Below are 71,888 nucleotides of genomic sequence, written 5' to 3'. Positions count from 1 at the left end.
GTTCAGATGCATGGTGCTCTTCTTAGCCAAAGGCTTAAAAGGGCCTTTGGTATCCCGGCAACAAATATAAACAATGTTCAAGTGACAGATTGGGCAGTATTTTCGCTATACCCTCTTCAGAGACACAACTGAGTTACAGGCTAAAAGTATTAATCCATGACTGTCAGTTGAAGAGAGGTCCCCATCCTGGGATTTCATTTCCTTGGGTGACTCTTGTAATGAGGGGAGGAAATTTAGCACTGTTGAGATTTAAGGGAACTTCTGGGATCTAATCACAAGAAGCGTTTCACCCTCTCTAATCGTTTCACATCCACAATGGAGATGGTTGTGGCCATAAAGACATAACCAGGGCAAAGTCTTTGCTAGACCACTATTGACAGATCAGCTTCCTAGGGCTTTGTGTTTGGGAGTGCAAAGGGAAACGCTTCTGTCTAAATGAGCTTCCAATGCCCTGCTGGGCGAGGAGCAAATGTACTCTCGTGATGGAGAGAGACGTGCCAAGAACCTAACGATGCTTCACCCTCGAAGCCACCCACTGCATGGGCCCTTTCCCAGCCCTGGGAGGTGCCACAGCAATCTATTCATTTGATCATCGGGTTTTGTAAAATGTTCAAAAGATATGTTTGTGTTTTTTAAAAGGGGGCACCCAAATAATATAATTATATAAACTGATATCCCCACAAAACCTGCATCTATGCCTGCTGGTGGAGGTGGAATAGATGAAGGAATTCGGAGGCAACCCTGTACATGAGAGAAGAGGCATCACCCAGGTCTGGCACTTCCTTGTCACCTGGTTTCCTCACTGCTCCCCATCTTCTTGCCCAGGACTTGCTCATAAGACTCTTCTGGACTGGAGGTCTCATTTTCTTTTTTTCTTTTCTTTTTTTGAATTCAAGTATAGTTGCTTTGAGGGCTTCCTTGGTGGCTCAGATGATAAAGAATCTGCCTGCAATGCGGAGACCCAGGTTCGATCCCTGGGTGGGGAAGACCCCCTGGAGAAGGAAATGGCAACCCACCCCAGTATTCTTGTCTGGAGAATTCCATGGACAGGGGAGCCTGGAGAGCTACACTCCATGGGGTCGCAAAGAGTCAGACACGACTAAGCAACTAACACACACACAACACACATTGTTGCTTTACCATGTTGTATTAGTTTCTGCTGAGGTCTCATTTTCAAAGACCAAACTTTCTCACTTGAAAACTATCCAATTTTTACCTAACTGCTTTCTGCCTCAGTTTCCCCATCTGTCATACACAGATAACAACAGTACCTACCTCATGAAGATTAACAGGGTTAATATGTGTAAAGTGCTTAGAACAATGTGGACACCTGCTTTACACAATTTTGCTGTTATTATGACTGTTACTGGGCTTCCCTGGTGGCTCAGTGGTAAAGAATCTGCCTGCCAATGCAGAAGACATGGGTTTGATCTCTGGGTAGATCCCCTGAAGAAGGAAATGGCAACTCACTCCAGTAATCTTGCCTGAGAAATCCCATGGACAGAGGAACCTGGTGGGCCACAGTCCATGGGGTCACAGTTGGACACGATTTAGCAACTAAACAACAACAACGACTGTTACTGTTTTATTGGAATGCCTTAAATGAGTTTTGTTTCATCCATGGGAGACTGATGTAATGGACTTATCCCTGACCTACAGATTTCTAAAACAGTCAAGAAAATGCCACATGTCCCATAGAAGTGAATCTCTCTCTCTCACACACACACACACACACACACAAAGAAAGAAAAGGTTGTAAAGAAAGAAAAAAACACTTGGAATGCACTAAATAGGAGCATGTGGTTATGGTGATAATCCTGAACTCTTAAGTTAGAGTACTTATTTTATAATTCTGATTATTCAAGGGAGCAGAGGCCAAAAACAATCCATCCTGCCTCACACCCAGACCGCCACTGCCCTGCTGGCCCAGGAGCACTATGTGATCACCAGGGTTCCATTTGTTCTTACAGTATTTCAAGGAATCCACGAGGTCCCTGCCCGATTACCCAAGTCTATGATGTGACTCCCTAGGGAAGGAAGCTGCTGGGGAGAGGCAACACAGAGACCTTTGGAAGCAAAAGATCTCCTTTCACTTTTGCAATTCAGTTCAGGAGTCAAGAGTCCCTTTATTATAAAAACTGAGCCTTGTAGTGGGCTGACCCTAGAAGTGAAGGCCGGAGGCCGGGGGCTTGGACTGCTGGGTAAAAGCATGCTGCTTGTCAGTTAGGATAGAAAGCTGGGAGTTTGGCCACTGAAACTGTAATCCCACTTCAGCTCCATGTTTCCCTGTCTCCCTTAGGTCACATCAGACCTCTTCATGGATTAGTACCTCAGTCTGTCTACCAGGAAAATTGGAGATCAACTTTTCTTGTTTGGGTTACAATATCATTTTCATTTATTTATTTGTTTTTGGCTGGATCTTTGTTGCTGCGCATGGACTTTCTCTAGTTGCAGCATGCAGGGGCTACTCTCTGGTTGCAGTGTGCAGGCTTCTCATTGTGGTGGCTTTTCTCATTGTGGAGCACAGGTTCTAGGGTGCACTGGTTTCAATAGTTGGGGCACACAGGCTATGTTGCCCCACAGCGTGTGGGATCTTCCCCGACCACGGATCAAACCCGTGTTCCCTGCATTGGCAGTTGGATTCTTAACCACTGGATAACCAGGAAAGTCCCCATTTAAAAAAAAAAATTTTGTTGAAATATAGCTGATTTACCACGTTGTGTTAGTTTCAGATGTACAGTAAAGTGATTCAGTTATACACACATGTATGTGTTTGTGTGTGTGTGCTTTAACAGTATCAGATGCAACATCATTTCTTAAATCTTCTACCAAGGGCTGTGACTCTTCAGAATTTCTAGAGCTAGACAGATTGGATTGTTAAGCTTGCTTCTGCTGATTAAACAATCAATACAACCAAATACTATAATTTCTCTAAAACTACAGAATCACGATCATAACTAATTATTTTGACCTCCTATATGCCAATGTTGTGCTATTCACTTTGCTTGGATTAACTCTCCTGATTCTCTCAATAGTCCTGAGAGGTAGGTATTATTATAAGTTCCATTTTACAGATGATGAAACTGAGGCTTTAAGAGGTGAGGTAATGTACTCTGAGCTGTCCTTGACTTTCAAAGAGAACTTTAAGGTGAGCCTGTCCAACTATTTATTTTGAGTCATGATATATTAAAATATGAAAACTGACTAGTTTCAACCACAGACAGAATCCACTTGACAAACATTAAATAGAAATTGTAATAACCAAAGCACCGTTTACAGAGTTCATTTTTAGAATATGAGTTATTTACTATTCCAGCCAATTTAAGAATTATTGTTCAAGAATAATTACTTTAACCTAAAGCTACATTTGATTTACTCAAATTTCCTTAACTTTTTCAGGACAGACCCTCCTTTTAAAAGAAGGCTCTTAGCAAGGAATGCTGAGCCCCCTACTAAGGTTACTTGCCTGCGGCGGGGGCTATTGTGTTATTGGACCATTGCGTAAGGCTCAGCCCAAGTAACACAACCACATGACCAGGTGGTATTTGGCGCCCCCTCACCTCTTGCCAAGGGTGGGAGGCAGGTCTCAGAAAAATGCTGACACCAGGGCGCTGGCCTATTTTAGCTGATTGAACCATCTATGGAGAGACAGTAACTTGTGCCTTTTGTTCTGCTACATCCACGCGTGCTCCAAAGTCCCAAACCAAACCACTTGCCATTCCCTCACCAGGTGTTGATGCTCATATTTCTAAGCTTTAATGTACTATGACTGCAGAAAAATCACAACCTAAAAGGTGTGAGGTATGTTTTATTCAGGGACCTTTTTGAGGACCATACTCGAGGAGATGGCCTCTCAGACAGCTCGTAGGAAATGTTCCATAAAGGCAAAGGAGGAGCCAGGATACAATGGAGTTTTTGCTGGAAAAAAATAGTCAAACATCAGAAGATTACTGCTAATTATAAAAAAAACAGACATCTCAAGTTAAAGATTGTAGCACTTTTGTATGTATAGAAGATGCAAGAATCTGGGCTCATTTAAATTATTCCTCAGATATGCATCTTAACGATCTAGGATTGCTATCTTCTTTTTCTCCATTCTGAATTCCCCCTCAGGGCACACCAAGATAAGGTGGGAGGGTGGCAACTGCAGTGGCTGATGACTTGATGGCAGGCAACATTCTTTGTTTACTGAAATGGAGACCAGTTTTGTCCAGTTACTCGCCCACCCCACCTGCAAGCTGCCTTTCCCTACCTCTCTGCCAAGGCAGTCCTTCAAGACCCAGTTGAGATCACCCCTTTTTCCACAAGTCTTCCCAGACTCCACTAGCCAGTGCTTGCTGCCCTTTCCTCTGAACTGCTAAAGTAGTCTATTTATGCTCAATTCATGGTTGTAACCCCAGTGCCTGGAACAGTGCCTGGCACATAGTAGGTATTCAAGAAATAATTAAGTGAATGAACTCTAATGTTTGTGTCATTGCATAATGACTAAGTATTTGTCTGGCCCCATTAGGGGCTGTGTCTTGTTCCTCTTTATATTCCTAACATGGAGCAGAAAACTTTGTGTGGTAAATGTCCATTGGAGGGAGAAATGAATGAACGTGTGAACTTTGCTCCTTGGTTGTTGATCTGCAGGAGTCAATTTTGGCTGGATCCAGCTTCTTGCACCCTGGGAACAACTCTGCAGTAATATGCTGCACCGGGCCTTCTTGACTGGCATCTATTGTTTGCCCAGCTCCTGGGCTTAGAGGGAGGCTCTGGATACAGCAGGGGTTGGGGAATCACCGTGTTCCTGTATTGATGCTATGTGGTCCATGCTAGAGCCAGGGCCTTGGAAACCCCCCTTCCCCAAATCTATGTGAAAAATAGATACGACTCCACAGCAAGTGCCCCTAGCTTCCTGGGAATATATGCTGCCTATTCGATCATGAACCCCAAACACGGATCCCTCCATTGAGTAAATACTTGATGGATATCTGGTTGTGATGGTGACAGTGCTGAACACTGACTATCACACAACATGACTCAGGCCACTCCAAGGGGAGAGGAATAGGCATGTTACTAGGGCACCTGAGGACGCTGCCATCAGAGCTGTACCGACTGCACACCCACATGATATATTAGAGCTGATTAGACCAGACACACTCCTGTGCCTGGGCCCAATGTTCCCAGCTTCCAAGACAGCCCTGGCCACAGAAAGCCGAAGAGAACCCTAGAGTGAAGGTGACCCTCTGATCTACTCTGAAGGCAAGTGGGTTTGCTCCCTGTTTTGAAGGTGGGTGGGAAGCCCCCAGGTATTTGGTCTCTTATTGCTCACCCATTCACCCATTGTCATTTCTTGAGCTTTTTATTGTGGGCCAGACACTCTTCCAGTGGTGTATGGGTTTTCTTATTTAATCCTTTCAGCTGCTTTTTGATGCAGGTGCTGTGATTACCATTTTGCAGATGAGGATAACTGAGGCAAGCCACATGTTTATTAATAGCACCTGCAGCTAAAAACCCTGAAAGCAGAGCTCCCCCCCACCCCCCGCCCCCCAGGTAAGTGAGGGCCATGAGATGCTGTGGTTCCTGGAAAATGACCAAGGAGACCTGAGGAAGGAGAGTGGTGTGTAGGGAACCATCCGCCTGGGTGTGGAAGGACCCGATGTCTTCAGCATCAGGAGACGCCTTGGTGTAGTGGTTAGAGGGTGGCTCTCTTTCCAGTTGTGAGGCCAGGAGGTGGACAAGGTACTAAGTTCTCAGTGCCTTAGCTTGCTCAGCGGTAAACTAGGGTCAAGAACAGCACCATTGTGCGGATTAAATGAGTTAGTACTTGCGAAGCTCCTGGAACTGAGCTGGGCACAGAATTTGTGCTTAGATGTGAAATGACCACGGGGCTCTCTGGAGACCGCCAGCCTCATCCATTTAGGTGCTGGATTTTTCAAGGGAAACATTGTAGTGGGCGCTCTCATGGTGGCGACAATAGTCTGTGGCAGATGGGGAGTGGAGGGAGTAGCAGGGGGAGATGTCCCCTCCTGCCACGGAGGCGACTGCAGGCAACTAAGAGAGAGGAGGGCTGGGCACACCCTGAGGGGAAAACGAGGCTGTCCTGGGCCTGATGGCGACTGAAAGCTGCTGGAAGTGCAAGGCTGGCTGACAGATACAGGCTGGGAGACGCACCGCGCAGCCGCCGCCGCGACCAATGGCGAACTCGCCTCTCCAGGCTCAGTCGCGTCCTCGCAGCTGCCTGCAGAGGGCGCGCTGCGTCTCCGCTCTGCCCGGCGCTGCTGCCTGGGTGCGGGGCTCAGGGCGGGGTTGCGGCTCTCCACGCCGGCTGCTCTCCACCCAGCTTGCGCCAGCTCACTTCCTCCAAGTATCCTGCTCTGACCACTGTGGCTATACTCTTCCTCCCCTGATCCCCCAAAGCATCATCCACGCTTGCATAATTTAGAACTCGGATATGTGCTGGCTGGCTCACTAAGTGTGTCTGGTGTACTGGGAAGTCTTGGCTCCACAACAATATCAGAAGGGTTGAAATATCAGCCCTCCTCACCACCACACGCAGCCCCTGGCACACTGGTAGCCACAGAGCGAGTGCCCAGAGAACACTTGACTTGCCTGCATGAAGTCCCACTGTAATGACTCCCCATGGGAGTGTCGGGGTCCTGGATGTCAGAGCACGGAGGTGGCAAAAGGGGCGCCTAGCAGGATGCCTGCGTGTCCTCACTTGACACCTGAGCCTTCACTAACCGGTGGGACCGGTATAGCCCTCCTCCAGAGGCAGTGAGTGCCTTGTGCAGAGGAAACCGGTGTGCGGGGAAATCCCACTGATAATGGAACTATCTGCCGAGTCCCAGCTTCGGTGCAGAGCCCTGTGCACAGCACCCGGGACACAGATATGTAAACAGGGTCCTTTTCCTCATGGGAGGCAGCGTGGAAAAACGGAAACGAGATTTAGAGTCAGAAAATCGCCACACACTCGCTGTGTGACCTTAGTCACTTCTTCTGAGCCTCAGTGTCTTCATCTGTATCTCTAAGAGAAACTGGAATGGGAAGGCATAGGGGTGGTCAACAAGTATGGTAGCCAGACCTATAATATTTCCACTTTCATGAGGAGAATATATTTATTAAGTAATCTAAATTACCATTTCTGAGTCAAAAAATAAAATGGAAGTGGTAGCGTTTTGTGACAATCAAATGATAAATTATTTATGAAAACTTTTTGTTAATTCAAAGAGGCTCCACAAAGGCTTATCACTTTTTGCACTGCTGAAAATACATAGTAGGTGCTCGGATAAATGCTTCTTGAGGAGTGAAAATGTTTCCCATTATGAGATGAACAGTCAAGTTGTTACAGAGTCCAAGCTCACTCAACTCGCCGCAGGACAGGCCAATGAATCCAAGAGATGAGGTGTTGAGGCAAGGAAGAGACTTTAATCAGGGAGCCGGCAGACAGAGAAGATGGCAGGCTAGTGCCTCAAAATAACCATCTTATTGGGGTCTGGATGCCAGGTTCTTTGATAGATCAGAGATGAGGGGAGGGGAGGGGAGGAAGCAAAGTAAAAAGGCCATTAATTTTGCAAACATCTCCTAGAATGACAAGCCTCAGGCATGGAATGTGTTAATTGCTTCCTTCCTGCCAGGTGCAGGGGGTTCTGAACAAAGGCACTTTAGTTTAACAGTTAGGCAGAGGGGCAGGATTCTCTGAGGCTAACCATTCTGTATGATTAGCAATGAAAAGCAAGTCAAAGAAACAGTTCCAACATGGAGTCAGAATTGGCTTCCTCCCTGCAACAAAGTCAGGGTTACAAGATCCATGCATAAATGTGGAAGTTAAAGATACAAGAAGGTCTTGCATGTGTCAAGTGACTTGTTCAGATGGTTAAGTGTTGAATGACACCAGCAATCACTATGGGTGGATGGTCAGGCAAGGCTCCCTGGCAGGCAAGAGACTCAGACTCGAGATCAGCTTTGAGGATTGGATTGGATTTTGGTAAAGAAATACAAGGAAGACCATATAGACAGAGGAATGGCCTGAGTAAAGGTGCGAGGCAGGAAGGAATGAATGGTTGCAAACTGCAAGTGCCAGAGGGTAGTTTTTTGCTCACTGTTGTATCCCCAGTGACTAGCATAGTCCTTGGCACAAAATGTAGTAGGATCTTGATAAGTGTGGAGGGAAGGGAGGGAGGGAGGGAGGAAAGAAGAAGGGGTGGAAGGGAGGGGAGAAAGGAAGGGAGATGAATGAATTTGGCCAAGTTGAGACCAAAGCTTCCCACACCTCCTCACAAGTCAAGACAGACAAATGGAGATTAGAGGGACACAGACTTGTCTAACATCTCTGAGACTCATTTTCCATTCTGATAATAATACCTCGCAGAATTGTCCTGAAGATTCAAGGACAGAATGTGTATAAAGTGCCTGTGGCAACCCTCAGAAACTGTTGGTAGCCATTGTGATCCCAGCCCTGAGGCTGGAACAGATTTCTGAGGAGGGCTTTGTATACAATAGGCCATCAGTCAGTAATTTCAGCCAAGAGGAAGGTTGGGGATTTTGAACTTGAACCCTGTTGGCAGCGCGAACCTCCTATGCAAAGTGGGGTGAGGCGAGGGTTGCAGGGCGGGAGGGGAGCAGGTGCAGATGTGGAGGCTGCTCTAACTGGCAGGGGATTAGGACAAGCTAGGGCGAGGGCAGTGGAGACAGAAAGAAAGGGATGATGGGAAAAGGAGCAGGAAGGGGACTTGTTATTTTTGAAAGGAGACTGCTGAGAGCTGGCTGCAGACTAAAAGGGGAGACCGGTATGAGGTCAGAAAGATGCAGAGACCTGCTAAGTGGGTTTTACTGCAAAGAGCGAGGAGCCAGGTGCTGTTGGAAGCCGCAGTCAGAGTAGAAGAACCCAGAAGGCTCACAAGGGCTTCTGTTGTCCCTGGTCAATGAAAGTCACCAGTTCCCAGACCCTGCAAGATTTTCAGACAATGGTATTTTTCAAGGAATTTTAGAGACTGTGTCTATTTTCCTCTCCTCTTCTCCCCAAGTGTCAGAGATGCACAGTCCACAAGGGGGCAGACGATGTCTGGCAGTGTCCGATTGCCACTGAAATGTAGTGATATTAAAAGTTGATCTTCCCACATAGATACCCCAGCTGTCCAAACAAGCACAAGCACGAACAGGATGTTGGTGTCATTTATTTCCCTCGCCTCATTAGCTGCACTGCCAGAGGTGTGCGAGTGTGATATGGCCATGAGGTGAGCAGCAGGAAGCCACAGAGCCATTGCCTGACTTCAGGGGGGTCATTGGTCATTGCTCACACTTGACGCTGCCTCCTGCTTTTAGCTCCTGGCTTCCTTGCTGTTTGCATCTCCCTCTCGGAGCTGAATAGAAGCAGAGTCTGATGCCCAGCGGGGTGTGATGGTGAGAGCAGAGCTCCTGCAAACTGAGATCAGTCAGGCAACTGCCCACTCCAAGCAGAGCCCAGGACTGGGTGTTGGGAGGAAAAATCCAGAAGAAACAAAAGACTACCTTAACGAACTGAATCTAATGGAAGAGAACAGGTAAACTCACATTAGTTCAAAGAATGGCTCTGGGATCAGAGAGACCTAGGTTCAGATCCAGCTCTACCACTTTTAGATCTGTGTCCTAGGACAAGACATTTAATTTCCCTGAGTTTCAGTTTCCTCATCTGGAAAATGGAGTAAGGAGAGTTATTACTCAGGAGAGTAATAACAGCACCTGTCTTACCCTGTGACTGTGGGATTTCAATGAGATAATGTGTAAATGAGAGAAAATCTAACAATAGCTCTCTCCAAGCTGAAGTCCTTGGAACTTTTGTGTTGTTTTCTTTTGTTTTTGTCTGGTTGGTTTTTTTGACTGCATCACGTAGCATATGAAATCTTAGTTCTTTGACCAGGGATCAAACCCATGTCCCCTGCAGTAGAAGTATGGATTCTTAACCACTGGACCACTCGGGAAATCCCCTGAAGACCTTGTTATTGTTAATAGTAATAATAAAGCAATGGGCTACATATTGAATACAGAAAAAACTTGGAAGACACAATGGCAGGTGCGTAGGAGGTAAGTTTTACCCTGAGTCATTGAAGGTGAAGAGGCAGGAATGGTGAGAGCAGAGTGGGGAGGGCATTCCAGGAAGAGAGAAAGAGTGGATGTCCTCAGACTTGGTGGGCGAGTTCACAGATCGGCCCACTGTGTCTGTGCTAGCAAGGACAGGGCTGCTGCCCTGAGGTTGATGCAGCAGGACCCTCGGGAGGCAGTTGAGTCCTTATCTCAGCAGGAAGAAGCCAGGGAAGAGATATGAGGGAAAGAGTGTCTCCAGGGACTATTGCTAGAAAAGTCTCTTGGTGTCCAGCCTCAGTGTGTTAGAAGATGAATGCAAATCCATGAGAATAAGTCTATTAGTCTGGGTTCTCCAGAGAAACAGAATGTGTGTATATATTATAATAGACATTGGCTCATGTGATCCCTGGTGACTCAGATGGTAAAGAATCTGCTGGCAATGGAGGAGACCCGGGTTTAATTCCTGGGTTGGGAAGATCCCCTGGAGGAAGGAATGGCTACCCACTCCAGTATTCTTGCCTGGAGAATTCCATAGACAGAGGAGCCTGGCGGGCTACAGTCCATGAGGTCAAAAAGAGTTGGACACAACTGAGTGACTAATACTTTTTCACCTTCATGTGATTATGGAGGCCAAGAAGTCCCAAGACCTACCGTCTGCAAACTGGTGATGTAACCCAGTTCGAGTCTTAAGACCTGAGAGCCAGGTGGCCAATGGCATAAGTCTATGTCCAAGTCTAAAAGCCCAAGAACAAGGAGCATCTGTGTCTGAGCCCAGTAGAAGATGGACGAATCAAAAAGAGCAAATTTGACTTTTTTTTCTGCCTTTTGTCCTTTTTTGGGGGAGGGTGGGGGACCTTCAACAGATTGGATAATGCCCGCCTACACTGGGGAGGGTTGCCTTCTTTACTTCTACAACTGATTCAAATGCTAATCTCTTCCAGAGACACCCTAACAGACACATCCAGAAACAGTGTTTCACTAGCTATCCCTCAGCCTAGTCTACACAGAATTAACCACCAGGACAGCAAGCTAAGGAGAAGAGTCCCAGGGACTGTCTGTCTGCAGGAGTACCCACTGTGGGACTAAACCGAGAATACAGAATAAGGGAGTCAGAAAGTTTCTTTGTTCTGAATCCTAAATGCACATCTACAATTCCAAGGTGATGACCCAACTGGACCTAGAAGTTGGCTTCTCCCTCACAAAAGCCTCAGCTATCAGCTACAAAATGCTCTTCCCCAGGCAGTACCCTCCCCACCCCGACTCAGGGGCAATAAACTGGAAAGACGCTCTTGGCATTTTTTAGTCCCTGGGGCCTGGTCTAAAGGCTTTCATTTCCATGCTGATCTTATAAAGAGATCTTTTTTCAGGCCTTGATTCAGGGCCAGCTGAGCTGGGCTTATTTCCTGTCTACCCAAATGGTATGCACCCATATAACCCTTGGGTACCTAGGCCCTTGGAGGAAAGCCTTGGCCTAAATAGCCCCAAACAAGAAATCACAGAAAAACTTTTATATTTAACCTTAGGATACCATAAGTGATTTTTTGGCAGCACACTTCCCTTCCTAAATAGGGTTGGATTAGGCTAATATTAAAATTAACTTTATGAGAGGCAGTACCACAGAGTGCTTAAAAGCCTTAATAGTGCAGTGGTTATGGGCTTGTAACCACTGTCTGGTCACCACCACTTACTAGCTGTTTGTCTCTCTGAGGCTGAGTCTCTTCATCTATAAAGCCAAGAGGGCCACAGTCCCTTCTTCACTGGGTGTTTGTGAGGACTGCATGAAATACAATACACGTAAAGCACTTAGCCCGAGCCTGGCCCACGAAAGCGTTCCGTAAGGGTAGTGATCATAGTGAGAAAGGAAGCCGGCAGGTAGTGGGGGGCATATGAGGAAAAGTCAGACCAAGATTGAAGACTGTCAGCATACAATCCAGAAAAAAAGTACTCCACACTAGAAAATTGATGGTGTCCATTTGTTATCCTGAAAACCACCAGAACTGCTTTCTTGACCCTTGTTCTCAGGCTTGGGCCAGCTCCTCAGCCCGGTGAGGCTCGGTGAGCAGGCAGCATTGGCTGACGACCAGCCAGACACCCAGCCTGTTGAGAGACACTTTTCTGTGCCTGGGGCAGGCCTGGCTGGGGAGCCGTGTGTGTTTGCCAGGTGAATGGTTCTTACCACGCAGTCACCTTTGTCCATGAAGCAGGGAGGAGGAGGCCGAAGCTGTGGAAGGACAAAATCCCTTCTGCCTTGGGCAGGCCTCACCTGCCTCTGCATTCTTGTCAGGTTAGTAGTTTCTTCATGGGACATGTTTGGGGGAAAAAAAAAAGACTAGAAAACACACTTTTTTTTCCTCTAGTGAGGACATCATAACAAAAACCTCTTGAAAATAACTGGCATGGCTAAAGCCTGGCCTGTGTCCCATGCCAGGTAGACAAATTGGTAAGTTCAGTCTTTCTGTCCTGGTTCATCCATTACCCACAACCCACAGCTCTTTGAACATGTCCTTGTGAGCCCTTATCCTGCTGTTGACTTTCCTATTTACTCATCTTCATGTTTCTCTCTCCCTCTTATATTGTTTATTTTTTGCAGAGGTCATATACAGGTAACATGTGCTTCTGAGACAAAACTCACAAGGCAGAAAGGGTTTGCTGTGGAAACATGGTCACCTTCCCACCATGGGTCCCTAACTACCCCCAGGTGATCTCTGTCCCCAGGTCCCACCAGGACCCCGCTACCCCCGTCCCCCACCCCCCGCCAGGGATTATCATCTTTGTAGACATGAGCATGAAAGAGGTCACCACAAATGGCAGCATTCTTACTCACGTTTGTATTCCGGGTGCCCAGCAGAGGGCCAAACACACAGGCCTGCCGAAAAAGTATGTTGGTTGCAGGCTAGTTTGCTCCAAAGTTTGTTGCCCTCACCCATGCCCTGGGAGTCCATTCTGTCTAATTGAGTTTCCCACAGGCGTACCAACACGTTACCCATTTGGGCTCTGACTGCTTTCTCAGAACTGAGCTTTATGAAGAGGTCACTGGGGCCTTGCTGACTGTAAACAGCAGGTCACCTTTCACATCCGAGCTCAGAAACGCCATCCTGGTACACTCACTTTCTTCCCTGCTGTTTTGTGTCAAGCCAAAGCTTAGCTCTGGCTGCTCTTTGGTGGTGGTTGTTGCTTGAGGCTAGGGTTAAAGAGATGCCATGCTCATCTCTGGGGAGTCTCTAAGCACATTCAGCTCAGAATTTTGGCTCATGAAATAAAATGCAGGAGTTTCGGAACCATGGCAGTATGTCTCAGCCCCTGCTAGAGCTGGCTTTTCCAGAAGCATCCAAGCATTCAGAGAGTGCCTTCATTCGCATTCTCTCTCTTTCACACTCTTGCTCTCTCGCTCACTCCTCCTCGTGTGACTAGCGGACAGGCTGGACTCCACTTGATCTATAATGAAAGCGCCCAAGGAAGAAAGGAGGGTGGGGAGGGAGAAGGGCCACTCCTTGTCCTGCTCTGTTCTCACAAGGTTTGCAAACCCAGGGGGGCAGCAGGACACAAGGGTAAAGAGAACAGGGTCTTGGGTCACACTACCTGGGCTGGAGTCCTGACTCTGCCACTGATCAGCTGTGTGACCTTAGGCAAATTATGTAACCTCTCTGCACCGCGGTTTTCTTCAACTGTAAAAATGGGGATGATAACTGTACTTACTTTAAAAGATTGTCTTGAGAATGTAATGAGTTAGATTGTGAAGCATTTAAAACAGTCCCTGGCATACTGTAAATGCTATATAAGTGCTTTTGAAATAAAAAATAAAACTTTTAATGTTAGCAGTTCCCGTGTTATATCTATTTTCCTGAATTTAGCCATTCCCTAGCTGTAAGTTTCAAGAGTTTCACTTAGCTGATCTTGGGCCCCTGGGTGCATTTCTTTTCCTACTGGGAAAAAACTGAGTGCTGTCTTACATAGAGAGGAAAACCTAAAGAACAGCCAGTATCTAGGCTAAAATTTCAGCATAAAAGTGGAGTTGTCTCACTATGCTGACTCCTGCCTGCGGCTGCTCTTGAGGCTCCATTCTGCCTCTAGGGGGCGGAGCTGAGCATTCTCCAGAGCTTCCCCAGCCAGTGCCTTCTGGGAAGAGTTGCTCTAGTCGCCAAGCTGGGGGCATGGCTGAGCCTCCCCAAAGGTGTATGTGCTGCTATGGCAACGGGCCTCCACTCTGAGGAGCTGCCAAGCAAGACGAAAGCCTGGAATCCAGGTGCAGATCTGGGCAGTCATCAGAAGTCATTCTGCCCGAGTGGCAGGCTAAGCTCCAGACAAAAGGGACGGGTGATCAGCCCAGCTCCTCCTAGGCTGTCTCGCCAGGTCTCTCCTGCTTCTGCATCAACCCACCCACAGAGCAGCGTGCCTTCCAAATGACCTAGCACCAGAAAGGCATCCAAGATCAGATCGCCAACTGTGTATACTTCAGCCAGGAGCTCCTGGGAAGGGTCCGTGGGAGGAGCCAGGGACTGTCATCTGGGAAGGCTTCAGGCCTCCGGATGGGTCCCTGACAGCCCTCGGTCACTCTTAGAGTCACACTCAGTAACAAGAACCCTGGTGATCCCCACCACAGGCCCCTGCATTCCCTGTGCCTTGTGACCAGGCAGGGCTGGGCCCAGCTGGGCTAGAAGAGTGGGGGTACAAAGAGCACAGCACGTGGTTCACAGGCGTTGCCCTCTAGAGTTCAGTGCAGTTCTGTGGAAAGGGAACAAACACGTTTCCTTAACGACCAGTATACACATGGGGACTCATTCAGCAAAGGTTCTTTCCACACCTGTTACAAACGAGGCCCCGTGCCAAGTACTAAGGGGAGGGGCAGAGGATACAGAGATGAATTAAGTGTGGTCATTGCCCTTAAAGACTTTGTCCTCTACCAGAGAAGCCAGCCATATAGGTAACTAGCTGTAATACGAGACCCAACTCTTTAACTGCTTTGACATTTGCTGAATATATCTTCTGGGCGGGGCACAGCAGAGAAGGAGAAAGAGAAAGTTTTACCCTTGACAAGTTCATATCCCAATGAGGGAAGCAGAGAAGTAAGAAGACAATGATAATATAATGTGACAAGGATGCTGATGGGGTGAGCAGACGGAGCATTGGAAGCAAAGAGCAGGAGTGCCTAACTGACACTTCGGGAATCTGGGAAAGCTTCCAACAGGAAGTTCCGAAAAACCAAGACCCACGGCTGCCACTGGGCATGGCTACAATGTAAAGGGTGCCTCCTGGAGTTGCACACCACCATTTGTGGTAGCCCAGACTGAAGGGTGAATAGGAATTAGCCAAGAGTCCTTAGCAGATGTGAAAGTGAAAGTCACTCAGTCATGCCCGACCCTTTGTGCCCTCATGGACTATACAGTCCATGGAATTCTCAAGGCCAGAATACTGGAGCGGGTAGCCTTTTCCTTCTCCAGGGGATCTTGTCAACCCAGGGCTCGAGCCCAGGTCTTCCACATTGTGGGCAGATTCTTTACCAGCTGAGCCACAAGGGAAGCCCAAGAACACTGGGGTGGGTAGCCTCTCCTTTCTCCAGGGGATCTTCCTGACCCAGGAATGGAACCTGGGTCTCCTGCATTGCAGGAGGATTCGTTACCAACTGAGCTATCAGGGAAGCCCTTAGCAGGTGTGGTGAACCAAAAGTGGTTCAAAATGGCTAGAGTGGTAAATTTTATTTTATTTGTAAATTTATTTATTTTTATTTTTTTTGCCAAACTGTGGCATGTGGGGATCTTAGTTCCCAGATCAGGGATTGAACTGGTGCCCCCTGAGTGGAAGCACAGAGTCTTAACCACTGGACCACTAGCGAAGTCCCCTAGAGCGGTAAATTTTAAAATTAAAATTGTGTCCTGTTTCCTTTATCATTTGGGCTCTCTCTCCACACACACGTTTTAAAATACAGTTGACCCTGGTAAATGTGGATGGAGGGAGTGTGGGAGCTGGAAATGCATCATTTTACGGCAATCATTGTAGAGATTAGATTGGACAAAAACCATCCATAGGTGCTAAATTTAGTGGAGATTTTAATGAGAAGCAGGATATTTGCATGATCTTAAAGTGTCTCCCCGCAGGCTGCTTATTATGGGCAAGGGAGAGATTGAAGAGTAGCTATAAAGTCAAGTGTCACCGACTCGATGGACATGAGTTTGAGCAAACTCTGGGAGTTGGTAATGGACTGGGAAGCCTGGTGTGCAGTCCATGGGGTCGCAAATAGTCGGACATGACTGAGTGACTAAACAATAGAGAAATCGGGCATCACATTGAACTGGTGATCAAAATTAACATCACCAATGAGAGACAGACGTACACTGAGTACCTCCACATCAGAAAGCATATTAGCTCCACAGCAGTGTGCCAGCAGAGAGGCACGACCCCAGTTGAATCATGAGGAAACAACACGAGGAGCATTCATTTTGTTAAAAGTGCTAGCAGGAGAAGGAACTGTAGTCTTCAGAAATCACTGGGTCATAAAAGACCCCCAAAATGCTGTGGAATGTTCCAGTTTAATGAAAGCTAAAGAAGGAGCAACTCAGTTCAATACCCGACCCTAGAGTAACTCTGGTACTGGACAGGGAGGAATGTCCTGAAGGACATCAGTGTGACACCTGACAAAAGAAAAATATGGATAGTAGAGGCAACTGACCGTGTTCATTTCATGAACTGAGAGCTGGGCCATGGCTATAGCAGAGGATGCCTCTGTGCTTGGGAGAAACAAACTGAAGTGGAGGCGTAAAGGGTCATGATGTGTACTCCTTACTCTCAAATGGCTCAGAAAAAGTGTGTATGAGTGTGTAAAAGATGGATATACAAATATGTATATATGTGTATGGTGTGTGACCATATACTGTATATACATAATTAAGTGTGTATATGTGGTTAGAGATAGATAGAGACAGACAAACAGAGACAGCCCTTGAAGATGTACAGTTGGCCTGTGAACAACATATGTTTGAACTGCACGGATTCATTTATATGGGAATTTTTTTCAACAGTAAATACTACCGTACTACACAATTCTTGGGTGTAGAACTGCAGACACAGAGGAAACACATATATGTATAAGTTATACAGATACTCTAAGTTATACATGGATTTTCAGATTTTTTGACTGCTCAGATGGTCAGCGCCCCTAACCCTACATTTTTCAAGGGTCATCTGTACATACAGAGTGTGTGTGTGGAGAGAAAAGCCAAGTGATAATGGAAACAGGATAAAATTTTAACAATAGGTGAATCTGAGTAAAGGTTACACAAGTGTGCCTAGTGCTATTTTTATTTGCACAACATTTTAAAATTTGAAATTATTTCCAAATAATAAAACAATTATGATCAGGTGTTGCAGACAGAGGACCAGGGTATAGGACATGATGGTTTGGTACACTTTCATATTGCAAAGTGATTACCATCACTAATGTTAGCTAACGCTTCCATCATGTCACATAATTACCATTTCGTTTTTGTGCTGAGAACATTTAAGATCTATTTTCTTAACAGTTTTCAAGTTTATAATGCACTATGATTAGCCATAGTCAGCAGGCAGTATATTAGATCCCCAGAACTGACTCATACCTGGAAATTTGTACCCTTTGACCAACATCTCCCCATTTGGCAGCAGCCAAATCTTGAAGTGACTTGAGCGCCATAGTGAGAATCTGGGCTTCATCTGGAGGACACACAATAGAAATACTTTTTAAAAAAGACCTCACACCACAATATTGATTCATGTTTGGATTTCTAATTTGCAGGTTTTGGTAGTTTACAGATTTGGAATCATTGTCACATACACTGTATAACAGGGCTGGGAGGGAAGGTAAAAGGTATATTCTTGAGACTTTCCTGGTGGTCTACTAGTTAAGTCTCCATGCTTCCACTGCAGAGGGGCATAGGTTCAATCCCTAGTCAGGGAACTAGGATCCCACATGCCATGCAGTGCAGCCAGAAAAACTTTTTCTTCTTTTTTTTTAAAGATATAATCTCAACAGAGGGTAGGGAAAGGGCTTGGCTTCAGAGGATGCTCAAGGATGGAGAGAAAAAGGCAGCATGCTGTAGGCTGAGCAGAGGGAGGCAAAGGGCTAATTTTCTGAATGCCTGTTATGTTTAGGGGACACTTCACCCTAGAGGTACAAAGATGACCATGGTGGTCCCTTCCCGAAGAAGTCCAGTGGTGTCACCTTGCTGGAGGACTGGCGGGGTGGTGTCCTAGATCTGTCTGAGCAGCCAAGGAGGGCTTGGGCTTCAACTTGGTCTTACAGGACTATAGTGGGGGGCTGGCAGGGCTGTTGCTGTAGGGGGCTGTCTCTCCAGCAGACCTAGAGGATGGGGGTTGGGAAGAGAGCCTTGTGTTTTGTGAAGACTTACCAGGAAAGAAAGGCGAGACGCCTCCTTCAGACTCTGAGAATCAGGCCCCACCCACCCAGAGCAAAAACGTGGGGCTCTCAACTCCTCAGGTCAGAAGTCTCAGGGGGAGAATGGGAACTGCTTTTCCAGCTAGCTGTGAGCTAGCTGTGAAGTCAGCGTCTGTCCCCAGAATTGACTGGAACTTCAGGTACCTGAGACTCTGAGAGAAAGACCTATTCAGTCAGGCAGGGCCTTCTTCCTGTTGCCTTGGGCACATCATTCAGGACTGGTTATGGACAGGGTGGAGAATGGAGGTGGGTGGGTAGGGATGATGGGGCACCCGAAGGCAGGAAAACACATCAAGAGGCCAAGACTGCATGTCCAGGTGATGGTGGCCTGACCTCAAGTCTTGCCAGGGTGTGCAGGGGCTAGGTTGATGAAGTGAAAACGTGCAGAATGGAAGAGGCCTGACTTGGTGCCCAGACATGTGGACAAGTGGGATGAGAGGGTGCCCAGGTTTCCTGCTTGGCCACATAGGTGAGCAGCAGTGCCTTTATTGAGAAAGGGCTCATCGGGAGGGACAGACTGGGTTTGAGGGGGAGAGAAAAGATTCTAGTGTGGTTGCGGCTATCAAATTTGAGTTGCCTCTGGGACAGCCAAGCAGGGCTGGCCAGGAAGTGCTTGAATTGAGGCCACAGTGTGTGGTCTGGAGCACAGGAGCAAAGTTTGGCCTGGAAACAGAAAGTTTTAATATTTTAACCCAGACACGCACACCAGAACTTCCAACTCAGTACACTCCCCAGGTCATTCAGCCCAGGGCCTGCTGACAGAAGAAGGCATGGTTTTACAATGTCTCCTTAATAGTGGTGTGGAGTCATAAGGACAACGGTACTAGTGACCCAGAGACGTGGGAGTCCAGAGTCATGCCTCTCTGCAAACTACACAGCAGGCCTCTCCTCTTCTCCAAACCCCCGTGAATGTTATGGTCAGAAGGCACCAGCTGGAAGATGTGTTGGAGGGGGTGGTTTGGGTGGGACGTGGGTGCCCAGCAGGGAGTGGGACTCTTGTAAATCTGTTTGAACCCTCCCCTTTCAGAGCCTATTGAGCCCTTGTGTCTGCATCGTCACCCTCGTCAGTTCCCATCCCCTATACCACAGGAGGGCAGCACCCACGCTCTCAGCTGCCCAGGATGTTGTCAGGCTGATGCCAAGAGCAGATGCTCCCAGTTAGCACTTCCGTTGGCCTCGGAGGGCACGAGGTGGAGTGGGGGCTGGGGAGGGGTGCAGGAGATGGTGGCAGAGGTGACTTTTCTCCTAGGTTGGAAGAGCAACAATTGGTGTCTGAACTTCCGGGTTACAGAACACCTGCATGCATGCTAAGTCGCTTCCGTTATGTCCTACATAGCCCACCAGGCTCCTCTGTCCATGGGATTCTCCAGGCAAGAATACTGGAGTGGGTTGCCATGCCCTCCTCAGGGTCCACTGCTCTACTTCATGCCTGCTGGCTCTCCTGATTGGCCTAGGCTAGCTTGGGACCTACATCCGACAAGTAGACATAATAAAAAGAAATTGAGGGGTGGGGTGGAGAGAATAGAGGCAATGAGGGAAGTCCAGAAAAATACAACCTAAATGGGAAACCGTTTGGCTTGGGAAGAAAAGTACAGGTCAGTCTTCCGAATGGACGTCTATGGAAATTTCCAGTTTTACCTACCACCTAGTAGCTGTGATACCTTAAACAAGTCACATCATGTCTCTGATTGTCAGTCTTAGTCCAGTTCAGTTCAGTTTCTCAGTCATGTCTGACTCTTTGTGACCCCATGGACTGCAGCACGCCAGGCTTTCCTGTTCATCATCAACTCCCAGAGCTTGCTCAAACTCATGTCCATCAAGTCGGTGATACCATCCAACCATCTCATCCTCTGTCGTCCCTTTCTCCTCCTGCCTTCAGTCTTTGCCAGCATCAGGGTCTTTTCCAATGAGTCAGTTCTTCACATCAGGTGGCCAAAGCATTCGAGCTTCAGCTTCAGCATCAGTCCTTCCAATGAATATTCAGGACTGATCTCCTTTAGGATGGACTGGTTGGATCTCCTTGCAGTCCAAGGGACTCTCACGAGTCTTCTCCAATACCACAGTTCAAAAGCATCAATTCTTCAGCGCTTAGCTTTCTCTATAGTCCAACTCTCACATCCATACATGACCACTGGAAAAACCATGGCCTTGACAAGACGGACCTTTGTTGACAAAGTAATGTCTCTGCTTTTCAATATGCTGTCTAGGTTGGTCATAACTTTCCTTCCAAGGAGTAAGCGTCTTTTAATTTCATGGCTGCAGTCACCATCTTCATGATTTTGGAGCCCAGAAAAGTAAAGTCAGCCATCGTTTCCACTGTTTCCCCATCTATTTGCCATGAAGTGATGGGACCAGATGCCATGATCTTAGTTTTCTGAATGTTGAGCCTTAAGCCAACTTTTTCACTCTCCTCTTTCACTTTCATCAAAAGGCTCTTTCATTCTTCTTCACTTTCTGCCATAAGGGTGGTGTCATCCGCATATCTGAGGTTATTGATATTTCTCCCAGCAATCTTGATTCCAGCTTGTGCTTCCTCCAGCCCAGCGTTTCTCATGATGTACTCTGCATATAAGTTAAATAAACAGGGTGACAATATACAGCCTTGACGTACTCCTTTTCCTATTTGGAACCAGTCTGTTGTTCCATGTCCAGTTCTAACTATTGCTTCCTGAGAGGTGTGGTTTTTTTGTTTGTTTGGCTTTGATTTTTTGGAAGGGAGGATGCCCGTGCCACATGGCATGTGGGACCCTAATTCCCCAACTGGGGATGGAATCCCCCTGCATTAGCAGCATCAAATCTTAACCACAGTACAACAAGGGAAGTCCTGAGAGGTGTGTTTTTAAGAAAAGAATTTCTTTAGGAGGAAGCAAACATGCGGAAAACATCCCAGTTGGTGAGAGAGGCTGAAAAGGACAAGTTTCTGAAAGACTTGGGTAAACTCATGGCTGACAGTTTACTGAAGGACTCAAGGATGATGGTGGGGTCTTTGGATCCCATGATGCCCTCGTCTGGGTTAGAGGAATGGGGCCTCACCCACAGGGTGGCATTTTTATACCCTTGTGTTCTCATGTCCTTCAAACACCCTGGCTCACATCCTCACTGCAGTATAGACATACCCACACATTTTCCCACATCCTGAAACCACTGCCCAAAGACAGGCAAGGTGATCTGAAAATGAAGCCCAGCAGCTTCCAGGGTGCAGAAAGGAGGATTCCTCCCAGTCCCTCCTCTCTCTTGCTACTTCCGGTCCCCAACTGCAGTCTGGGCTCAACTCCTGGTGAGCCAGCCCTTGGCCTCTTGCTCTGCCTGTGCTTTTTGATGTTCATAATAATCCTGTGGAAATGATAAGGCTGGCCTTTTTCAATCCTGCCTCTGCACTGCAATCTTCCCTAATAGTGTTTTTCTCCTGCTACTCTTCTGTTCAGAATGCCTCCAACTGTGCCGGAGTCCTGCTCCAGCTGGTCCAGGGGTTCCCTCAGGATGGACGGCGTCGGCAGAGAAAATGATGCAGTCTCTCGCTCAAAGCACTGGGCTGCATGTTTATTTTAAGCATCAGGTTTTCTGTTATACTTTTACAAAAGCATTAGGTCAGAGGTATGACACCTTCAGTTTCCCCTCACCCATATTTACTGTCTCCATAAATCATTGTTGTCCTTCAGAGTTCCCTCTTAAGTATCCTAGTGATGACATTGTAACTCAAGTTTGTCTCTGGGCTGTATATCACATTCCTCCGTTTATTTCTTAACTCTTTAAATCCTGCTATCCCCTAGTAACTTAAGCTTATCATCTCCTAAAAAGGCTTTTAGCTATTAGTATCTCTAAAATACCTAGTTTCCATAAGCTATAGTAAAATATGCCAAAACTACAACATACCTTAAACTTTTAGCTTCTAACTATTCTTAATTATTCCTAACCCCTAAACTCAGCAAACTTCTTTTGCCATAAACATTCCCCTTACAGGCAGGTTTCAGATAACAATGTTTCCCATGGTCTCAAGCTGCAGCCTATGTGCTCATCCTGGAGCATTCTTTGTAAAGATCCTTGAACAAATGTCAATAGTTAACTTTATGGATTATAACATTCTTTCCAGCCAACTCAACCGGAGGAAGGAAAGGACAAGTCAGAATCACAAGACCTAACTCCTTCATCCCGGGACCGTGCCTGCGGGATGAGGAGAGGGGGTTGGGGCCATGCCTCCATTTTGTCAGTAATGCCTATTGCGGCTCCCGACACAACTGCCTGCTCTCTTGAGTCCCAATTCATGGCCTGACATTCAAAGAGAAGTTACCATTAATTCCGCACTTACAGTGTGCCAGGCATTGAATCTAAGCATCATATGCCCTGATTCTGGTAGCAAGTCTAAGATAGGACTTGCTAGGATCTCCACTGTTTGTCAAATGGGGATGAGTAAGTGGTCAGGACAACCCTGAAAAGCAGGTATTATTATTCCCCATGATACTAATTATGAGAGTGAGGCTTAGGGGAGTGAAGTAACTTTCCCAAGGTTATGATTAATAAGAGGACAAGTCAGGATTCAAACCCAGGTCCTGATTCTAAATCCTGGGGATGTTTATATAGATGGCTCTTCAAGTGTCCCCCACCCTCAGCCTCCCCAACCCAGGAAGGTTCTGGCCCACACAACCTTGTGATATTTTTGGTTCCAGTTATTCCTGTGGAGATGACTGCAGCCTTCCAGACAGAGGGCACATAGGATAGGCACCCCACCTACAGGCAGTCGTTTAGTGGCTCAGTCGTGTCTGACTCTTTGCAACCCTATGGACTGTAGCCCACCAGGCTTCTGTCCATGGAATTTTCCAGGCAAGAATACTGGAGTGGGTTGCCATTTCCTTCTTCACGGGATCATCTCGACCCAGGGATAGAACCCACGTCTCCTGCATTGGCAGGTGGGTTCTTTACCTCTGAGCCACCTGGGAAGCCTGCACCTACAGGTACTACCTGCCACAACTGGCTCATCATGTCCTGAGGACTGGCCATACAATAAGGTGACTGCCCCAGAAACTTCCACAGCCTTCCCAGGAGAGGCACACCCCTGGCCTGGCACAACCTCTGATCTGTCTGCGGAGGAGGCACATCCTGGAAATGCTGTGTAGCAGGATTTCCTTTTAGGGAGCTGCCATGTGGCCAAGGCTCTTATCAAGGAGAAGAGCTCCACCTGCCACTGCCATGGAGCTGCCTTCAGGTACCCCCTCTGCTCCTACAGACCCTACTGACCTCTGGTGGCAGAGTGTAAAGGTACTGCACTGGCTGGGCAGTCCTTAGAGAGCTTGGCTCTCAGCCAGGCTGTGCCCTCACATCTTCTGGTGTGGGGGAAGCCAGCTACCCCTACCAGGTTGATTCATCTATGCCAGTACTGCAGTGGGTAGGTCTCAACCTCGCTATGCCTCAGTTTCTTCATCTGTGAAACAGGGATAAACAAAGTCCCGTCCACCATACCTGAAAACCTGAGACAAACCTTTAACTGGGGGGAAGATGGATGGATTAATTCAAGATGCCAAGGCCCCAGTGGGGCACTCGTGAAATTCTTGGTACTTGACTAGAAGGATTAGATATGATTTATTAATGACAATGTGAAGCAACCTTTTTCATGTTGCAGCACACAGAGAACTTTTGTCTAGAACCCTGGGATGAAAAGGAAGAGCCGTCTCAGGCTCCGCCCAATGCCCCTCAAAGGCTGAGAGCACCAACATCTCAGCATTGCTGGAATCCTTTTGCAGCACCTAGGTGGCAAGCACCGTCTGCTGTATACAAATGTTGTCACAAAAGCAGTGGTGAGCTTTGTCAGGATTCGAATTCCCTTCTTTCCACATGAAGACAGTCAGCCAAGGGTTTGGTGGGTGGCCCTGCAGTGACCATAGGTGCAGGTGGGAATGGCCGCTGAGCAGTAGGAAAGGGTCTTCTATCCCTGCCTTGGCCCCAGGCAGAGCTTTGCAGACTTGGCTTTACTTGGGCTCCTTTTCTGAGGCAGAGAGGCAACAAGATCACAGCCACCCCACAGACCTCTGGGCCAACGCAGATTGCATCTGGGGATAATGTGCGTGGAGCAGAGACCAAAGACATGGTATCTGCTCAGAGCAGAATCATGGGACCAGGGCATCTGCTGTCTGCCGCCCCACAAGCTGCTTCTCTTCCCTCCTCCTGCTACACTCAGGCCTTGTTGACTCGTTCATCCCCGAAGTCCTTAATGAGGGGCAGCCAACTGCCAAATACCATGTCAAGTACTGGGACCACAGGCTGGGACTGTTGGCTTCCAGCAACTCAGCCAGGTAGAAAGAAAGACATGGAAAGAAGTGCACTGAATAGGGAATGTCTATAAAGAGGAGGGAAGGTACAGGAGGGCCTAAGACAGCCTCAGGGAGTCAGGAAAGTTTGCAAGGACACTCGAAGAATAAATGGGGATGGGGGAGGGAAGAGTAACTGGGGAGTAATGAGGCAGTTTTCCAGAGAGAAGGACATGTACAAAGGAAGCTTTGAGATGGGGCAAGTGAGGCATGTTTAAAGCATGTCAAGGAGTCCAGTTGCGCTAGAATATAAAGTGCTAGATGGAGTGGTGGTAGGGTGATGAAGCCAGGCTGGCAGCAGCCAGAGCAGAGAGATGCCAGTGAAAGGAGATTTTTAAAACTTATTTTTATTATTCTTATTTTATTTTTTAATATTTTGGCCACACCATGCAGCATATGGTATCTCAGTTCCCCAACCAGGGATTGAACCCACGCCCCCTACATTGAGGTTGTGTAGTCTTAACCACTGGGCCACCATGGAAGTCCCTGAAAGGAGTTTTTACTTCATTCTGAAGGCAATGGGGGGGAGTCACTGGAGCATTCTGAATAGGGGAGTACTGTGATCCAAGGCACTATTAAGCAACATCGTTCTGGCAGCAGAGAGATAGGCAAGCTATGAAGGGCCTGCTGAGGAGGCCGCTGCAGTTGTCTGGATTCTGTGGTTTCAAAGCCTGAATGAGGACATTGTCAGGGAGGGTATAAAGGAAGGTTTCAAGAGCCCTGAAACAAGCGAATCAACAGAATGTGGTGGGTGTGCAGAAGTAGGTGGTAAGGGAGAGATCATGACAAAAGAGGGCTTCCCAGGTGGCGCCAATGCAGGAGACATAAGAGACATGGGTTCGATCCCTGGGTGGGGAAGATCCCCTAGAGGAGGACATGGCAACTCACTTCAGTATTCTTGCCTGGAGAATCCCATGGACAGAGGAGCCTGGCGGGCTACAGTCCATGGGGTCGCACAGTCAGACACGACCAAAGCAACTTAGCATGCACGCACAAGTACATAAGTGGAGCTGAAGCCATGGTCATGAATGAGATGAGGAATAGAATTATGAATAAGAAGAGAGGAGGGCTAAGGATGGAACTCTGGAGCCAGTGCATAGGCACTTAAAACACGAAAAGGAAATGAGAGAGAGCCAAGTGTCCTAGCAATGAAGGGAGGAGAGAATGGCTCTCAGAGCCAGATGTACCAGAAAAGAGAGCAGGGATGTGAGGAGAGACATTTCAGCAGAGTGCTGGAGGCGGGAGCCACACTGCAGAGGGCTGATTCCAGCAGCTGAGACTGAAGGGCAAGAAACGACCGAAGCTGCAAGGGAGCTTTGTGTCAAAGGAGGTTTTTGTTGAAGGTATTTATTCAAATCTCCATGTTGAGGATAAGAGATGGAGAGAGAGGGAGAGCTTAAAGCTACAGGGAAGAGAGAGGACATAAGTGAAGGAGCAGGGCCCAAGGAGAGGCCATGGGACTGGACCTGAGTACACGGGGGAGGTAGTTCTCAGCTGTGGGCAGGACGAGGGGTTCAGGGTAGGGTTATGAGGGAGTTCTCCTTGGATCGCCACCCGAGGATGGGAAGGAATGGAAGCAGGATTGGGCTGCAAAAGCAGGTTGGACAAAGGTCTCAGCCAGCTCCATTGGGAAGCTCTGAAGCTAGGAGCTGAGACCAGGGGCTGGGCCTTTACACCCCCTCATCAGTCATTCACTGGATACAGGCTGCCCCAAGAAGTTGGCTGGCCTTTGGGCAAAGCAGCTCTCTTCCGTGGAGGCAGTCTCCAGAGGGTTCTGACAGCTGAGGGCTTGTGGGCTTAGGCACTGAGTCCCGTCATGAAGAGGGTCCAGGGAAGTACATACAATGCCCGCCACAGAGAGGAAGGGGGCGCCATTGCACTTGAGTTGAATCTGAGGGCCAGTCAGGCTGAGGCTGAAGTTTACACTGTTGGCTTGAATTTTGCTCCATGAAAATGGAAACAGGCCGTTCTGCTGAAAGGGGGTGCTGGTGGGGGCTGGGGGGTGGAGGCAAGTGGAATGAATGGTGGTGAGATGGCTGCTTCCGGACCTGGAAGAGGAGCTGCCCAGGGACATAGTGCTGGATCGCCAGATGGCGCTGGGGTCTGTGAAACTAGAGAAGGAATCATTTTGGCAGGCTCAAATAGCATTCAGGTTTCAAGGTCCCTCATCCTCAGCTATCTGTATCTCAGTCACTTTTTCAAAAATCAGCCAACAGTTCATCAATGGAAGGCATGCAATTGGATTGAAAGATCCTAATTCATCATGTTTTACACAACTGTTGTCCTCGGGAAGAGAAAACATTCTAGGCTTTTCCAATGGTGCACACAGACTTTTGTAAATAATAGTGTTTCAGTTCTGTTTTGATGGTTATCTAAACTTTTTGGAATTCTTTTAGAAAAATAAAGGGATGGTCTTATAATTCCATGAGTAATTAAATAAAGGAATTAGTGAGTGAATTAATAAATTTATTAAGTAGGATCAAGCTTGGACCATTGGTGAGATTGTACCACGAGTTAGTTGCCTCTCCCATGGATCCAGTTCCACACAATTAAAGTTCAGTGAAAAAGATGATCTTAGCCCTTCATGGGTAATATGTAGAGAGACATATTCTTAATAGTTATAGTTATTTTTCTGGTGTTTACCGCTAGATTGAGTGGTATCCATCATATTTTATAAAATAAAGATTGCACAAGTTAATATATATAAAGTAGAGCTCGTTCCAAATGTTGAAAATAGGATGCTAATCAAGGATTATGCATTAGAGAAGGAAATGGCAACCCACTCCAGTGTTCTTGCCTGGAGAATCCCAGGGACGGGGGAGCCTGGTGGGCTACCGTCTATGGGGTCACACAGAGTCGGACACGACTGAAGCAACTTAGCAGCAGCAGTAGCAGCATCCTCAGCTATATGGCTCGGTCCTCCCTTGGATTTAGTTAGTTTGTACCAGGAAACGTCTATATATCATTTAGAGAAGAATATTATATTGCACTATGTTCCTAAATTCAGAAACTTTTTACCTCAACTACTTTTTTAAACAAGGGCTTCCCTAGTAGCTCAGCTGGTAAAGAATCCACCTGCAATGCAGGAGACCCCAGTTCCATTCCTGGATTGGGGAGATCCGCTGGAGAAGGGATAGGCTACCAACTCCAGTATTCTTGGGCTTCCCTGGTGGCCAGCTGGTAAAGAATCTGCCTAAACAAGACCTAAATTCAAGGATGCCGGTATCTAACTCATTTTTGTTATGATAATAGTTAATTATGCTAATGTAAACAGTCTGGCTAAGTGGAAATAAAACAATGTGGATATTAAACATTGCAAACCAATCAGAAAGCTCTTTCAGAGTTGACAATAAAGAAAATAAACATGTCTATGAGCAGACAAATGAAAATTACAGGAGTCAGGATTAAATCTAATTAGTAGGCAATCCAAAATGTAGGAAAATTCAAAGGAAAATTAATTAGGAAGTCACAAAAGCAAGGCCATTGCTGTGATGATGAAATCGAACAGGTAGCTTGTCAGGTACTAGAGTGACAAAAAACAAGTACACGGCCCAATTAAATGGGCTTTTAAAATCCATACAGGAACTATGTGGAAAGTTATTAAAAAAAAAATGATGCTTTGCTTTTCAGAGAAGAGAGGGTCCCCACACAATGGGGAGTGGTTAGAATGAGAACTCACTCAGCTGAGAGTGTGGGCTACACTGCCAACTGTGCCTCTCACAGGAAACCAGCTTGTCATCTATGAGTAACTGTGAGTGAGTAGCAACAACTTGTGTAACTGGCAGTAGCAATATGACTCCTAGGAAATAAATGACACAGCCAAATACAGAACAAAGTCAACATTTGTGATGGGGCCTCACCCTTCTTCCCCACACAGATTTGCTACTGAGCACATGTTTTTAGCCCAAGATATCAGCAACTCTAATTGTAGAAATTTTAAGACACAGAGAATGGCAGACCAATAGGGTAACATTGCCTTGCTGCGCCCTAAAAGCATTCTAGATACAAGGGGAGTTGATCTTGCTTCCAACCGTACCTTAGAAATACGATGGGGCTTCCCACAGCCTCCAGTGCTGGATAGCTCCTACAGCTCCTTCCAGCAGCCTGTCAGATCCAGGCAAGAGTTCCAAGATCTCCAACCACTGCCCACTATCCCTCAGCCACTAGTCTCAGAAACATACATGCACAGAGTATAATGATAATGCCTACTTGATCATGCTCCACACAGTCTATTAAGGGCTTTGCTTTTTTTTTTAAATTATTACTTATTTACTTGGGGCTGTGCTGGGTTTTCATTACTGTGTAAGCTTTTCTCTAGTTGCAGTGAGCAGGGGCTACTCTCTAGTTGTGGTGTGCAGGCTTCTCATTGCAGTGGTTTCTCTTGTTGTGGAGCACAGGCTCTAGGGCTTGCAGGCTTCAGTAGCTGGGACACCTGGTCTCAGTAGTTGTGACTCCCAGGCTCTAGAGCACAGGCTCAGTAGTTGTGGTGCACGGGCTTAGTTGCCCCTCGGTATGTGGGATCTTCCCAGATCAGGGAGCAAACCCGTGTCTCCTGCATTGGCAGGCAAATTCTTTACCACTGAGCCATAAGGGAAGCCCTAGGGGTTTGCCTTTATGACGTCATTTTTTTTTTCCTCTGAAGAACTCTATACAGCAGGTACAGGCAGTCTTTGCATTGTTTTTTTTTTAATTTTTCAATTAAAAATTGGGGTATAGTTGATTTACAATGTTGTGTTACTTTCAGATGTATACCAAGTGAATCAGTTATATATATACCCACTCTTTTTTAGATTCTTTTCCCATATAGGCGATTACAGAGTAGAGTTCCCTGTGCTATACAGTAGGTCCTTATTAGTTATCTATTTTATATATAGTTGTATGTATGTGTCAATCCCAATCTTTCAATTTATCCCTCCTCTCCCTTACCCCCTAGTAACCATGTTTATTTTCTACATCTGTAACTCTATTTCTGTTTTGTAGATAACTTCATTGGTAGCCTTTTTTTAGATTCCACATATAAGTGATATCATATGGTATTTGTCTTTCTCTGTCTTACTTCACTCAGTATGACAATCTCTAGGTCCATCCATGTTGCTGCAAATGGCACTATTTCATTGGCTGAATGATATTCCATTGTGTATATGTACCACATCTTCTTTACCCATTCCTTTGTCAGTGGACATCTATGTTGCTTCCATAGTATTACAATGAACACTGGGGCATATATCTGGAGAAAACCAGACCTTGTTTTATTGTGCTTCACTGTACTGCACTTTTCAGATACTAGGGGGGGAGGTTGTTGTTTGTTTTTTTCTTTTTTTTTTTTTTGGTGGCTCTGCATGTAGGATCTTAGTTCCCCAATCAGGGATTGAACACATAGGCCCTGCAATGGAAGTGTAGAGTCTTACCCACTGAACCACCAGGGAAATCCTGCATATACTGTGTTTTTTGCAGATTGAAGGTTTGTGACCACCCTTCATTGAGCAAGGGCTTCCCAGGTGGCTCAGTCATAAAGAATCCACCTGCCAATGCAGGAGACGGAAGAGACTCGAGTTCAATCCCTGGGTCAGGAAGATCCCCTGGAGTAAGAAATGGCAACCCACTCCAGGATTCTTGCCTGGAAAATTCCATGGACAGAGGACACTGGTGGGTTACAGTCCATGGGGTCTCAGATAGTGGGACATGACTGAGCCACTGAGCATGCATTGAGGAAGTCTATTGGTGCCATTTTTCTAAGAGCAAATTGCTCACTTCATGTCTCTGTGTCACATTTTGATAATTCTTGAAATATTTCATATTTTTCATATTATATTTGTTACTGTGATCCATCATCAGTGATCTTGATGTTGCTACTGCAAAAAGATTATGACTTGATGGAGGCTCAGATGCTGGTTAGTATTTTTAGAAATAAAGTCTTTTTAAATTAAAATATGTATGTTTTTTTTTATTTTAGACATAATGCTATTGCACACTTAAGGGACTATAGTATAGTGTAAAAACAACTTTTATATGCACTGGTAAACTAAAAAATTCATATGACTCACTTCACTGCAATATTTGCTTTATCACAGTGATCTGGAACCAAACCCACAGTATCTCCAAGGTGTGGCTGTACTATTATCCTCACTTTCTAGATGAGGACATTGACGCATTAAGAGGTAAAGTGACTTGCTCAAGGTCACAGGCAGTACATGACAGCACCCAAACAATCTGATGGCAAGGTTGTATGTTTCCCAGGAGGGCTATCATACCTCCCACATTTTGAGGACTACACCAGTGATATTTTTTAAATAAACTAATCTACTTATTTGACTGCACTGGGTCTTAGTTCAATCCCTGGGTCAGGAAGATCCCCTGGAGTAAGAAATGGCAACCCACCACAATCACAGAAAACTAACCAAACTGATCACATGGATCATAGCCTTGTCTAACTCAGTGAAACTATGAGCCATGCCATGCAGGGCCACCCAAGATGGATGGGTCATGGTGGAGAGTTCTGACAAAACGTGGTCCACTGGAGAAAGGAATGGCAAAACCACTTCGGTATTCTTGCCTTGAGAACCCCATGAAGAGTATGAAAAGGCAAAAAGATAGGACACTGAAAGATGAACTCCCCAAGTTGGTAAGTGCCCAATATGCTACTAGAGAAGAGTGGAGAAATAGCTCCAGAAAGAATGAAGAGACGGAGCCAAAGCAAAAACAACACCCAGTTGTGGGTGTGACTGGTGATGGAAGTAAAGTCCGATGCTGTAAAAAACAATAGTGCATAGGAACCTGGCATGTTAGGTCCATGAATCAAGGTAAATTGGAAGTGGTCAAGCAGGAGATGGCAAGAGTGAATATAGATATTTTAGGAATTGGTGAATTAATATAGACTGGAATGGGCAAATTTAATTTGGATGACCGTTATATCTACTACTGTGGGCAAGAATCCCTTAGAAGAAATGGAGTAGCCCTCACAGTCAACAAAAGAGTCCAAAATGCAGTACTTGGGCAAAATCTCAAAAATGACAAAATAATCTCTGTTCATTTCCAAGGCAAACCATTCAATATCACAGTAATCCAAGTCTATGCCCCAACCACTAATGCCGAAGAAGCTGAAGTTGAACAGTTCTATGATGACCTACAAGACTTTCTAGAACTAACACCAAAAAAAAATGTCCTTTTCATCATAGGGGACTGGAATGCAAAAGTAGGAAGTCAAGAAATACTTGGCCTTGTTTGGCCTTGGAGTACAAAATGAAGTGGAGCAATGGTTAACAGAGTTTTGCCAAAAAAATGCACTAGTCATAGCAGACACCCTCTTCCAACAACACAAGAGAGGACTCTACACATGTACACCACCAGATGGTCAATACTGAAATCAGATTGACTGTATTCTTTGCAGTCAAAGATAGAGAAGCTCTATACAATCAGCAAAAACAAGACTGGGAGCTTACTGTGGCTCAGATCATGAACTCCTTATTTCAAAATTCAGACTTAAATTGAAGAAAGTAGGGAAAACCACTAGACCATTCAGGTATGACCTAAATCAAATCTCTTACAATTATACAGTGGAAGTGACAAATAGATTCAAGGGATTAGATTTGATAGACAGAGTGCCTGAAGAACTACGGAGAGAAGTTCCTGACATTTTACAGTGATCAAAACCATCCCCAAGAAAAAGAAATGCAAAAAGGCAAAATGGTTGTCTGAGGAGGCCTTACAAATAGCTATGAAAAGAAGAGAAGCAAAAAGCAAAGGAGAAAAGGAAGGATATATCCATCTGAATGCAGAGTTCCAAGAATAGCAAGGAGAGATAAGAAAGCCTTCCTCAGTGATCAATGCAAAGAAATAGAGGAAAACAATAGAATGGGAAAGACTAGAGATCTCTTCAAGAAAATTAGAGATACCAAGGGAACATTTCATGCAAAGATGGGCACAATAAAGGACATAAACGGTATGGACCTAACTGAAGCAGAAGATATTAAGAAGAGGTGGCAACAATACACAGAAGAACTATACAAAAAAGATCTTAATGACCCAGATAACCACAGTGGTGTGATCACTCACCTAGAGCCAGACATCCTGGATTGTGAAGTCAAGTGGGCCTTAGGAAGCATCACCATGAACAAAGCTAGTGGAGGTAATGGAGTTCCAGCTGAGCTATTTCAAATCCTAAAAGATGATGCTGTGAAAGTGCTGCATTCAATATGCCAGCAAATTTGAAAAACAGCAGTGGTCACAGGACTGGAAAAGGTCAGTTTTCATTCCAATCCCAAAGAAAGACAATGCCAAAGAATGCTCAAACTACCGCACAATTGCACTCATCTCACACGCTAGTAAAGTAATGCTCAAAATTCTCCAAGCCAGGCTTCAACAGTATGTGAACTGAGAACTTCCAGATGTTCAAGCTGGATTTAGAAAAGGCAGAGGAACCAGAACTCAAATTGCCAATGTCCAGTGGATCATAGAAAAAGCAAGAGAATTCCAGAAAAACATCTGCTTCATTGACTACACTAAAGCCTTTGACTGTGTGGATCACAACAAACTATGGAAAATTCTTCAAGAGATGGGAATACCAGACCACTTGACCTGCCTCCTGAGAAGTCTGTATACAGGTCAAGAAGCAACAGTTAGAACCGGACATGTAACAACAGAATGGTTCCAAATTGGGAAAGGAGTACGTCAAGGCTGTATATTGTCATCCTGTTTATTTAACTTATATGCAGAGTACATCATGCGAAATGCTGGGCTGGATGAAACACAAGCTGGAATTAAGATTGCCAGGAGAAATATCAATAACCTCAGATATGCAGATGACACCACCTTTATGGCAGAAAGTGAAGAGGAACTAAAGAGCCTCTTGATGAATGCGAAAGAGAGTGAAAAAGCTGGCTTAAAACTCAACATTCAAAAAACTAAGATCATGACATCTGGTCCTATCACTTCATGGCAAGTAGAAGGGGAAACAATGACAGATTTTATTTTCTCAGGCTTCAAAATCACCGAAAATGGTGACTGCAGCCATGAAATTAAAAGACGGTTGCTCCTTGGAAGAAAAGCTATGACCAACATGCTGCTGCTGCCGCTAAGTCGCTTCAGTCGTGTCCGACTCTTTGCGACCCCATAGGTGGCAGCCTACCAGGCTCTGCCGTCCCTGGGATTCTCCAGGCAAGAATACTGGAGTGGATTGCTATTTCCTTCTCCAGTGCATGAAAGGGAAAAGGGAAAGTTAAGTTGCTCAGTCGTGTCTGACTCTTAGCGACCCCATGGACTGCAGCCCACCAGGCTCCTCCGTCCATGGGATTTTCCAGGCAAGAGTACTGGAGTGAGGTGCCATTGTCTTCTCCGATGACCAACATAGACAACATATTAAAAAGCAGAGACATTACTTTTCCGACAAAGGTTCATTTAGTCAAGGCTATGGTTTTTCCAGTAGTCATGTATGGATGTGAGAGTTGGACCATAAGGAAAGCTGGGCACCAAAGAATTGGTGCTTTTGAACTGTGGTGTTTGAGAAGACTCTTGAAAGTCCCTTGGACTGCAAGGAGATCTAACCAGTCCATCCTAAAGGAAATCATTCCTGAATATTCATTGGAAGGACTGTTGCTGAAGCTGAAACTCCAATACTTTGGCCACCTGATGCAAAGAGCTGACTCATTGGAAAAGACCCTGATGCTGGGAAAGACTGAAGGCAGGAGGAAAAGGGGATGACAGAGGATGAGATGGTGGGATGGCATCACCGATTCGATGGACATGAGTTTGAGTAAGCTCCGGGAGTTGGTGATGGACAGGGAAGCCTGGCATGCTGAAGTCCATGGGGTTGCAAAGAGCTGGATACAACTGAGTGACTGAACTGAACTGGGTCTTAGTTGCAGCACCTGGGTCTTTGATCTTTCTTGTAGTGTTACAGAAAGATATGTATGTGGGTTCTGGCTGCTCGCTTTTCAGGTTGGTGAAAAGGAAAATTTGCTTTATTTCAGATGGCAGCCACTGGGGAGGGAGGGTGGCAGACATCTATCCAAAGGCAGACACCCCTCTCCGACAAGCAGGGGGTGAGAGCTTTTACAGACAGAGTGGGGGACTACATGCGGAAACAGTACAATCATCTCTAACAGTCATCTTCAAATTGGTCATCAGTGGTCTGATTAGCATCATCTTGGTTGTTTTAGGTACAGTTAATCTTCAGTTCCAGGGTCCATTTTTTCCCATTTCTTTGAGGTCATTTCTTAGAATTGTGGCAGCTCAAGTCCTGGGTACAGTCTGGTCATCATGTACTTCTCCACCTGGTGTTTCAGTATCTATAAGACAGCTTGCAGGATATGGCTCAGAATATTATCTATAGCCCTTGAGAAAGAGCTAAAGGTCGTTGACTATGCTCAATGGGTACATTACTGTTATTATTTAGTCTCCTTTGACTGTTTTCCTTTGTTTCAGCATTTCTCACTTCTCTGATTAAACTTATTTTTTGACTAAAGTTTTCCACAGACAAAAGGCAGGCAGAGGACACAGTGGGGGTGGGGCAAGGGTCCTGCTCCGGTTCAGTAGCATGGGAAATCGAGTTCCCTGACCAGGGATGGAACCTGGGCCCCCTGCATTGTGAGCGTGGAGTCTTAGCCACTGGACCACCAGGGAAGTCCCCTAGACCAATGATTTCTAACTGTTGTGTCTTCTTGGGCCTCTCTGAAAATCTAGTGAAACTAATGAATCCTCTCCATAGAAAAATGCCCACCTGCTTACATATACACACAACATATTTCTTCCAAAGAGTTCAAGGACTCTCTGAAGTTCAGCCTGAACTCTGTGGAGCCCAGGTTAAGAACCTCTGCGATAGGCTAGTCCACTCTAAGGAAGCAACTTGGCCCAGACCCTCACCTGGCTCAGCAGGCCCCCAGCTTCCTCCAGAAGAGAGCGTGCACATGTCCCACACCTCGAGGGTTCTCTCACAGCTGAAGTTCAGGATGCTCTGGCTCTGTAACTTGACCTTGCAACCTCACATTTCCCCGCTACCATGCCCAGGGCCATCTCCTGCACCAGGATGAGGTTCTGGTGGGCTAACCCAGCCCTGGCCTGTAGACAATAAGAAAGCGTTGAGCTTTTTCACAAAGGGATCAGGGCACCATGCCCCAAATGCAAAGACAGAGATGGAGGGAAATGAAGCTCCCTGGCAGAGCAGATGAAAACTAGGGACCCCAAGGGTGCCACAAGCACTGCTACAGGGAGGAAGTGGAGATCAAGTCAGGAAAGGATACAAAAGGACACAGACAGAAACTTGCTCTGAGGGTGGCCAGCCTGGGTGCTGTGGTTTGGTCTCCATTTGTTTTGCCAAAAGTTTTCACTTGTGTCTCAGGTTCAAAGGATTTGTTAACAAAATAAGTGACTCGTTATATACAAATAAATAATACAGATATTTATTAGAGAATTATCTAGCTTACATTCAAAATACTAACATTAAAATAAAAGAGAAATAGAAAGAGCAGAGAATACATCACCAAATTCGGTTTTGACCAACATCCAGACTGAAAGTCCTGTGTCACAGCACATCTGGAGTCCAGATTGGGAAAAGGGAGGGTCCCAGGCAGCACATCTGTTCAATGAGTAAGACTTCAAAGATCAAAGTTCAGAGTCCCTGCTTATAATCCCTGGACAGATGCAAACTGATACCATCATCAATCTGTGACCAAATTGCAAGCCTGGTTTCCTGTTAATGCTGTTTGTTTTGTTTTGTGAAACCTGGAATGCAGCTAAGCCTGGGGCTTGGTTGGCCAGGCCCCCTCCAGGGGCTCAACAATCTCAAGATGTCTCCTGCATCTTATCTATGGTGCTGTGAGTCTTGTACTTACAGCAGGCAGTCACTCCCAGTCAGGGCAGTGTCCAGGCAGGTTAGAAGCAAGGTCAGAGGCCTGCTCTGCTTTGTCTCTGAAGCCTAAACAAGACTACTTTTTTTTTTAAATTTCCCTAACACCATTACCAGAAATTCAGTCAATTTGAGCTGTCCCAGAGCTAGAGACACGTGGGATTCACGTTTAAGCTCAGCACAGGTGGGGGTGACCATCACTGCAGTTCATTCATTCAAGCAATAGCTAGTACTTAGCATGTGTCTATTTATCAAGCACTTACCATGTGCCAGGTGCTGTTCTAAGCACTTTGCAATATTAACCCACTTCATTTTCATAACCCCATGAGAGGAGTATTGTTATTGTCTCCATTTTTCAGATGGAAAGTCTGAAGCACAAGCAATATTAAGTGACTTGCCCCAGATTATACAGGTAGTAAGTGGCAGAGCTGGGATTCAAACTCGGGCAGTCTGGCCCACAGTGCCCATGCTCCTTGCCGAGTGTGGTCCAGGGCCTGGGCTGGTAGACAGCGAGAGAGGTTAGAGCTGTGAACAGCACAGACTTGGCCCCTGCCCCTGCCCTGTGCTTACCTTCTAGCGCAGCCCCAGGGCGGTCAATGGGTGATTACAGCACACAGTGATGAGTCCCTCAGTCAGGGTGGGGATGCTGTGACACTGCTGCAGAGGGCCCAGTGGCGGGGCTCCAGTGCAGCAGCCAACAGGGTACAGGGACTCCTTTCTCAGGCCCAGCTTCAAAGGAGCCAAACAAAAGGCAGGGACCCATTTCTGGTAGTGCAGTCTCCTGTTCAGCCCCCACTCTGAAGCCTGGAAACCAAACCGCTGTGAGTGGGGCTCCCATCAGGAACTGCAGGAGTGCAGGAACCAAGCAAGGGGTCTTCCTCCTGTCTGGGGTCTCACAGTGGGGGCTCCCAACAGACCTGCTTCCTTGTCGCTCTTTCCTTGAAGAGACAGCAAAATCCCTGAGGAGCCAAGGCCTGCATCTTTCTCGATCATACCCTCAGCACCCAGCACAGGCGGGGACCTAGTCAGCACTCAATAAGCACTGATTCATTCATTTAACCAGTATTTATTGAGCATCTCCTACATTACCAGGAACTACTAGGCTCTGAGATACAACAGTGACTCCCCCCAAAACATCCCTGTCCTCACTGTGGGAGTGCCAGACAGTAAAAATAAGCAACAAAAATACACAGGAGGGCTTCCCTGGTGGCTCAGTGGTGAAGAATCTGCCTGCCAATGCAGGAGAAACGGATTCAATCCTTGGTCCAGGAAGATCCCTCTTGCCAAGGAGCAACTAAGCCCATGTGCCACAACTACTGAGCCCACAGGCCCTAAAGCCTGTGCTCCGCAACAAGAGAAGCCACTGCAGTGAGAAGCCCGTACACTGTAACTGGAGAGTAGCCCACATAGTAACAAAGACCCAGCACAGCCAAAAATAAATAAATAAGCAAATAAAATACACAGGGTCTTAAGGGAAAAGGAAATCAAGGAAGGAAGACAGGAAGTATGGGGGGGCGGGTAATGAAATTTTAGATAGAATGGGCACAAAGACCTCTCTGAGAAAATGACATCTAGGTCAAGACCTGAAACAGGGCAGGGGATGGGCCATGCAAATACCTGAAGGAAAAGTGTTCGAGGCAGGGGAACAGCAAATGCAAAGATCTCAGGGAGGAATGTGTCTGACATGTCTGAGGGTCAGGGAGAAGCCCACCAGGGCTGGCAGGAGTGAGCTGAGGGGGCTCATAACAGGAGCTGAGGTCAGAATGAATGAACAAGGAGTGAAGATTGTGTCTAGTGCCTAGGAGTGGGAGAGCCAAACCAGCTGCTGGCGTGGCAGCCCTCCAATCCCTGCTGGGACTCACAGGGGAGGCAGGGAAGGTCCCACAGGAATGCCTATTAATAACTCCCTCTCTCTCCAGCTCCATTCCAAAGGCCTCACTGGATTCTCAGGCCTGGATTCCCCACTCCACCCCCAACCTCGAGGCCTAGGAGGACAGACGGGGGCTTCCTTGAAACTCCTCCTCCTGCTCAGTCTGGAATTAGGGCTGAGCCAGCAAGAGCAAGCTGAAATTAAGAAATGACCTTTGGGATGGGGAAGGAGGTGGGAGGGGGGTTCAGGATGGGGGACACATGTACACCCGTGGCTGATTGATGTCGATGTATGGCAAAAACCACCACAATATTGTAAAGTAATTAGCCTCCAATTAAAATAAATAAATAAATTTTTAAAAAATAAATAAAAAAATAAAATCAACCCCCCCCTCAAACAAAGCATTGACCTTTAGGGACTTCCCTGGTGGTCCAGTGGCTAAGACTCCATACTCCCAATGCAGGGGGCCTGGATTCGATCTCTGGTCAGGGACCTAGATAACATCTGCCACAACTAAGAGATCGCATGAACAAGAATCTGAACAAGAATCAGCCGATTCTTGTTGATGTTTGACAGAAAAGAACAAGATTCTGTAAAGCAATTATCCTTCGATTAAAAAATAAAGTGGAAAAAAAAGCCTACAAATTCTGGAGAGAGTCTGGAGAAAAGGGAACCCTCCTACACTGTTGGTGGGATTATAAGTTGGTACAGCCACTATGGAAAACAGTATGGAGGTTCCTCAGGAAAAAAGAGAGAGAGACTGCATGCTGCAACTAAGACCCAGTACAACCAAAAAAAAAAAAAAAAAAAAACCCACATAAACAAAACTAAATATTAAAAAAAGAATTGACCTTTAGAGTTTATGCAGTCCACCCTTCTACCTTCAGAAAGTACTCCAGTCACTTGTCCTTTGAGATGCTATGATGAAGAGCATGATGGGATGTGGACACCTATTCCCTCTGGTCCTTCTGAGAGAAAAAATCTTTTCAATTAGGGTCTTTAGACGGCAAATTCTCTTTCAAAGTCCCTCTTTCCCACCTCCCTCCCTGACTCTGGCTCTGCCTTCAGAGGCAAAAAGAATAAGTGGCCTTGGGACTTCCTTGGTAGTCCAGTGATTAGGACTCTGAGCTTACACTGCAGGGGGCACAGGCTCCACCTCAGGTCTGGAACTGAGATCCTGCAAGCCCCAAGGCCAAAAAAAAAAAAAAAGAATAAGTGGATTTGCCTTCCTTTGGGGATCTGGGGACTGCACTGGTGCCCCAAAAATCAAAAGTCAAACCCTCTATTATCTAAAAGATGATTTGTATTTCTTTAGATATTTTGGCTATGAGTTTCTATATATACTTTTCTGTATCACTTCCTGTATTACTTCTGTATATACTTTTCTGTATTACTTCCCGCTGGCTCAGACGGTAAAGAATCCGCCCACAAGGCCGGAGACCTGGTTCGATCCCTGGGTCAGGAAGATCCCCTGGAGAAGGAAATGGCAACCCACTCCACTATTCTTGCCTGAAAAATCCCATGGACAGAGAAGCCTGGCAGGCTGCAGTCCGTGGGATCGCAAACAGTCAGACACAACTGAGAGACTAACACTATTCTGTGGCTTGCTTTTTCACTCTGTTAATAACACAATTTATAGATCAATCCTGGGTGTTCATTGGAAGGTCTGATGTTGAAGCTGAAGCTCCAATACTTTGGCCACCTCATGCGAAGGGTTGACTCATTGGAAAAGACCCTAATGCTGGGTAGGGTTGGGGGCAGGACGAGAAGGAGACGACAGAGGATGAGATAGTTGGATGGCATCATCGACTCGATGAACATGGGTTTGGGTAGACTCCGGGAGTTGGTGATGGACAGAGAGGCCTGGCGTGCTGCAATTCATGGGGTCGCAGAGAGTCAGACACGACTGAGCGACTGAACTGAACTGAACTGAATAACACAAACTCTTAATTTTAATGCCATCAAATGTATCCATCTTTTCTTTTATGATTAGTATTTTTGTGTTTTAGAAAGTCCTTCATTTCCCAAAGACAATGAAAATATTTTGCTGTATTATTTTCTAGAAATTTTATATTTTACTTTGCACATTTAGATCTATGATTTACCTAGAATTTATTTCTGTGGATGATATAAGGGAGTGGTCAACTTTTATTTTTGTCATATGGATAGACAGTTGTCCCAGTAAAGTTTTTTTTAATCCTTTCCCAGTGGCACCTTTTTTGTATATCTGTTATATCTGTGCAGGATATGTCCAGGTGTTTCTGGACATTCTATTCCATTTCATTGATCTATTTGCCTATCACTGCTTATTTGCTGTTTTAATTATTTTCACTATATAATAAGATAATATCTAATAGAATAAGTCTTCCCACTAGTTCTTCAAGAGTGCTCTGGCTATTCTTGGACCTTTTTATTTCCATATAATTTAAATTAGCTTGTCAGTTCTCCCGCAGTTACGCACACATATACAAATGCTGGGATTTCCGAATGGGGTTTCATTGACTCTATAAATCAGTTTGCAGAGAACTGACACCTTAAACATATTGCATCTTCCAGTTTGTGGACATAGTATATCACTCCATTGATTTAGGTTTTCATTTTTCTCAATAATCTGTTATAGTTTTCTATGTCAAGGCCTTGCATGTGTTTTTCTAGATTTATTCCCGGGTACTTTTTATGCTATTGCAATGACTTAACATTATATTTTTGAAGTTTCCAACTGTTTGTTGATTATATACAGAAATACAATTGATTTCCAACACAATGGTAATATGGGGAATCCCTCTCTCATTTCCAGTTTTGGGAGGCAAGATTTTAAGTATGATACTTGATGTAAGATTTTTTTTTTACAGATACGTTTTATCATAACTAAGAAATATCTTCTATTCATGGTTCCTTATTCTCATGTATATCCTTACAATAAATTCTTGTCATTTATGATAACTTGAATATCTATTGCTAACACTCTAAAGAGCCTAATTAAAACAATAATAATTTTGACACTTTCTTCTAAATATTTATACCTCTCAATTTTCTGGGGGGTTTTTGTTTGTATTTTTAAGATTTATCTATTTTGGCTGTGGTGGGTTTTCATTGATGTACAAGGGCTTTCTCTAGTTGCAGCAAGCAGAGGCTTCTCTTCCTTGCAGTATGAGGTCTTCTCACTGCAGTGACTTCTCTCTTGTTTTGGAGCACAGGCTCTAAAGATAACCCTGTATACGAGACAGCAAAAGAGACACAGATAAATAGAACATATTATGGACTCTGTGGGAGAGGGCGAGGGCAGGAGGATATGGAAGAATGGCATTGAAGCATGTAAATTATCATATGTGAAACGAATCGCCAGTCCAGGTTCGATGCATGATACAGGGTGCTTGGGGCTGGTGCACCGGGATGACCCAGAGGGATGGGATGGGGAGGGAGGTGGGAGGGGGGTTCTGGAAGGGGAACACATGTACACCCATGGTGGATTCATGTCAGTGTATGGCAAAACAAATAGAATATTGTAAAGTTAAAAAATAGATAAATAAACTAATTTAAAAAAATGGAACACAGGCTCTAGGTGCCTGGGCTCAGTAGTTGCGGCACACAGGTTTAGTTGCTCTGCAGCATGTGGAATCTTTCCAGACCAGAGGTGGAACCGATGTCCCCTGATTTGCAGGTGGATTCCTATCCACTGTGCCACCAGGGAAGCCCCTCTCTCAATTTTCTGATTTTATTCAGTGAGGTAGAACTTCCAGAATAATATTGAGTAATAGCAGTGATGGCAAGCATCCTAGTCTTGTTCCTGACATTAATGAAATTGCCTCTAGAATTTCATCTGGATCCTATCTGTTAATATTTTATTTAGAACTTTTAGAACTATACTCAGGATTTTTATATCTGTTTGCAGGTGAGACTGGTCCATATATTTCTTTCTCCTGTATCACCGTCAGGTTTGGTATCAGTTATCCTATTTTCATATCAAAAATTGGGAAAAGTTATCTTTTTCTATTCCCTAAAACAGTGTAAGATCTATTTACTTAAGTTCTACTAGAACTCAATGACATATACTCATTACCCAAGATCACCACTGTTAATATCTTAATGCATACACACACTTTCAGATCTCTGTTTATGTGCATGTGTGTGAGAGTACACATGAACAAATACATAATACATCAAATAAGTTCACTCTCCACACAGTTCTGCAAACTTTTTTTCAGCAAACAATCTCCACCATTTTAATAAATTTTCATCTCATCTAATACCACATATTTATATTTTGCCAATTGACCCCCAAATGACCCTTATAGCTGGTTTGTCCAAACCAAAACCCAATTCAGAACAAGGCATTAATTGAATTTGATTGTTTTGAAAGGGGAATATTTTTCTAACAACTATATTTGTCTTAAAATGGTAATGGCTGCTTTGGGAAATTGTAAGTTTACCCTCACTAGAGACTTTCAAGCAAAGCTTGGACCAATATGTCTGAATCCTTGCATGTGGGACATTAGAGCACGTGATGTTTAAGGCCTGTTCTAAATTTATGAATGACTTTCTCCAAATCCTATTTTTATGCCACTTCTGCACTGGATCTCATCCCCTCCTGACTACTCAAGTACATCATTCCAGTAATTCTTCTCTTTCCTACATTATCAACTTTTATTTCTGTCTTGGCTTTTTCCTCATGATCATTCAAATATGCTGTTATTTCTCCCATCTCGAAAATACCTACTGTCAACCTTATTTCCCACCTCATATACTCCCAATTCTTTCTGTTCCTTTTATAGCAAAACTAAAAAAAATTGTCTGTATTCACAGCTTCCAATTCCTCTTCTATTCTCTCTGGAACTCACTCCTCCAGGCTTTTGCTCATACCACTCCACTGAACTGGTCTTGTCAAGGTCTCCAGTGACCGCCGTTTCCAAATCGTCATCTTACTTACACTTGGTGGTCATTTGCCTGTTTGCTCTCAGAGCCGTTCCCTCTTCTGCTCTGCTGCATAGAACAGACAACATTTCCCAGCTACCCTGTCCCTCTGACTTCCCGATACATTTGGCCAATGAGAATCAATAGTTTAAGATTAAAGAGCAGGAGAAGTGGAGAAGGGAGGGTGTTCCGCTTCCTTTCCCTCTGTTTGGAGTGTCATCTCTAGCAATGACAGTACATCCTCTATGGTTCCCACTGGATAGGCCCTCCCTCCATGGGCAAAACTCCTGTAGGGCTAGCCTTCCTGCTTCTGCTGTGTGGTCCCTGATCTTGGACTTGAGCGACATCACTTTTACCTCCAGTAGTGGTGAAGTCGGATGGCATCACCGACTCGATGGACCTGAGTTTGAGCAAGCTCCAGGAATTGGTGATGGACAGGGAAGCCTAGCATGTTGCAGTCCATGGGGTTGCAAAAAGTCGGACATGACTGAGTGACTGAACAGAACTGAACTGAGAGGAACAGCAGCTTTCTGCTGTTGCTAAATTTCTGGGTTAATTAACCATCCCCTCCTTGGCTTCTCAGCTCTTCCCAGGAAGAATAGGTCTCACCTAAGAAAGCAATTCCTCATGTTAAATTTTCCTGTTTACAATTCTGAGTGTGGCTTCTGTTTTCTAACTGGCCCCTGTCTGATATAAAACACCTACTTCTCTTAGCTGTCAGGATATTTCTGTTTTCCTTCGACTTGACTAGCCATTTCTATTCAGTCTTCCATGCTTATTTCTCCTCATCTCTTGACCATTTAAAGATGGAGTGCACCAGGATTCAATTTCTGGACATATTTTCTTTGCTATTTACACTTACATCTTTGGGAGTCTCAGCCTATCTCATGGATAACATCTCTTTAAATAACATCGATGTGCTGAAAACTCCCAAATTTCTATCTCTAGCTGGACCTCCCCACCTGACTACATACTCAACTGCCTAGCTGACATCTCCACTTTAGTAGCCAATAGGCATTTCAAACATAACATGTCCAAAACAGAATACTTGGCTATCTCCTGAATGGGGTTCCTCCTCATCTCAATAAATTGCACTTCAATTCATCCAAGTTAATTGACCACAAATCAAGAAGTTGTCCTTGATTTCCCTCTTCGCCTCACTTCTCACAGTCTATCCGCTAGTACTGATAACAAAACCTCCAGAACACCACTCCATTCACTTTTTCTCACTCTTTCTCTACTACCCCGGTCCAACCACTCTCATCTCTCACCTGGGCTACTGCACCAGTCTCCTCCTTGGTCTCCCTGCTTCTCTTCTTGCCTCCCAACAACAAACCATTCTCCATGTAGCAGCCAGAATGATTTTAAAACATAAATCATGTTACTCCTCTGTTTGAGAGTCTCTTGTCATTTCCCCCATACTTTTGAGACCCCAAATCCTTATTTGGGCCAGTAAGGCCACACATGGCCATGCTCACTCCTCTGACCTCCCCTCTTGTTGTTTATTCAATTCTCTCTCACTCATTAAAATCTAGTCACATTGGCCTTCTTTCTGTTCCTTCAACATGCTAAAATTCTCTATCCACAGGGCCTTTATATTTTCCATTGCCATCATCTGGAAAGCTTTCTCCCTGGTCCTTACCTGGCTGACTTTGTATTCTCATCTTTCAGGTCTTATATGGCTCAAATGGCCCCTCCTTAGAGTAGAGTCCATCCTGACCACTGTCACTCTCTATCACATCACGCTATTTTAACTGATAATTTTCTCTTCTTTAAATATATATTTATTATTTATTTCATTCCAAGCAGAGTCTCTGGAGAAGGAAATGGCAACCCACTCCAGTATTCTTGCCTGGAGAATCCCCTGCACAGAGGAGCCTGGCGGGCTACAGTCCATGGGGTCACAAAGAGTCGGACACGAATGAGTGACTAACAACCACAAAGCAGAGTCTCAGGGCAATTTTAAAAGATATGTTTTTCATGAGTTGACCAGCTTGTGAACTCTATTTTTTATTTGTTTTTGGCTGTGCTGGGTCTTCACTGCTGCATGCAGGCTTTCTCTAGCTGCAGCGAGCGGGAGCTACACTCTAGTTGCAGTGCATGGGCTTCTCATTGTGGTGACTTCTCTTGTTGGGGAGCACGGGCTCTAGGGCACTTGGGCTTCAGTAGTTCTGTTATGTGGGCTCAGTAGTTGTGGCTCCCAGGCTCTAAAGCACAGGCTCAATAGTTGTGGCACACAGGCTTAGTTGCTCCATGGCACGTGGAATCTTCCAGACTAGGGACTGAACCCATGTCTTCCTGCATTGGCAGGCAGATTTTTTCCCACTGAGCCACCAGGGAAACCCCTGATAATTTTTTTGTTCACTTGTTGGTCATCCATGCCCCCAGAATGTGAACTGCTTTGTTCTCCACTATATCCCCAGCTTCTAGTGCAATATCTATTGAACAATAAATACTTAATATATATATATCAGTTGATTGAATAAAAGGTGGATGAGCCTTGAGCAGGAAGAGGGCCACCTCTTCCTCTGCGACTAAAGAGAGAAAAGGATGGGAGCAGATGCAACCAAGTGTGCCCCTATGTTCTTGGTGCTTTGGGGAGGAAAATCATCTGCAGAGAGAGAAGCCTCATAGGCAGAGAAGTTGGGAAAAGTGGTGGAGGCTCTAAATCGTTCCTGAGGGGAACAGGAGAGTGGCTGACCCAAAACACATAGTAGGATTAACCAGCTCTGGTGAGAACCCATCTGATACGGGAACCATAAATTCAAAATGTCAAATTCCACTAATTTATAAGATGTAGACATTCATCTATTTGGGTAAAAGATCAGAGAAAGCAGGTTGTCGGATTGACTCTAAACTGGGAGCTTGCAGGGCAGATGTTATAATATTCCAAGAAGGTAAGGTATATCTATTTTTTCAGTTAAGCATGGCTGCCATAATAGAAATCAAGTTCAAAGCTTTAGCCAAAATGTTTGATCATTAGGACTCAATGGCAGTGGCTTAAAATATTTGGGCAGAAGACTGTTACCCTATAGATTTTTGTAATTTTTTTTGAAAAAATAAAGAACTATAGGTCTGGCCTGTGTACACCTGACTCTAATCATTGTTGCTATAATGAAATGTTACTGCCCACTTCCCAGGCCTGTTGCCATTCCAGACTAGTTGACCCAGAGACCTCTGAACCAAGAGTTGAAGCATCCCCTTGACCTTGCCACAAGTATGTAATATGAAGTTTCTGTATGGCCTTCCCCAAAAGCAATGATCAGAGTTACTGTCAACTAGAAAAGGGCAATACTCAGGCACTGGTTCTGGGGAGTCAGAACACCATCATAATACAAGTCACACTGAGGACTCAGGGCCTGGGGTCAGGAGATAAATGGAAATTACGGCCTGAGTTTATGTAAGAATAAGCCTAGCGAACTTGGAAATACATCCTGAGATGATTTCCCTTGTTTGAAAGAAGGAAGGTTTACAATTGAAGGCAAAAGGAGAAGAGGGCAGCAGAGGATGAGATGGTTAGATGGCATCACCAACTCAATGGACATGAACTTGAGCAAACTCTGGGAGATAGTGAGGGACAGGGAGGCCTGGCGTGCTACAGTCCATGGGGTCACAAAGAGTCAGACATGACTTAGCGACTGAACAACAACAACAAGGTTTACAATAGCATCAGAAGAAATGAAGGTATACATTTGAACCAAATATTGGCAGTATCTATACATGAAAAACTATAAAACACTGACAAAAGAAATTAAAGATCTAAATAAATGGAGAGACAGACCATGTTCATGGGTTGGAAGATGGAATATTATTAAGAAGTCAATTCTCCCCAAGTTAGATCTTTTTTTTTTTTTTGATCATATTTATTTATTTAGCTGTGTATGGTCTTAGTTGTAGCTTGTGGGATCTTCATTGCATCATGCACAATCTTTCATTGCAGCGCACGGGCTCTCTAGTTCTGGAGCACAGGTTCAGTAGTTGTAGCTCGCAGGCTTACTTTCTCTGCAGCATGTGTGATCTTAGTTCCCTAACCAGGGACCAAATCTGCGTTCCCTGCATTGCAAGACAAATTCTTAACCCCTGGACCACCAGGGAAGTCCTCCAACCTGATCTTTAGATTTTACACAGTTCCAATCAAACCTCCAGCAAGAATTCTGGACACACCATACCATTCCACTAAATTTATATGGAAAGGCGGAGGAACTAGAGTAAGTAAAACAATTCTAAAAAAGAACAAAGAAGCGTCATACTACCCTATTTCAAGATTTACTATAAAGCTGTAATACTCAAATCAAAATAGTGTGGTATTGATCAAGAATAGACAGACAATAGACAGAAGACAAAGTCCAAAAATATAGTCAACTGATTTTTTTTTCTGGCCGTGCTGTGCCATGCAGCTTGCATGATCTTAGTTCCCCAACCAGGAATCAAACCCAGGCCCACAGTAGTGAAAGTTCTGAGTTCTAACCACTAGACCACCAGGGCATTCCCAGATTTTTGACAAAGGCACAAAGGGAACTGAAAGGTGAAAGGAACGTCTTTTCAACAAATGGTGCTGGAACAACTGGACATGTTTATGAAAGAAAAAAACCTTAACGCCTCACACATTATACAACAATTAATTCAAAATGGATCATAGATCTAAATGTAAATATAAACCTTTTAAAATATAGAAAAAAATCTGCATGATCCTGGGTCATGCAGAAAGGCACTACACTATTAAGAGAATGAAAAGACAAACCATGGACTGGGAGATATTGCAAGCACACACCTGATCAAAGATTTCTATCCAGACCATATAAAGAGCTCTTAAAACTCACAATACAAAAACAAACACAGCTTAAGAATAAGTAAAATATCTGAGCATATGCTTTACCAAGGAAGACACATAGATGGAAAATTAGCAAGTAAAAATATGCTCACAATGAAAAAAAATCAAATAATCCAATTTAAAAAATGGGCAAAGGACTCAAATAGACATTTCTCCAAATATAATATACAAATGGCCAAAAAGAACATGAAAAATTGCTCAACATCATTAATCACTGAAGAAATGCAAGTCAAAACCATGAAATATCATTGCCTTTAGGATGGCTACTATCAAAAAACAAAAAAGGGAATTTCCTGACTGTCCAGTGGTTAGAACTCTGTGCTTTCACTGCCAAGGGCCCAGGCTCAATCCCTGGCCAGGGAACTAAGATACTACAAGCTGGGAGAAAACAGACAAAAATAAATAATTAAAAAAAAAAACAAAATAAGTGTTGGTGATGATGTGGAGAAATTGGAGCCCTGTATATTACTGATGGAAATGAAAAACGGTACAGTCACTGCGGAAAATAGTATGGAGGGTTCTCAAAAAATTAAACAGGATTACCATATGATCCAAGGAGCAAGTGTCTTTTAATTTCACAGCTGCAGTCAATGTCCACGGTGATTTTGGAGCCCAAGAAAATAAAGTCTGTCACTGTTTCCATTGTGACTACAGTCATGAAATTAAAAGTCTCTTATTCCTTGGAAGAAAAGCTATGACCAACATAGACAGCATATTAAAAGGCAGAGACATTATTTTGCTGACAAAGGTCTGTACAGTCAAAGCTATGGTTTTTCCAATAGTCATGTACAGATGTGAGAGTTGGACCATAAAGAAGGCTGAGCGCCGAAGAACTGATGCTTTCAAACTGTGGTATTAGAGAAGACTCTTGAGAGTCCCTTGGACTGCAAGGAGATCAAACCAGTCCATCCTAAAGGAAATCAATCCTGAATATTTATTGGAAGGACTGATGCTGAAGCTGAAGCTTCAATACTTTGGCCACCTGATGCGAAGAGCTGACTCATTGGAAAAGGCCCTGATACTGGAAAAGATTGAAGGCAGGAGGAGAAAGGGACAACAGAGGATGAGATGGTTGGATGGCATCACCAACTCAATGGACATGAGTTTGCGCAAGCTCTGGGAGATGGTGAAGGACAGGGAAGCCTGGCGTGCTGCAGTCCATGGGGTCACAAAGAGTCGGACAACAACTGAGCATATGAACAACTGAACAACAACCACAATATGATCCAGCAATCTCACTTCTGGATATATAATCAAACGAATTGAAAGCAGGGTCTTGAAGAGATATTTGTACCCAGTGTTTTTACAGCAGCACTATTCACAACAGCCAAGAGGTGGAAGCAATGTGAATGTCCATTGATGTGTAAACAAAATGTGGTCTATGCATAATTCTATCATATGGTACAACATGGATGAAACTTGAGGACATTATTCAGTGCAAAATATAAGCCAGTCACAAAAAGACAACTACTGGGATGATTCCACTCATATGAGGTTTCTAAAGTAGTAAAATCCATAGAGACAGAAAGTAGAATGGAGGTTCGAGGAACTAGGGAGAGGGGAAAGGGAGAGTTATTGTTTAACGGGTATACACTTGCAGATTTATAAGATGAAAAAGTTCCAGAGATCTGTTGCACAACACTGTGCATTTCAAAATGGTTAAGACAGTAAATTTTATGTTACATGTTTTTTACCACAATAAAAAAAAAAGAAAAATATGTTCAACATCATCTGTCATTAGGGAAATGCAAATTAAAAGTAGGAGATACCACTGAAAAACTGTCCTAGATCAGAGGAGACTGAAGAGACATGCAAGCTAAATGCAGTGTGAGATCCTGGTCACACAGCCCCACCCCGGGCTTTCCCAGGACTCCCACCCCTCTTTTCTCCCAGTTCTTGCTAGCTCACATCCACCCTCACTCCAAACTACTTCTTCCAAATTCAGAAATCAGGAGGGAAATAGCAAAGAAAAATGCCCTACTATTTCTCATCGGCCTCTCACTACATGCCTTATGCCAAGTACAAGCCATGTAAGTAATATAAGGAGGTTAAAGTACTCTTCTTGCCCCAACACCCTGCAATACAGACGAACAGATAAAAACATGATGCAAACACTACATACTGGTGTCACTGAAGCAGCGTGACATTAAATATTTATGTATACAACGCTCCTTCACAAACAGCAAATGTGAAATAAAAGAGTCAACAGATAACTTTTATTTATCTCAGTTATCATTTCTTACTCTATCATGTCTCCCTCCCACATGCCCACACAAGGAAGCAACATTCTCAGCTGCTTGACAGGATGGTAGCTCCCTTGGGTTGCATACCCAGATCCCATTTTCATTCAGATTAGAGCTATCTTGCCCCCTCACTGGAATCTGACTTTTCCCTGTTAGTATAATGTCTAATGAGGGTTGGCTTGCCTGCAGTTTTAATATTTGAGGTAAAGGGAACTTTATGCAGATTCTGGCTCGTTATGGATTTTCTCAGACAGTGGAGAGATTCAAACTCTAGCCAATACCTGCCAGTCTAAGAACAGACACAGACCCACGTAAAAGGATCTGGCCTGCTGTAACTTTAAATATAACTCATGCAGCTTTTTTCTATGACACATCACAATATTTTTTTTTCAAAAATCTTTAAACATTTTATTAACTTTGAAGAAGGAATAAGAACAGCTCCTTCAGAAACTAGAGACACACAAGCATTGATCTATTCATAGAGCTTCTTCTACACAGATGAAGAAGTTTACATCAAATGAACAAAAAATAGTACAGAAGACATAAATACAGAAAGACTGAGAAAAATCTGTCTCTAGAAATCAGGTCAGATGGACTCAAAGACCTCACTGAATGTAGGATAATCACTGGGAAGCCACGTAAAGCTTTCTGCTGGAGCATAAAGGTAGAATAAGTCCATGTAGTCAAGAAAACACTCTTTTTCATCCTGATCTTAAATGCTTGCCTCCAGCCTGGGTCCACAGAAAGGTCCTGATCATTTGAACTGGTTGTCAATCAAGGTTCCCTTCATTTTTGCTTTCTTGGCTTCCAGTTCAGCCTGGAAAGGAAGAAAAATTTATGTCCAGATACATGACATGAAATTCTGATTTTCCTGCCTTACTCTAACTTCCCCAACACTATCCCCTCATGCTCATTTAGTATACAAACTAGAACCGTGTATCTAAAATCATGATGGACTTCTCTGGAGGTCCAGTGGCTAAAACTCCACGCTCCCAATGCAGAGGGCCTGGGTTCGATCCCTGATCGGGGAAAAAACTGGATCCCACATGCCACAACTAAGACCCAGTGCAGCCAAATAAATATTTTTTTAAGTAAAAAAAAAATTGTGATGAATAGCAACTGCTTTCCAACCTTTCTGATGTTATGATACACATAGAAGATGATATGGTACCATCTGTATGGTAAAATGGGGTAAACACACAGGGCTGCAGTCAAAGGCAATCAGTGTATAAGGATTCCACAGCTCCAGGATCCCTGAAGAGCTGGAGGAATCAATATTATGACATACCAGTATCCTGTTCTTAGCAGAACAGGAGGAATAACCCTGTTCTAGAACAGCGCTACTTAAAAGTTACGCAGTCCATGAACTGTTTGTTATCAGTCCACAAAGATACAAACAAAAATTGACAGTAAGCATTTAGAAGCTTTTATAGCAATTTGACATCCCAAGTGGCACTAGTGGTAAAGAATCTGCCTGCCAATGCAGGAGACACGGGTTTAATCCCAGGGGGTCATGAAGATCCCCTGGAGGAGGGCATGGCAACCCACTCCAGTATTCTTGCCTGGAGAATCCCATGGACAGAGGAGTCTGGCAGGCTACAGTCCGTAGGGTCACAAAGAGTCAGACATGACTGAAGCGACTTAGCATGCACACCTCGCATAGCAATTTGACAGAGTAATAAAATAATTCATAAAAAGAACTAAGGCAAATTCCTTTTTATGACATTTTATAAATTACAAATCTGCTCTTGACAAATTTTTTAAAAAAAAGACACACTGCCCCTTCACTTCAGAAAATCTGATAAGCATGGCTCTCTCTAGATCACTGTGACAAGGTCAAGTGGCTCTCAAGATCCACTACCTGTGTCACCAAAAATATCCTCTACAGAGACATCAATGCCAAGATGTCTTATTTTAAAGAAACATCATAAGTAAATTATTATCACGAAAACAGAAGGCTCCATCACACAAGGATGGGCGTGCTCAACAAAGAGCCCAGACAGCGGTGGTGGGAGCAGTGCTTTAAGCAGCAGTGAAAAGTCCTCATCCTGGCCCCCCAGTGTAGCCCCACTGTACACCTCCCATCCAGGGGGAGTGCCCATTCACCCTGATCTTGGACTCCTGACCTTGGACCACAAGTAGCAGATTAAGTGATCATTCTGGTTGGGGCTGGCTAACCAGAACTATTATTGGGGGCCGGGATCCTGCTCACTATCACAGAGCAGGGTATGTACGGATAGCCACAGCCCAGGGTTAGACACCTGGCAGCCAGCTACACCATATCCCCAAAAGACTTCCTAAAGGGTTCTCCCGCCCACTCGAGGGTCTTTCAGATGGTTCCCCCGCCCACCTGAGGGTCTTTCAGATGGAGGAATTGGAACAGTTCAGGCCAGTGCCTGGCCCCCACCCCACGCCACTCACCAGCTCCTGCAGGCGCCTTTTGCTCATGCCTTTGCGCTCCAGCTGCTTTTCAATCACCTTGGCATTCTGCGCATACGAATCAGCAACTTCTCTCTGAGGGAAGAATGAAGCATCCTCAGGCCAGCAGTCTCACTCAAGAGGAGTAACAGAGACCTCAGGAGAAGTTTATACTCCTCAGGTTACGAAATCACTACTAAAGTGCCCGAATTCGGCTCCCTTTCCACTCTTCAGCTCGTCAGTAATCTGGGGGAGTCAGGTCTCAACTGAAACTATGTTTAAATAACAGAGAACATCTCTTGTGTAAACATCGTTATACTGAAGTACCATAAAGGGAATTGCTGCTCCTGCTAAGGACAGATGCCCACACTGCCTGAGCTGGACTGAAAGGGACCAGAAATCCTTGAGCCCGGTCGTTTTTCAACTGAAGAGGGATGTGCCCTCTAAGGCTTCTCAAAAAACAGTATGAAAAAAATGACTTAGTCCAACTCCCTGTGCCTCATCCTACAGATGTCCCTGAAACAGATTTCCCTGAAATCCAGGGAACCAGGAAATAGCCCGCTGTCACAGTGTTCCTTAGTAGCTAGAGTGAGGTCTATGAGGGAAGTTTCTAGCTTTTCTGCTATTCAATGGTCTAGTTTGAGAGTCCCCCTTCGTCCCCTCCCATCCAACTCCCCTGAGGGCAAAAGCACTTACAGCCTCAATCTCTTCTTCTTCTTCATCAATAGTAGACACAGTCACAGAGCTGAACTTGCCCATGTCTTTAGTCCGCTTGGTCATCATCACCTGGAGGTGCAGGAAGAGAAACCAGTCTAGTTCACCTCTCTGAGCCGTGTGTGCGTGAGTGTGTATGAGTGTGAGTGTGCAAGTGCCCAAGCCTGGGTGTTGGGGGCAGGGGAGGGATTGTTGGGAGAACATCTACCTATTTGGGACAGTCTGGCCTATCTAAAAGTGCCATTCTTTTAATCTGCACTATCGTTTTCTAATATTTGACATCAAGGGTTTTCAAAATATATTTAAAGATTAACTTTCTGCATTCCATCTCTAATTGCTCACACTGGAAAAAGAAGAAATTTCAAAGGAAGTACATGTGAATAAAAGCCATACAATTTCCAACTTTACTCATAAAGCAGACTGTAGGAAAGAAAAAAGAACACATGGTAGGTGTTACAATTTTGTAACATCTGCTTATAGACAAAAATGGCATCCTCTTAATAAAGAGAGCATACACAAGGGGCATGCTCTCATGCAACATAATCTAAAGTTTTAGGACTACATCTGTAGCTCCATTAACCCATCTGTCTTCTTCAGTGATAATTACCTTCTTAGGAGGCTCTTGTTTCTGAGTGTATATGTTCGTTTTCCCAAAACCCTGGCCAAACTTGACCACTGCTCCATCCACAATGAAGGTCACAGGAGCATTCTTGGGCTGGGACTGGTAGAAGAGCGGCAGCCCACACCTGCAAATAGCAGAGTGAATCTCAGGCAGGCCTCAGGATCCAAACCCCTAAAACACTGCTTCGCAAAGTGGGCTCAGACTCTGCAAATATGTGTGCTTGTGGCATCAACTAATGATCAGCTCTTCCCGATGTTTCTCAAAACTACTTTGTAAGAATCACTGAGGGTGCATGTTACAACTGCCGATCAGATTCCGAGGTCCCGCCCCCACGGGATCCTGATTGAGCTACTCTCGGGGCTGAGGCCTGCAAATCTCTCTTAGCATCCCATGCAGTTCTGATCATTAGACAAGTATGGCAAACGCTGGCTCCTGCTGCTGATTGCTTTCCAGTCAAAACTGCTGCCATTCTTCCCAGAAGTCTGGGGAACTAGTGTGGGGTTCTGTCTTGTTCTGTTTTAGCAGGGTCAAGAAGCAGCAGAAAGGTTCCATTATGGCTGGTCCGCCAACTAAGCAATTGTCATATTTTCTGTGTCTGGTCATTTCTATTCTACTTGTTCAGCTAAATGAAGTAGACCCACACCCATAAGATATGATTAAATTCATCTAACAAATCTAATGTGGCTGTAAACTAAAACGTCTTCTTAGCCAGTTCCCTGCTTTAATTCTCCTAGTCTGAGTCTTCTGAGAGCCAAGACTGAACTGTAATTACATCAACAAGATTAAACTTGTTAAAGTTTAATATTCTCACTGCTAACAACCTAAAGCTGAAAATCATATATATCTTTAAATAATACTCTCTAAAGTTCTTGGGTCTGTGGTCCTGTAATAGACTTTATAAATAGGTTTGGATTAAATTATACTATGTTATGTTTACCACAAGACTGAGCAATTCCGCTCCAAGAGAAAATACATGTTCCCACAAGATTTATACTGGAATATTCATAGCAGCTTTATTTGTAATAGCCAAAGCCATTAACAACTCAAATGACCTTCAATGGGTCAATGGTTAAGTGAACTGTGGTGTGATGGAATACTACTTAGTGATAAAGAGGAACAAATTACCATTACACATAACTTGGATGAACCCCCAAAGCATCATGCTACATGAAAGAAACCAGATGACAGAGATAAACATTGTATGTAGTAGAACACACACTGCAGAGTTTATGTCACATTTTAGAACAGGTAAAACCACAGCAGCAGAAGGTAGGCCAGTGCTGGCCAGGGGAAGCGGGACTGACTGCAAAGGAGCCCTGGAAATGTGCTATGTCACAGGAGGGGTGATGTTACATGGCTGTATGCTTTTGTCAATACTCAGCAAACTGTCCACTTAAGAAGGCAAATTTTATTATATATAAGCTACACCTCAATTAAAAAATAATACTATGTTTCAAAACCCACTTTTCGTGGCCAGTTGATCACAGATGTAATTTGGCCAACTGCAGCTCTTCAAGAAGCCTACCTGCGTAACTGAACTCTGAAGGCAGGTTAAGATTATAAGGATAAAGATATAACAGAGAACTGTCTCCAAATGATGCTTTTCCTAACACATCACTGGCTCGACTTTCTTATGCTCAGGGAAACCCACACTGTTAATACTTACTTTGCACATTTCTTCCTGTACTGTCGTTCAATGCCTTCAGGTCTACACAGAAAATGGAAGTTAAAAAAGATACGAACAAATCTCATAACCTACCAACCTCACTTGCTCATTTCCTCAAATGTTAAAATGGTTTTTCAAAAGTTTTCCTTTCGTAGATCAGCTGTTGATTTTGATTTACACATGTATTCATTTTAAAGCACTTCTTCCATCCACAGGCACCCTCTTGACAGAGGAGGCAGTGTGGTAGTAGTTATAGTCACAGAAGCAGTCAGGTTCACAGTAACAATAACACCAACAATAACAACAGTGGTAATCACTTGTATAGCTTTTATTATGTACTAGGAGCTGTTCTAAAGTGTACGTATATTAACTTACTTAATCCTTACAACCACCCTATGAGGTAGGTCATGTTATCATTCCCATTCTACAGATGAGGGTGAAGAAGCACGAAGCAGTTACACAGTTTGCCCAAGGTCACAGAGCTAGGAAGTAGAATAGGTTGAACTCAAGCCCTAGGTTGAACTAAGGTGGTCAAGCTCAACAGCCCACACAACATTGCCTTAGATAATCAACTGGGAGGTAAAGACTCTTCCACCCATCCAGTTGCTACATAGAAACCCAGGACTCATCTTTGTCTTCCCTTTCTCTCATCTCCCACAATCTACTTCATCCACAAATCCTGTGGATTTTAGCTCCAAAAAAGGTCTTGAACCTACTTTTCTCCACCCTCCTGCCACCATCTCAGCCCAATCCACTAGTATCTCTTCCCCAGATTATTGTCCCAGCTACCCCCTAGTCTCCTCACTTCCCCTCCCTGTTTCAACTTTTTAAATAAGCAGTATGTGCACATAGTATAGAAAAAGAGTATAAAGTGAAAGGTAAATATCCTCTCCACTCATCTTCCACATGCCCAGTTCCCTTCCCCAGCCCTAGAGGAAAATACTGTTACTGGTTTCCTCCATTCCTCCTAGAGTTGATGACACAAGCAAAGTTTTCTCTTCCTTTTTAGACAAATGTAGCCCACTTGTTCACTTAAAGCGAAACAGCCTCTCTGTTCACTTAAAATTGTATCTTGGTTAAAAAAAATATATGATCCTTCCCAATCAGTTGATAAAGAGTTGCCTCATTGTTTATAAGGGCTGCATTCTATCTATTTGTATGGATGAACCAAAATATCTTACCTGCTGGATAAATCCTCCAAGTGTATCCACTTCAGATTCTGATAGATAACAGCCAAATTACTCTGCACAGAAGTTGAACCACTGTACACCCCACCACCAACATGAGACTTCCTGTTTCCCTACAGTCTTACCAACACAGTATGTTATTAAAATGTATGACAGCCAATCTGGCATGTGAAAAATGAGATCTCAAAAATTGCATTTCTTTTTTTTTAAAGAGTGAAGTTAGGCATCTTTTCATATATTTAATAGACATTTGTCTTTTCTTTTTTTTTGATGAATAGTCAGTCTATTTTTGGCCTATTGAGTTGTCATTTTATTCTATTCTGTTCTTATTGTTTTGTTTTGTGTTTTGACTGAGCTGCTTCCCTGGTGGCTCAGAGGGTAAAGTGTCTGCCTGCAATGCAGGAGACCCAGGTTCGATCCCTGGGTTGGGAAGATCCCCTGGAGAAGGAAATGGCAACCCACTCTGGTACCCTTGCCTGGAAAATCCCATGGACTGTAGCCTACAAGGCTCCTCTGTCCATGGGGTCGCAAAGAGTCGGACACGACTGAGCAACTTCACTTTCACTTTGACTGAGCTGTGCAGCACGTGGGATTTTATTTTCCCACCAGGGATCAAACCCACGCCCCCCCCTACAGTGGAACTGTGGAGTCTTAACCACTGGACCGCCAGGGAAGTCCATCTCTTTATTTTATATTAAGGAAACTTGTAAATGTTAAGGGTTCTTGCAAATATTCCTTCTCCAGCTGGACATTTGTCTTTGATTTTTTCCCCCATGTGGAAATTTTAGATTTTTGTATGATCAAATCTATCGTGTATATGACACTTAGTTAGGACTTCTCCACTCTAAGTTCACATCTAAAATAAAAATTCTGAACACTTATTCTAGAACCTGCTTCCATTACTATCTCATTCTCAATCATTCTCCAAAGAGAGGCAAGAGTGGCTTCCCAGGACAGCTAGAATAAAACACAAACTTCTCACCATGGCCTTCTAGGCACTGGCTGGGCAGAGAATCCGGCCCAGCCTCATCTCCTACCTTCCTCCCTGCTCACTGTGACCTCTCCACACCAGCCTTCCTCTGTTCTTGGAACAAAAAAGTACTTTCCCATCTCTGATCTTTCACATGCACTCTTCTCTCTGCCTGGAATGCTCTTCTCATCACTTTGAAAAGCCTGTTGCATTCTCATCTTTTTTGGTGTCAGTTCAAATATCACCTAGTTATAACAGCCTTCCCTGAACACCTTTTCGAAGAGGTTCTCATGTGATTCTGGATGAGCCCTTTGTTTCATTCATATGACTTTCCATAATCATAATTACTTTTTTTTTGTCGTCCCACTAGACTGTAAGGTCCATGAGATCAGAGATCAGCAGAGACCACGCCTGTCTGTCTCACACTCTATTCCCAGAGCTGAGCACAGTACTGCAATAAATACTGACTAAATGAATTCTTAAAAGAATTTAAGTTTAGCGAGGAAAATTATAACCACAGAGGTAAGTTCTTAGATGGAGGAAAGCAAACGGGGTGACGGGAACACAGAGGTGGCAGCACCAAATCTGTCTGAGGCAATTATGGAAGGCTTCGTGAGGTGATGTCAGCAGTCCTGATAGAAAAAAGGGATTTCAAGCAGAGGGGCAACTCTGAGCAAAAGGCAAAACAGCAGAGCATATTCAGAGAATTACAAATAGTCTAAGGTTCTTGGAACCTAAAAACATCAAGGGAGTACTACTGATCTGATAAGACATAAAAAAAAAGATTTTAAGATTATACTATGAATAACTATACACCAACAAACCAGATAATCTAGATGAAAAGGACAAATTCCAGGAATGACAGAATGACACAAACTACCAAAACTCACTGGAAAAAGAAAATCTGACTAGACTATGACAAGTATAAGGAGACTGATTTAGTGATCAAAAAACTTTGTGCAAAGAAAAGCCCAGGACCAGTGGCTTCACTGGGGAATTCCTCCAAAAGTTCAACGAAGAATTAATACCAATGCTTCATAAACGTTTCAAAAGAGGTAGCAACACTTCCCAATTCATCCTGTGAGGGCAGTATTACCCGAACATCAGGCAAAACTATCACAAGAACAACAAAAACAACAAACTAGAGATCAACATTGCTTAAAATTATACAGACAAAAATCCCCCCCCCCAAAAAAAGCAAAAACCGAATCAAGCAGCATATAAAGGATTATACCACATGGCCAAGAAGAATTTATCCCAGGAATCCAAGATTGGTGCAACATACAAAAAAATCAATCAATATGATACATTACAGTAATAGAATAAAAGAGAAAAAACACATGATCATTTTAGATGCAAAAAAAGCATTTGACAAAATTCAAAGCCCCTTCAATATGTTAGAAATAGAAGGCAACCTCCTCTATCTTATTAAAGGCATCTATGAAAACTTCACATCTACTAAGCCACATAAATGAACATCATACTCACTGGTTAACGAAAAACCTTTCCTCTAAGATCAGTTGACAACTCCAATTACAATAGCATCAAAAAGAATACAATACTTAGGAATAAATTGAACAAAAAAAGTGCACAACCTGTGCACTGAAAACTACAAAACATCACTGAAAGAAATTAAAGACCTAAGTAAATGGAATGACGTTCCATGTTCATGGACTGAACACTTAATGTTGTTAAAATGGCAATACTTTCCAATGAATCTACAACTTCAACAAAATCCCTAGCAAAATCCCAGTTGGCTTCTTTTTGGCAGAAATTGACAAGCTGATCCTAAAATTCATATGGAATTGTAAAGAATCCAGAATAGCCAAAAAACAGTCTTGAAGAAGAACAAAGTTGGTAGACTCACACTTAATTTCAAAACTTAATACAAAGCCATGGTAATCAGGACAGGGTGGTAGTGGATGTGGAAAGTGACAGGTTCCAGGGCACGTGATTAGGCAGACTGCCATATTTTCAGTAACCAGGGCTCCCATATGAATGTGGGAAGGGTACGATCAGACTGAAATTTTGCCCTGGCTAGGAAGGGAGCATGCTCAAGTGGGCTCTTGGAAAGACTGTTCATGATTAGAGCGGGAACTACGTCAACCAAGGGGGAAGTCTACCATGCCTTGTTGGTAACCTCTGAGAACTCAGGCCCAACAGAGGCACTTGGCCAGAGACCACTAGCCTGGGCATTACCGGGCACTAAGGCTGGACCCAAAGCTGGCTCACTCCCAGGATCAGGCTGACTGGATTCCAGGGTTGCCACTGCAGTCTGGGGCCACCCAGTTTTCTGGCCTAGAGGTGAGGGCATCTGCCTTATAGTGCCACAGGAGCCTGTGGCCTAGTTGTGTTGTTAGATTACTGTCTGTATTAACTAATACAGTACATGTAATATATATTTTGGTAATCCTAAAGACAGCCAGTTAATAATTTTCAAAATCAGAAACCCGAATAAAGGTTAACAGAGAGAGAAAAAGCACAAGAGAACGAATTTGCTTTAGATAGAGCATGTTATTTATAAACCTTCCCCAATGTTACCTAGCCGGCCTTCTTTTGTGAATTTCATATGTTTTATAATCTGCACCCTCCATTTGTATTTTGTATATAACCAGTTTTCTCTTCAACTGCATAATTCTAGCCTGATTTGGCACTGAATGTTGCCTAGCAATAGTTTCTAACTCTTTTCATCAGTGTGGGCTGATAACAGTTTGGTTTCTTAAATACACATAGCTAGATGTCAGCTGGTAGTTTTTCCTGGTTCACCACTAGAATATAAGCTCTGTAAGGGCAGGGTTCTTTGCTTATTTACTGGATGTAGTGTATTGCCTACAGATAAAATCCAAACTTGTCTACTTTAGCATTTTATTCTGTCCCTACTCCAGGGTTGCCACTGCAGTCTGGGGCCACCCAGTTTTCTGGCCTAGAGGTGAGGGCATCTGCCTTATAGTGCCACAAGAGCCTGTGGCCTAGTTGTGTTGTTAGATTACAGTCTGTATTAACTAATATAATACATGTAATAAATATTTTGGTAATCCTAAAGACAGTCAGTTAATAATTTTCAAAATCAGAAACTCGAATAAAGGTTTACAGAGAGAGAAAAAGCACAAGAGAACTAATTTGCTTTAGATAGAGCATATTATTTATAAGTCCATGAACCCCTTCTGGTAAGGTAACCTGGGCTCTAGCCACAAGGGACTACTTGAATTTCCCAAGCACACCTTATTTGACGCTTTTAATGCTTCCATAGTCCTTCCACCTGGAATGTTCCTCATCTACTGGTGAAATCCTAATTCAAGGCCAAACACAAATGCCACCACCTTTTGGTGTCTTTCTTGACCACCAGTCAGGCAAGATGACCTGCTCCTGTTTTCCCAGAGCCTTCTGTTCACCACATCAGTATTTTATCATATCACAATAGGTAGCCCATTCCCTTGTTGAGCCATGAGCTCTTTAATAGTAAGGACAGTGCCTTACTCATCTCTGCAGATCCAGTCCTTAAAGCAGTGTGCCCTGGTGTACTCCAAGAGATTACAAGTTGAATAAACTCATTTTACTTGCAAACCCCCCAAATTACAGCTATCAAATGGCAATAGAATCACATCTCACCATTTCAGCAAAGCACAATAAAAACATGTGCACAATAAAAACATGGCTGTATTAACAGAAGTTGAGAACCACCACAAATGTCAAAGTACTGGGCCCCAAATACATGACCTGTTTGATACTAGATGGGGTATTTATACTTCTCAGAACTAGACCCCAACACAAGCAGAAAATCCTAGACAGAGAACATCAACATCTTACCTACGAAGATATATAGTCTCCTCGTCTTCGGTGTTACAAAACTTGTGGGCGTGTTTGGCACCATCAATCACACGGGACCGGTCCCGGGGCCTCATGGGCAACTTCTCTAACTGACAGTCTAAAGGAATGAAGAAAGATTTGGTCACAAGAGTCACTGAAAAATACCCTGAAGCAATCAGAACTTTTCGGGGGGGGGCTTTGCACTGTAATTTTTACTACAATTATCACATTTATTGAAGGCTATTATTGAATTTTCCAACAAAAAATGACTTGGTGTCAGGAGATCTGGATTTTAGCTCTAGCTCTGTTACTAGTGATCCTCGGCAAACCACTTCCTCTTTGGGGGTCTTTCCCCTTATTTGATTATATTACCTCAAAAGTCCTTCCCGGCACTGCCTTTCAAGTTTTCTATGAGTCTTTCTGTTCCTGGTACATATTCTTAGGAAAGGAGGGGCTTGGACTAGAGTGGCAGAAATGGAGGTGGTAAGTAGTAGTCTGATTCTGGATTGCTTTTCAAGGAAGCATCTGAAGAATGTATTGATGGACTGAATGGAGAAGTCAAGAAAGATTCTGAGATACTGGGTGAATAGTGGTACCACTGTTGTGATAGGGAAGTCTGAGAGGAACAGTGGAGAGCAGAAAGTATGGGATCAGGAAGTTAATTTTGAACATGGTCTCTTTTTTAAATTTTTATCTAAGTGTAGTTGATTTACAGTGTTGTGAGAACATGGTTTCTTTTGAGAGGCCTATTAAACATCCAAGTGGAGATGCTGAATAGGCTGAAATTTGAGAAAAGGTGCAGGTTAAAGAGGAACATTTGAGAGTCATCAGCATACAGATGGTATTTAAAGCTTGGGAATGGTTGAGATCACCTAAGGAGTGAGTACAGATTGAGAACAGGTAAGAGGACTGAGCCACAGGGCCGTGCAATGCCTGCAAGTCTGAGACAGAAAGAGGAGCCAGACACTGAGAAGTGTGAAAATCGAGGTAGGAGGAAAATCAGTAGAGTGCAGAGTCTTGGATGCAAATGAAAATGTTTCAAGAAAAACGGACTGATCATCTCCGTAAAATGCTACTGAGAGGGGGATTTAAATGGGCATTGATAATTGAGCATTGAAACAGGTAATACGTTCGTTAGTAACTTTGAAAAATAACGTTTATATGGTTAGGTGAAAAAGCGAGGACAAGAAGCAATGGGAAGTGAGGATGCAGAGACAGCCCGCAGACGCAATTCTTTTTAGAAAGTTTGCTATTAAAAAAAAAAAACAAAGAAATGAGGTTATAGCTCGAGGAAAATGTAGGCTCGATGGGGAGGAGTTCTTTTCACTTGAAAAGAGCTATTACAAAATCCTTGTACCGGGCAGAAAGGTTACAAAGTTTCTACAGGCAGAGTGGGAGAACAGGGAGTATATTTTTTCTAGAGGAGAAATTTCCTTTTGAAGGCGGTCTGCATACAGCGTTACAAGATGAAGCACAATACAGAAAAGCTCCCTGGAGTGGGGCGGGGATGGGTATGGAGTATTTTAATGGAGGGGGAAATCTTCAAAGAGACGGGGCTCTCAGATCACAGCCAGGGGAAATCCGCCCTCGAGAACCCGAAGTTTCACTCCTTGCAGACTACTCACCCAGCACCAGGACCATCTGGCCGCACAAACAGTAGTAGACATGAAGGGGCTTCTCGCCGTCGTCATATTCCTCCCGGTCCCGGGTGTCAGAGCAGACGACGGACCGTGACACTACTTTAGGCATACTTCTGAGCGGCAGCCAGGAAACGCTAAGCCAAAATTAAGGGTCGCGCAAAAGTGACGTCACGCACGCGCGCAGCTCTCTACAACTGAAAGGTTGGTCACGTGTCAGTAGTAGTCACGTGAACTTCCGGGCCTTCCCATTAGTCTAAGACGCACGGGGGACGCCTAGTGTCTGCCAGAACCTCCTTTGCCTTGGCCTAAGTTCTGGGGGACTGCTTTACTTGGGACACTCTTAATCATTTAAATTATTCATTTATATTACTATACACATTACATATGTATATACATATAGGTAACCAGATATAAAAAAGGGCTATTTACACTTTATATGCATAATACAGATTTTTTCCTCAGTGATCAATGCAAAGAAATAGAGGAAAACAACAGATTGGGAAAGACTAGAGACCTCTTCAAGAAAATTGGAGATACCAAAGGAACATTTCATGCAAAGATAGGCTCGATAAAGGACAGAAATGGTATGGACCTAACAGAAGCAGAAGATATTAAGAAGAGGTGGCAAGAATACACAGAAGAACTGTACAAAAAAGATCTTCACGACCCAGATAATCACGATGGTGTGATCACCCACCTAGAGCCAGACATCCTGGAATGTGAAGTCAAGTGGGCCTTAGAAAACATCACTACGAACAAAGCTAGTGGAGGTGATGGAATTCCAGTTGAGCTATTTCAGATCCTCAAAGGTGATGCTGTGAAAGTGCTGCACTCGATATGCCAGCAAATTTGGAAAACTCAGCAGTGGCCACAGGACTGGAAAAGGTCAGTTTTCGTTCCAATCCCAAAGAAAGGCAATGCCAAAGAACGTTCAAACTACCGCACAATTGCACTCATCTCACATGCTAGTAAAGTAATGCTCAAAATTCTCCAAGCCAGGCTTCAGCAATACGTGAACCGTGAACTTCCAGATGTTCAAGCTGGTTTTAGAAAAGGCAGAGGAACCAGAGATCAAATTGCCAATATCCGCTGGATCATTGAAAAAGCAAGAGAGTTCCAGAAAAACATCTATTTCTGCTTTATTGACTATGCCAAAGCCTTTGACTGTGTGGATCACAATAAACTGTGGAAAATTCTGAAAGAGATGGGAATACCAGACCATCTGACCTGTCTCTTGAGAAACCTGTATGCAGGTCAGGAAGCAACAGTTAGAACTGGACATGGAACAACAGACTGGTTCCAAATAGGAAAAGGAGTACGTCAAGGCTGTATATTGTCACCCTGCTTATTTAACTTATATGCAGAGTACATCATGAGAAACACTGGGCTGGAAGAAACACAAGCTGGAATCAAGATTGCCGGAAGAAATATCAATAACCTCAGATATGCGGATGACACCACCCTTATGGCAGAAAGTGAAGAAGAACTAAAGAGCCTCTTGATGAAGGTGAAGGAGGAGAGTGAAAAAGTTGGCTTAAAGCTCAATGTTCAGAAAACTAAGATCCTGGCATCTGGTCCCGTCACTCCATGGGAAATAGATGGGGAAACAGTGGAAACAGTGTCAGACTTTATTTTTTTGGGCTCCAGAATCACTGCAGATGGTGACTGCAGCCATGAAATTAAAAGACACTTACTCCTTGGAAGGAAGGTTATGGCCAACCTAGATAGCATATTTAAAAGCAGAGACATTACTTTGCCAACAAAAGTCCGTCTAGTCAAGGCTATGGCTTTTCCAGTGGTCATGTATGGATGTGAGAGTTGGACGGTGAAGAAAGCTGAGCGCCGCAGAATTGATGCTTTTGAACTGTGGTGTTGGAGAAGACTCTTGAGAGTCCCTTGGACTGCAAGGAGATCCAATCAATCCATCCTAAAAGAGATCAATCCTGGGTGTTCATTGGAAGATCTGATGTTGAAGCTGAAACTCCAATACTTTGGCCGTCTCATGCGAAGAGCTGACTCATTGGAAAAGACCCTAATGCTGGGTAGGATTGAGGGCGGGAGGAGAAGGGGACGACAGAGGACGAGATGGTTGGATGGCATCACTGACTCGATGGACATGGGTTTGGGTAGACTCCATTAGTTGGTGATGGACAGAGAGGCCTGGCGTGCTGCAATTCATGGGGTCGCAAAGAGTCGGACACGACTGAGTGACTGAACTGAACTGAACTAAATGTGATTTGATTGGCTATATTCAGGATGAGTACCTAATGAAGTCGAGGAATCTTAGAACTTGAGATCTAGTTCACATAACATATAATTCACCCTTTGAAAGTGTATAATTCAGTGGGTTTTAGTATATTCACGAAGTTTTGCAACTATCACCACTACCTAATATTTTCATCTTTCCCCAAAAGAAATCCTGTATCCCTTAGCTGGCACTCTTTCCACCTCTTTCCCAGCTCCTGGCAACCGCTAATCTAGCTTTCTGTCTCTCTGGATTTGCCTCTTCTGGAAATTTCTAATGAATGAAATCATACAATATGTGGCTGTTGGTATCAGGTTTCTTTCAGTTTTGTTTCCAAAGGTCATCCATGTTGTACCATGACTCAATCAGTTAAAAAAAATAATGAGTCACTAAAAAGGAGCTTCATTCCTTTTTATGACTGGATAATATTCTGTTGTATGGATATACCACATTGTGTATATTCATTCATCAGTTGTTGGACAATTGGGTTATTTCCACTTTTGTAATCTAATGAGTACAGCAGTGCTACTATGAACAGTGGTGAACAGGTTTTTGTAAGAACATATGTTCTTACACTTTTATGTTTTGTGAGGACATATATTCTCTCAGATGTTTACTAAAGAGTGGAATTGCTGGGTCGTATGATAACCTTATGTTTAACTTTTTGAGGAACTCCTAAGAATGTTATCCAAAGCAGGTTTATTATTTTACATTTACCACCAGCAGTGTATGTGGGGTTCTGATTTCTTCATGTCCTCACCAATAATTACCTTTTTTTTTTTAATTATAAACATCCTAGTGAGTGTGAGGTGGTATCTCATTGCCATTTTGATTTGCCTTTCTCTGATGGCTAATGATACTGAGCACCTTTGCATATACTTTTTTTTACATTTAAATATCTTATTGGGAGAAGTGCCTACTCCAATCCTTGCCCATTTTTAATTGGGCTATTTGTTACTATATTGTTGAATCATAAGACTTCATTATATATTTTTGGATACTCTATGCTAATCAGGTGATTTGCAAATAGAGACATCTGAATGATCCTGTTTGCCACAGCTTTAGGGAACATCTTCCCACCCTTCCTTCCTCAACCCAGAAACTCTCCCAGAATGCTCTTTGTGGAGGACCAGAACCTGGGGCCACCCAGAATAAGGACATTTAGACAGCTTACATTGGATCATTTCAAGTGATGACACCAAAATAGTGGATTTTTAACAGAGAACTTACTGAAGAAAGCAGGAGCTGGTGACCAGAAAATTGACAGAGTAGCTGGAAGAAGAGTAGTGTTCTAGATATACAAGGTGTAAACCAATGGGAATTAAAGCCATCTGCTAGCCTTCAAATGAACCTGAGTTAAAGTATATAAGAAGTATCAAGTCTTTTAAGACTCACAGCATTTGCTCCTTAGGTCTTAGTCCAATGTCATCCCTATAAGTCTATGTTATTTTGTATTTCTTTATCTTCTACTGTGTGCAGACAATGTGCTTATTAATATATACTGGTTACATAGTGATCAGTTATAAATAGTCTCCCTCCCTCATGTGGCTTAGTCTAGTGCAGGGATGGGCAAAGGGCTAGAGAGTAAATATTTTAGGCTTTGAAAGCCAAGAGGCAAAATCAAGAACATTATGTAGGTATTTATATCATTAGAGAAAACATTTTCACAAATGTTTTATCAATGGAATTCAAAATATAATAATTGAGTATAATTTTTCATAATACAGATCTACTAGTGAGAGGAATGACATCCTTTTATGAAGAGGATATTTCACTTAGCATTCAAAGTGAGTGTTTCCTATTATCAAAATCAGCTACATTTTTTTTTTGCCACGCCTCGCGTCATGTGGGATCTCAGCTTCCAACCAGGAATGGAACTCATGCCCCTGCAGTGCAAGTGCTGAGTCCTAACTACTGGACCGCTGGGGAATTCTCTTTTCTTTTATTTTTTGATACATTTTTAAAGGTTTATAAATTGTTTCAATTTGTCAAGATTGCTAAGAATCTCATTTTTAATCTGTAATAAAAATTTACAACGTGATTTTTCCAAAAGAATCGACAAATTGCAAGCAACAGTTAATAAAGGTCTTAATAAAAAATCAGCTACATATATTTATCTGTTAATGCTTATCTATAGTAATGAGATTTTATGTATTTCATCTTTGAGAAAAATCTTAACACAGATAAGTACTGCCATATACTGATATCAATCCACAAGCATCTGAGTTTTAATTGAGCATATTCATCTCTTGGGGTTTCCCCGGTGGCTCAGCAGTAAAGAATCTGCCTGAAATGCAGGAGATGCAGGTTCGATCTCTGGATTGAGAAGATCCCCTGGAGAAGGAAATGTCAGCCCATTCCAGTATTCTTGCCTGGGAAATCCCATGGACAGAGGAGCTTGCTGGGCTACAGTCCTTGGGGTTGCAAAAGAGTCGGATGCAATTTGGCAACTAAACAACAATTCATCTTTTAGATAGCACTTACAGAATTCTATCAGATTCTTCTCTGGAAACAGTGTCAGTCTTTATTTTTTTGGGCTCCAAAATCACTGCTGATGGTGATTGCAGCCATGAAATTAAAAGACACTTACTCCTTGGAAGGAAGGTTATGACCAACCTAGATAGCATATTTAAAAGCAGAGACATTACTTTGCCAACAAAGGTCCATCTAGTCAAGGCTGTGGTTTTTCCAGTGGTCATGTATGGATGTGAGTTGGACGGTGAAGAAAGCTGAGCGCCGCAGAATTGATGCTTTTGAACTGTGGTGTTGGAGAAGACTCTTGAGAGTCCCTTGGACTGCAGGGAGATCCAACCAGTCCATCCTAAAGGAGATCAGTCCTGGGTGTTCATTGGAAGGACTGATGTTGAAGCTGAAACTCCAATACTTTGGCCACCTCATGCGAAGAGCTGACTCGTTTGAAAAGACCCCAATGCTGGGAAGGATTGGGGGCAGGAGGAGAAGGGGACGACAGAGGATGAGATGGTTGGATGGCATCACCGACTCGATGGATATGGGTTTGGGTAAACTCCGGGAGTTGGTGATGGACAGGGAGGCCTGGCGTGCTGCAATTCATGGGGTCGCAAAGAGTCGGACATGACTGAGAGACTGAACTGAACTGAACATTGCAGAATGATCACTTCCAATTGATGTTTAAGTGGGGGTTCCTCAATTGCACAGTTAAACTGCTTTTGAAATACAGAAATTTCCTTTGCACTCACATCAGGGTCCATAAAACACCATGGGTTTTATACTCAGAAAATATATCCACAGCAAATTCGTGTGAGAATGCAAATCTAGTCTGTTTTAACTTTTAACAGGACAGGAAGTGATTAAGTAACTAGACATTACTTGTGGTTCAAAAAGTGTCAGTTGTCATTGAAATGATTTCACTGCAGCATAAATGTCACATGTAAGAAGCATTTTGCTTTGTAATTTTAGGTTAAATTTATTAAGTAACATTATTAAGTCTCCAGCAAAAGCTAATTCTATTCAGTATTCAATAATAGTGGTTGAGGGTGGTTCTTCTGGATCAGAAAATGTTCCCAATTCCAGCCATGAGCTATAAAAATGCAAAAACAAACAGATGAAACAACAACGACAAAAAACCCTTACAACTGCTAAGCTGTTGAACTGCTGTTGGTGGGTCAAGTTAGAATATTCAGCCTCTATATCTGACAAAAGTTCATGAAACTGACAATGTTTAGTCCATGAGAGTGAATGAAGTTCACTGTTGATGTGAATGGTTGAGTAACATAAAATAGACTAAAATATTTTCCTGTGAAGTACCTATTGTTCAGTAAGATAACAAATAACTATAGGATTTAAACAACTTCCATTTTTGCAAGTTTTGTACATTTGCCCAACTAAGCCTTTTTCTCCTTCATACATATTTGAAATGCATCTTAGCAGATTCTACTTCAGGTTGTATTGAAATAGTGCTTTCTTGACTTTTTCGAAAATATTCTCATCTGCAGTCAACTACAGGCTATCTGTATTCTTGGGCTTCCCTTGTGGCTCAGCTGGTAAACAATCTGCCTGCAATGCTGGAAACCTGGGTTCGATCCCCAGGTTGGGAAGATCCCCTGGAGAAGGGAAAGGCTACCCACTCAAGTATTTTGGCCTAGAGAATTCCATGGATTGTATAGTCCATGGGGTCACAAAGAGTTGGACACAACAAGGGACTTTCACTCACAGGCTATCCGCACAGGCCAATTCTTCCATCATTTGAAACTCAGCATTGACCCTCTGAGTAAACAACAATTGAGGGGTATTGTTAAGATCTGTCAGCTTATCAAGAGCCAAGGGAAAACACTTGAAACCATTTGCCCTGTTTTTTAAAAATTACTATTGGTGTTGCTTCCAATGTCCTCAACTTCTGAGCCACTGTTCTTGCTGAAAGCCTAATAGTCTTTAAAAAGTTTATTTTCCCTGGCCACATTTCTTTGGCTTTTGCAATCAAACACGATTTAATTAACTCACCACCAGTAGATGGTTTTCTTTGCTTGGCTAACAAACGAACCACTCAGAAACTTACTTTGGCAGCAACCTCATTTTCATTTTTCACTTTTGTGAAGAATTCTGCTATGATAAGATATTCTATTTTAAACTTTCTAATTTGTCTAACCATTGCTTTCCTGTGAACTGGGAACATTGTGATGAGTACTTAGTTTGGTAATGTTGAGGTATATTGTATTCTTTTAGCCATTCTACAGCATCACTGTCTAATAAACACAATGTTTTGACATCTAAATTGATGACCAAGTCATCTACACTCCACCATGCCTTGAAAGCACAACATTTAAAATCCACTTTCTTATTTCCTTGTTTTGACATGCTAGGCATGCAGTTGTAATTTTTTTTAAATGCCAAAACATGGTGAAAGAAGTGGTTCCCAAAACACTGTTGCATTACAACCATGCCACTGTGATTTGTAGTGAACTGACCAACAGTGGGAAGTGGTGAGGGCACCACACACACTTTCTGTCACAGCTACTCAATTCTGTCATTGCAGCACAAAAGCAACCATAGTGAAACTTTATTTATGGCATTGAAATTTGAACTTCATATCATCCTCATGTGTCATGAAATATGATTAAATACTATCCTTCTTTTGACTTTTGCAACCATTTCAAAGTATAGAAAAACGTTCTTAGCTGGCAGGCCATAGGGGAAAAGCTAGCAGGCTGGATTGGGTTATATAGTCTGCTGGTGGATGTGGCTGGTTTGATTTTATTCTCATATGCAATACTGTGGCCATTTGTATTCGTTTTCTTTTGTTGCTCTAACAAACTACCACAAACTTAGTGGCTTAAGAAAACTCAAGTTGATTGTCTTACACTTCTGGAAAGCAGAAGTCCAAAATCCATCTCACTGGTCTAGATTCAAGATGTTAGCCAAGCTGACTGCTCCTAGAGGCTCCAGGGGAAAAGTCATTCTCTGCCTCTTCCAGTTTCTAGAGGCTTCCAGCATCCCTTGGCTCCTTGGCTGGTGGCTGCATCTTCCACTTTCTACCTCCATCATCACAGGACCTTCTCTCTGAATTCAGACTCCTCCTTCCCTCTTATAAAGACCCGTGTGATTACATCAGGGCCACCTGTTTAACCCTGGCTAATCTCCATATCTCAATATTCTAAATTTAATCACACCTGCAAAGTCCCTTTTGCCATATAAAGTAACATGTTCGCAGGTTTAGGACATGAAGATCATGAGGAGGGTACATTATTCAGCCATGCCTTTGTTTCCCTTGATTCAGCAGTTCAGCAGGTAGTGAAATCCTATGTTCATGGCCCTTATTTCCCCATACCTCTCTCCCCTCTGTCCCACCCTCCCTCCCTCTCCTTCCCTCCTTGTGTCCTAGGGGCCATAGATGGATAGCACACTATTACCTTTACTGCCAAGAACACACACTGTGACAACTATTGTCTCCCGTAAGTGAGCCCCTTGACTTGTCTTCCAAGATTATTATAGTCAAGAAAAATCTTTTGATTTTATTTTCTGTTCATTGGTTGTCATTTGTACTAAATTTTATTGACAGAAGTGGAAACAATAGAAAAATAAATTCCATGCCTTCACTGGCTAACAGAAATACAAACTCCCAGCCTCATAAGGCAGGAAATGGTATTTTATTTGGTCTCTCACTTCAATTCGAAATAGTTCA

At 43.9% G+C, this 71,888-nt stretch overlaps 1 protein-coding gene, 1 long non-coding RNA gene and 1 other non-coding gene across 5 annotated transcripts in view; 2 read left to right on the top strand and 1 right to left on the bottom strand.

The window, feature by feature from the left end:
• Nucleotides 1-13,862, top strand: part of LOC145535371 (uncharacterized) — a 15,296-nt gene extending 1,434 nt beyond the window's left edge. Inside the window, exon 2 of the long non-coding RNA XR_014075394.1 lies at nucleotides 9,307-13,862. This is a non-coding gene — a long non-coding RNA (uncharacterized LOC145535371). The remainder of the gene's footprint in view (nucleotides 1-9,306) is intronic.
• A 26,545-nt stretch (nucleotides 13,863-40,407) lies between these two features.
• Nucleotides 40,408-63,608, bottom strand: STEEP1 (STING1 ER exit protein 1). 3 transcript variants are annotated; one of them, XM_081563787.1, is made up of 8 exons: nucleotides 63,472-63,608; nucleotides 61,847-61,964; nucleotides 55,883-55,924; nucleotides 54,202-54,340; nucleotides 53,577-53,666; nucleotides 52,884-52,976; nucleotides 51,187-51,279; nucleotides 40,408-41,689 (listed from the first exon to the last, which is right to left on the bottom strand). In XM_081563787.1, exons 1-7 carry the CDS (start codon nucleotides 63,593-63,595, stop codon nucleotides 51,217-51,219), a joined length of 669 nt encoding a protein of 222 aa, XP_081419913.1. In that variant the 5' UTR covers nucleotides 63,596-63,608; the 3' UTR covers nucleotides 40,408-41,689; nucleotides 51,187-51,216. The 3 variants fall into 3 exon arrangements, with proteins under 3 accessions (XP_081419913.1, XP_081419912.1, XP_081419914.1); XM_081563786.1 differs by lacking the exon at nucleotides 40,408-41,689 and having other exon boundaries at nucleotides 50,844-51,279; XM_081563788.1 differs by lacking the exons at nucleotides 40,408-41,689; nucleotides 55,883-55,924 and having other exon boundaries at nucleotides 50,844-51,279.
• TRNAC-GCA (transfer RNA cysteine (anticodon GCA)) lies at nucleotides 57,430-57,501 on the top strand. Its single transcript has one exon. It is a non-coding gene; the product is annotated as a tRNA-Cys (tRNA).
• Nucleotides 63,609-71,888: the final 8,280 nt, after the last annotated feature.

This window comes from Giraffa tippelskirchi, chromosome X (assembly GCF_054371585.1).
Source record: "Giraffa tippelskirchi isolate mGirTip1 chromosome X, T2T-mGirTip1v1.2.pri, whole genome shotgun sequence".
NCBI classification, from domain to species: Eukaryota; Metazoa; Chordata; class Mammalia; order Artiodactyla; family Giraffidae; genus Giraffa; species Giraffa tippelskirchi.
This window is presented reverse-complemented; position numbering and strand designations above follow the sequence as displayed.

Bases quoted from the DNA above. Each gene is read 5' to 3' on its own strand.
- STEEP1 (XM_081563787.1), bottom strand. From the start codon at position 63,595: ATGCCTAAAGTAGTGTCACGGTCCGTCGTCTGCTCTGACACCCGGGAC. The intron at 54,341-55,882 runs GTAAGTATTAAC...TGCTATTTGCAG, and splicing joins TACAGGAAGAAATGTGCAAA to GTGTGGGCTGCCGCTCTTCT. The intron at 53,667-54,201 runs GTAATTATCACT...CTGCACCTCCAG, and splicing joins AACAAGAGCCTCCTAAGAAG to GTGATGATGACCAAGCGGAC.